We start from the raw sequence: 72,089 nt of genomic DNA, 5'->3' as shown, positions 1-72,089 counted from the left end.
GTCATCTGTTAATAAGGCTATCCCTATTATCAGGTAGGGTCGTTTACCTATCTGTAAGTTTGATTCGACCATAGATGCCATTCGGTCGTTTGGTCCGGGGGCGGCCATGTGTAATTCGACATCGCGTCAGCATTTCGCTCCTTCCGCTGCACCCTTTCGCCATTCGATTATGGGTTTTCAACTGGATGATGGCTAATACATCCATCGCTGCCTCCCTGTGGGGTTTTTTCTCTCTCGTGCGCTGACTTTGCAAGGTGCAGTTCTTTCCTCCACTGAGGTCCGCAGCTAGCGACGGGCGAGCGGGGTATGTCGCACTACCTGGATGATTTCTTTTGCTCGGCCCACCTGGCTCTGTTCGCTGCGTCGTCTTGCTGCGGTGGCCGTTCTCAGGATTCAGAGGGATACGGTCGAGGGTCTCTGAAGGCTCCTTGGGGACACGGTGTTGCGTCTTCCCGATGGTTTCCTCTATGAGCTCACCGTGGACAAGCTTACTCTACAACAGGCGCAATCCTTCTTGGGCCTGTTTCTTTTTGCTTGGAACGTTATCCCAATGGGCAGAGTTTTGCTGTGGGAAATTGGAATGGGCGACAGTTTGGATTAGACACCCTCATCATTTTCTTAGTTTAGCACTCGAGGGATTTACGTATTTGGACGGATTTCTAGTTCGTTTCACCTTCTCTCTGGAGCTTTTCACGGACGCCTCTGGTGCTTGCGATTCTTGCTGTTGCTGGATGTTTTTTCCCATACTGGGCACAGTGGCGCTCTGGCGCTATGCCCTGCATAACAGACAAGTGGTCTTCTGGTGCGACAATTTGGCCGTGGTTTTTTGCCATCATTAGGCAGGAGTCCACATCCTTGCTGGACTGCGGGTCTTCGCACAGATAGTCTTGCTATGCTGGGTGAACAACATTACGTTGCGAGACAAGCACGTCCCGGCCGAGCGCAACGAAATTGATGATACCCTTGCTCGCGGCGACTGGCAGTGGTTTTGGCAGTTAGCTCCTGCAACTCTAATCCAAGGGGACTTCTGTCCTGCTTCTGTGTGCGGATTGGAGGATTTAGCCCACAGGTCTTTGGCTCCTGCAACTTTTACGGCCTAACTGGCTGAATCGCTACCTTCTGGAGAGGGGCCATAGTGGGTAAGACCCCTCACAAGGCAGATGGCCCATAGTTGCTTTGGATTCGGGATGGCTGGGATGGTGGCAGAAGGCCGATCCCATAACATCTGGGTAGCAGGCCCTCAGGGATAGTGGCAGAAGGCCGATCCCATAACATCTGGGTAGCATGCCCTCAGGGATGTTGGCAGAAGGCCGATCCCATAACATCTGGGTAGCAGGCCCTCAGGGATGGTGGCAGAAGGCCGATCCCATAACATCGGGGTAGCAGACCCTTAGGGATGGTGGCAGAAGGCCGATCCCAGAACATCGGGGCAGATGGCCCTCCAACATTTAGGTTATTATTTCAATTATAATTTTGAGATATCTTAATTTCCAGAGATGTCTGCTGTCTGCTATGTGGCCCATAACATCTGGGTAGCAGGCCCTCAGGGATGGTGGCAGAAGGCCGATCCCATAACATCTGGGTAGCAGGCCCTTAGGGATGGTGGCAGAAGGCCGATCCCAGAACATCGGGGCAGAAGGCTCTCCAACATTTAGGTTATTATTTCAACTGAGATATTTTATTTTCCTGAGCTGTCTGCTTTCTGCTATGTGTGATAACTATTTTCAACCGTCCCTTAGTTGGACAGGGAGTCTTTTAATACAAGTTTAGATTTAATAGGCCTTCCGTTCAGTCAATAAAGGCCGTCGACGCACACCCCGAAGGTTTGGGGTTTTGGATTCAGCGCTCACGATACGGGTATACGATATTGGGGATACGGGTTCGCCTCTTCGTGGCGGCCTTTACGATGTCCTTTCCACGGTACGCTCAGGATGGGGGAGCTGGGGTCCGTCTCTCGGACTTCAGCCTCGCCCGTGCTGGCGGCCTGCGTCGTCGTATGCCCGACGGTTTGTGGTGTCGGATTCAGCGCTCCAAGACGGACGTAGACGGCGGGGGGCTGTGGGTTCGAATGGGTCAGGCTCATGCGCTGGGCAGTTGTCCAGTGCCCGCGGCCCGGGCTTATTCGTCCCTTCGGCCTCCAACGCCCACCGGGTAGCTCGTCCATCGTGACGGTTCCCGGTTGTCCAGACATCACTCCCGGTCGGTTTTGGAGCGTTGTTTTTTGTACCTGGGTCTATCTCCGGCCGACACTGGGACTCACTCTTTCCGCATCGGCGCTGCGCCAGCAGCCGCTGCGGCGGGTTGGTCCGAAGTCGAAGTCCGGGCACTGGGTAGGTGGAGGTCTGGTGCAGTCATACGCTATATCAGGCCTTTTCCTCTCAGTGCGCCCCTTTGAGGACTAGCCGCTCGTCGCAGTTGCACTTTGCGATTGCGGGGGCCTTGAGGAATTTTTGTTTTATCGTTGGTTTTAATTACGGCTTTTGCCGGCTAACGAAGTTTTGTGTTTTTGCCTCAAGTCAAATTGGGCGACCCTTCCCCCCGAAACCCGCTCCCCGTTAGGGACGCAGTTAGGTTGCCCATCTACTACTCATACTATATTTATTTTGCTTATTAACCTGCGTCACACCCTTCTTTTTCAGGACTGCGGTTAGGTCCGCACTTTATATGATTTGACGGCCATTCATACATCTACGGGCTGTTCGTGTCTGGGCTGGCCCGGCCAAAGCTGCGGTCTGTGCGCTGGTGGGGGTGTAGAGGCCTCCGCTGGGGACGGCCTGCGGGACTGGCTCCGAGCGGCACCCGCGGCCGGCAGGTATGCTGATCTTCTTCGGGGACCTTATTCACATTCTTAGGTACCTTTAGGTAGTTTTCTTGGGTTTCGTTGCATTAGTCCGTATTCTACTTTTATGCCTCCTTAGTTAGTTTTGTTCTGCTTTTTAGGTCCCTTTGGTTAGTCTTTTCGGAGTAGGTGGCGGTGGCAGGTTGGTAACCTGGCAGTTGGCCGGTTTCCGAACGGTTACTTAATTTTAATTATGAGTTCAAGGTTAGTAAGTTTGGGTGTACTTTTAGGTAAATGTTATAGTTTTATAATTAGTTTACGGGCATCGCTTTACCAAGTGGGTCCATATAACTGGTATAAACATATGTGGATGGCGGGGCCGGTGGCCCAATTTTTACCATATAGGGGCGGAGCGTACCTCCGTCCCTGCAACTGTTGGTGGGGCAGGGGTAGTGGCAGAAGGCCGACCCCTGTCCTTGGATTTTTGATTTTCGATGTCTGGGATGGAGGCAGGAGGCCGATCCCGGAACATCTGGGGCAGAAGGCTCCCTCACACATATGTTTTTTATTGCTTGTTTTTCTGTATTATAACATTGATCACCCATGTTACGTTTATCATGCTTAACCGTTCTTCTCCCCGCCACCTTAGTTAGAGAGGGAAGTCTGCATTCTAGTCTTAGTATTTAATAGGCCTCCCTATCAGTCAGAAAAATAAAAGCTGACCCCTTTCACGCCAATTACAGTTGTTGTGTCTTTATTTTATAAGATAAGTGTGCTTGAGTGGCGCGTGGATGCATCTGACGTGTGAGGTTTAAGACTGCGTAGGGAACATACTGTGACCATAGCAGCATAAACGAACCGTCGGGGCTTCCTCAGCGCCACTCAGGGCATCACCTTGGCTTGGAAGGGGTTAATGTTTTGTGGTGGGAGGAACGTGGAGAGAGGGTCCGAGGGGCTGATTGGCTGGATCATGTATAGGGGCTGGCCTGTCATACATATAGGCTGCTGACATGGTACTTCCTCCCTCTTTTCAGCTCTTCTCATGACCCACCCTCCCGCCCTGGGGACTTGGTTTTGGTTTTCATTTTATTTTTGTTCTACAGTCGGGTTCATTGTGTCGGCTTTTGGTGGCCGGTTTCCGAACGGTTACTTAATTTTAATTATGAGTTCAAGGTTAGTAAGTTTGGGTGTACTTTTAGGTAAATGTTATAGTTTTATAATTAGTTTACGGGCATCGCTTTACCAAGTGGGTCCATATAACTGGTATAAACATATGTGGATGGCGGGGCCGGTGGCCCAATTTTTACCATATAGGGGCGGAGCGTACCTCCGTCCCTGCAACTGTTGGTGGGGCAGGGGTAGTGGCAGAAGGCCGACCCCTGTCCTTGGATTTTTGATTTTCGATGTCTGGGATGGAGGCAGGAGGCCGATCCCGGAACATCTGGGGCAGAAGGCTCCCTCACACATATGTTTTTTATTGCTTGTTTTTCTGTATTATAACATTGATCACCCATGTTACGTTTATCATGCTTAACCGTTCTTCTCCCCGCCACCTTAGTTAGAGAGGGAAGTCTGCATTCTAGTCTTAGTATTTAATAGGCCTCCCTATCAGTCAGAAAAATAAAAGCTGACCCCTTTCACGCCAATTACAGTTGTTGTGTCTTTATTTTATAAGATAAGTGTGCTTGAGTGGCGCGTGGATGCATCTGACGTGTGAGGTTTATGCAGTTATAAACCCATGTCATGTTCCCATATTTCGCCAACTCACTGGGTCACTGCTGGTGCAATTGTTTGATGTTGTGCATATAACTAACATGGATCCGGTTCCTGTTAGTGGGTGTATCCAATTAGCCGCGATAACCCATTTTTGTGGCAAAAAAATGTGAAAAAGCTGCATTTATTTGCGACTTGTAATATATCGCAGCTATCCAATTACTCGCATGCGATAAATCTCCATATGGTTTATCGTAAATTTCTCTTCACCTACTTTCAGCAGCTGAGAAGTTGGGGAAAATCACTATTTCTCTTACGTCCTAGAGGATGCTGGGAACTCCGTAAGGACCATGGGGTATAGACGGGCTCCACAGGAGATAGGGCACCTAAAAAGAACTTTGACTATGTTGACTATGGGTGTGCACTGGCTCCTCCCTCTATGCCCCTCCTCCAGACCTTAGTTAGATCTTGTGCCCAGAGGAGAATGGGTGCACTGCAGAGAGCTCTCCAGAGTTTTCTGTGGAAAAAGAATTTTGTTAGGTTTTTTTATTTTCAGGTAGTCCTGTTGGCAACAGGCTCCCTGCATCGTGGGACCGAGGAGAGAGAAGCAGAGCTGGCTTGTAAGTTGGGCTCTGTTTCTAAGGCTACTGGACACCATTAGCTCCAGAGGGAGTCGGAACACAGGTCTCACCTGGGGTTCGTCCCGGAGCCGCGCCGCCGTCCTCCTCACAGATGCCGAAGATAGAAGCCGGGTGAGCATGAGAAGGCAGAAGACATCAGGTCTTCATGAGGTAAGGCGCGCAGCGGTAAGCTGCGCGCCATTGCTCCCAGTCTCACACACACAGAGCAGCACTGAATGGTGCAGGGTGCAGGGGGGGGGGGGGGGGGGGCGCCCTGGGCAGCAATAAACCTCACATTTGGGCACTGACAAGGTAGATTAGGCTGCTGGGCAGTAATTCTACGATCCCCCGCCATTTTCTATAAAAAAATCACCGGGACCGAAGCCCGCCGTCGGGTGGGCGGAGGTTGATCCCCAGCACTAACCAGCGCCATTTTCTCCACAGAAGCTGCATGAGAAAAACGCTGGCTCCCTGGTCTCTCCCCTGCTGAACATTCAGGCTGGAAAAAAGAGGAGGGGGGCATTTTGAGCGCAGTGAGTGGGAATCTGGTCATTTTATATATATATAAAAGCGCTATCTGGTCATATTTTTCCAGTGTTATTAAGCGCTGGGTGTGTGCTGGCATACTCTCTCTCTGTCTCTCCTAAGGGCCTGGTTGGGGTTTTGTCCCCTTATAGGTTAATCCCTGTGTGTGGGGGGTGTCGGTACGTGTGTGTCGACATGTCTGAGGCGGAAGGCTTCTCCAAGGAGGAGGTGGAGCAAATGAGTGGTGTGTCCCCGTCAGTTGTGCCGACTCCAGATTGGATGGACATGTGGCATATGTTGAATGCAAGTGTGGCATCTCCTATATATTTGGCTACATCTGTGACTCTGTGCCCGTAACGCTGGGCGGAGTCACAGTCACAGACCTACCAGGAACAGTCCCCTCCCTCAGCCCGCCCAGTCTCCTCCCCGTCTCCGCCCACTCCCCTGTCTCTCTCCTCCACGTACACTCCCTGCAGCAGTGCTATATCCAGCCAGTACCCGGGGCTCCCGCGCCAGTACCTGCTGTCACACACGTGCTCGGGGCGGCTGCAGCCAAGATCATAATATTATTGCAGTCAGCAGTGTCAGCAGCGGTGAATAGACGCTGTGTGCATGCGCACAGCGTCTATTCACTGGAGTCAGAGGGAGAGGGGACATGCCAGCGGCTCACAGAGCGCTGGGCATGCCCCTTCAGTGACGAAAACGGGGACGTGGCTCGCGATCGCGGGTCCTCCCGCGAAGCCACGCCCCCTTTTCGTAGGCCACGTCCCCCCTTTTCGGGCGCGTGTCCCTCTTTCAAAAAGAGAAAAGTTGGGAGGTATGCTGGCAGTGACATGGACGGGTTTCCTATCTCACCCTGCCTCCCGCCCCTCACCTATTGCGGATCATTAAATAGAATAGCCAGTGACTACTCCTAGCCCCACCACTGCGTTACACAGGCGCCCTCGGGATAGGGAAGATATTCTATCTCCCTCCTATGTCACAACACCGCGGCCATAGGGATCTGCTATGTGGTGCAGTACTGTAAGTCCAGGATGTGACTGTTCATATCACTGTCAGCCGCACGGGCGACCTCACTGTGTGATGCAATGCTGCAGCAGTATTAATGTATTATTGTCATGTGACGTCACTGTTCTACCAGCTGCTGCAGTGTTGCTGTATTGTGCCCGGGTGACGTCACGGTGTGACGTTGCTGCTGCTGGCCACGTGCCTGGGTATAGTAGCTGTGCGAGAGACGTGTCTCCCAGGGAGTCGGGTGACACTGCAGCCACCGACTGTAAGCGGGACTCTTACTAACCGCCTCAGTCTTGCAGCTGCCGCAGAGTTCAGGGGAAAATGCTACTATACAGTAGAAGGCTACTGACAGCCGCACTCGCCCCCCACCCACCCGTAGCACTAACACCCGCGGCCCCCCGCCCGCTCCCCCACCAGCAGCAACAACACCCACGGCACTCCCGCATGCTCCCCCATCAGTAGCACCAACACCCGCGGCCCCCCACCTGCGGCACCCACCGCATCCGCCCCCCACCCCTTGCACCAACACCTGCAGCCCCCCCCCCCCCCGCGGCACTCCCGCCCCCAACCGTAGCTCCCACACCTGCAGCACTCCCCACCCGCAGCACCCCCGGCCCTCCCCCACCCCCATACCCACCACCACCGCATCTGCCCCTCCTGCACCCGCCCCTCCCCCATCCGCAGCACCCCTGCTCCTGCTCCCCCAACTACGGCACCCACGGCACTCCCACACCAGCCTCTCCCCCAGCCCCCCCGCCCCTCCCACACCCGCATCACCCCTGCTCCCAACCCCCCACCCATGTCACCTCCGCCCCTCCCCTATGCACAGCACCCCCTCCCCTACCTGCAGAACCCCCCCAACCGCACACGCAAAAGTGGCACCCTCGCACCCACCCAACCACACCACCCCTGCACCCACCCCTCCCCTCCCCCCCAACACCCACCCACCTGCCCCTCCACCACCCCCAACACCACCACAGCTGGCCCTCTCCAACTGCGGTAACCAAACACCCACCCCTCACCCACCCACAGCGCCCTTGGATCCCCTCCCCCATCCGCCCCTCTCCTGCCCGCGCCACATCTGTACCCCCATCACACCCCCGCAGCCGCTACTCCCCCACCCACAGCACCTCCGGCCCCTCCCCCACCCCATCATCTATAGACACCTTCCCCCATTCGCGGACCTCCCCCGCCCCCAGCACCTCTGGACCACCACCCACAGCACCTCAGGACCCCCTCCCCCATCCACGGCTCCCCTGCAGCCACCCACAGCATCTACATACCCCATCCCGCACCCACACCTCCCCCACCCGCAGCACTTCTACAACCCAACCCCCCCCCCCTGCAACCCCACCTCTCCCTACACACCCCCACTACATCGGCCCTCCCCCACGCACAGCACCTCCAGACCCCCTCCTTCATCCACAGGCTCCCGTACCTGCCCCTCCACCACCAGCAGCATCTACAGACCCCATCCGCACCCTCTCACGCCCCCACCCCTGGCGCACCGCCCGCAGCACAGGCTCCCGTACCCACCCCTCCTCCACCAACAGCATCTACACTTCCCACCCGCCCCTCCCCGCAGCACCTCTAGACCCACTCCACACCTCCCCCACACACAGCACCTCTGCACCCTTTCCGCCATCCGTGCCCCTGCACCCACCCCTCCGCCACCCGCAATACCTCTGGACCCCCTCCCACACCCACCCCTCCACCACACGTAGCACCTCGGACACCATCTGTAGCCGCTACAAGGGATTCCCTGAAACGGGGTGATCAGCGGCACGGATAGGCACCTCACTGAACCCACCCCCTTTCCAAACCCCCCACACACACACTGAACTTCTGTGAGTATAGTTGCTACCAATGGACATTGGATTAATAAGAAACACTAATGCTGTGGCCATTCTGTGTCTAAGCGACACTGCTACCTGTGGGCATTGTGTATAAGTGGCGCTGCTACCTGTGGCCACTGTGTGTATAAACGCAGCTACTACCTGTGGCCACTGTGTGTAGAACCAACTCTGCTACCTGTTTGCACTGTGTGTAGCTCTGCTACCTGTGCCCATTGTGTGTATTAGCGGCTCTGCTACCTGTGGGCATTGTGTATAAGTGGCGCTGCTACCTGTGACCACTGTGTGTATAAACGCAGATACTACCTGTGGCCACTGTGTGTAGAACCAACTCTGCTACCTGTGGGCACTGTGTGTATAAGCGGCTCTGCTACCTGTGCCCATTGTGTGTATAAGCAACACTGCTACCTGTGGCCATTGTGTATAAGTGGCGCTGCTACCTGTGGCCATTGTGTGTAGAACCAACTCTGTTACCTGTGGGTATAGTGTGTATACGCGGCTCTGCTACCTGTGGGTATTGTGTGTATACGCGACTCTGCTACCTGTGTCCATTGTGTGTATAAGCGCCTCTGCTACCTGTGGTCACTGTGTGTATAAGCGCCTCTACTACCTGTGGAGGGTGGTATTCATGTGACCGTTGGTCAGCTGACCGACAGTCACATGACATCCTCCATGAGCCCGACGGCTCACTATCCCGATGGTCGGCATGCCGACCAACAGGGACTATTTCCACTCGTGGGTGTCCACGACACCCATAGAGTGGGAATAGAACCCGTGGCAACCGCAGGTCACCACCGAGCCCGCAGTGTGGCGAGCGCAGTGCGCCCGCAAGGGTCTTGCTGCACTCGCCCCTCCCCGCCGGGATCCCGGCGTCGGTATGCTGCCGGGATCCCGGCTTCGGTAAGGTGACCGGCGGTCAGGAGACCGCCGGTCACCAATACTACACCCCCTGTGGGCACTGTGTATATAAGCGCCTCTGCTACCTGTGGGTATTGTGTGTATAAGCGCCTCTGCTACCTGTGGCCATTGTGTGTATAAGCGGCTCTGCTACCTGCGGGTATTGTGTGTATAAGCGACTCTGCTGCCTGTGGGCACTGTGTGTATAAGCGCCTCTGCTACCTGCGGGTATTGTGTGTATAAGCGACTCTGCTGCCTGTGGGTATTGTGTGTATAAGCGGCTCTGCTGCCTGTGGGTATTGTGTGTATAAGCGGCTCTGCTACCTGTGGCCATTGTGTGTATAAGCGCCTCTGCTACCTGCGGGTATTGTGTGTATAAGCGGCTCTGCTACCTGCGGGTATTGTGTGTATAAGCTACTCTGCTGCCTGTGGGCACTGTGTGTATAAGCGCCTCTGCTACCTGCGGGTATTGTGTGTATAAGCGACTTTGCTGCCTGTGGGTATTGTGTGTATAAGCGGCTCTGCTGCCTGTGGGTATTGTGTGTATAAGCGGCCCTGCTACCTGTGGCCATTGTGTGTATAAGCGCCTCTGCTACCTGCGGGTATTGTGTGTATAAGCGACTCTGCTGCCTGTGGGTACCCACCACATCCGCCCCCCACCCCTTGCACCAACACCTGCAGCCCCCCCCCCCCCCCCCCGCGGCACTCCCGCCCCCAACCGTAGCTCCCACACCTGCAGCACTCCCCACCCGCAGCACCCCCGGCCCTCCCCCACCCCCATACCCACCACCACCACCGCATCTGCCCCTCCTGCACCCGCCCCTCCCCCATCCGCAGCACCCCTGCTCCTGCTCCCCCAACTACGGCACCCACGGCACTCCCACACCAGCCTCTCCCCCAGCCCCCCCGCCCCTCCCACACCCGCATCACCCCTGCTCCCAACCCCCCACCCATGTCACCTCCGCCCCTCCCCTATGCACAGCACCCCCTCCCCTACCTGCAGAACCCCCCCAACCGCACACGCAAAAGTGGCACCCTCGCACCCACCCAACCACACCACCCCTGCACCCACCCCTCCCCTCCCCCCCAACACCCACCCACCTGCCCCTCCACCACCCCCAACACCACCACAGCTGGCCCTCTCCAACTGCGGTAACCAAACACCCACCCCTCACCCACCCACAGCGCCCTTGGATCCCCTCCCCCATCCGCCCCTCTCCTGCCCGCGCCACATCTGTACCCCCATCACACCCCCGCAGCCGCTACTCCCCCACCCACAGCACCTCCGGCCCCTCCCCCACCCCATCATCTATAGACACCTTCCCCCATTCGCGGACCTCCCCCGCCCCCAGCACCTCTGGACCACCACCCACAGCACCTCAGGACCCCCTCCCCCATCCACGGCTCCCCTGCAGCCACCCACAGCATCTACATACCCCATCTCGCACCCACACCTCCCCCACCCGCAGCACTTCTACAACCCAACCCCCCCCCCCCTGCAACCCCACCTCCCCCTACACACCCCCACTACATCGGCCCTCCCCCACGCACAGCACCTCCAGACCCCCTCCTTCATCCACAGGCTCCCGTACCTGCCCCTCCACCACCAGCAGCATCTACAGACCCCATCCGCACCCCCTCACGCCCCCACCCCTGGCGCACCGCCCGCAGCACAGGCTCCCGTACCCACCCCTCCTCCACCAACAGCATCTACACTTCCCACCCGCCCCTCCCCGCAGCACCTCTAGACCCACTCCACACCTCCCCCACACACAGCACCTCTGCACCCTTTCCGCCATCCGTGCCCCTGCACCCACCCCTCCGCCACCCGCAATACCTCTGGACCCCCTCCCACACCCACCCCTCCACCACACGTAGCACCTCGGACACCATCTGTAGCCGCTACAAGGGATTCCCTGAAACGGGGTGATCAGCGGCACGGATAGGCACCTCACTGAACCCACCCCCTTTCCAAACCCCCCACACACACACTGAACTTCTGTGAGTATAGTTGCTACCAATGGACATTGGATTAATAAGAAACACTAATGCTGTGGCCATTCTGTGTCTAAGCGACACTGCTACCTGTGGGCATTGTGTATAAGTGGCGCTGCTACCTGTGGCCACTGTGTGTATAAACGCAGCTACTACCTGTGGCCACTGTGTGTAGAACCAACTCTGCTACCTGTTTGCACTGTGTGTAGCTCTGCTACCTGTGCCCATTGTGTGTATTAGTGGCTCTGCTACCTGTGGGCATTGTGTATAAGTGGCGCTGCTACCTGTGACCACTGTGTGTATAAACGCAGATACTACCTGTGGCCACTGTGTGTAGAACCAACTCTGCTACCTGTGGGCACTGTGTGTATAAGCGGCTCTGCTACCTGTGCCCATTGTGTGTATAAGCAACACTGCTACCTGTGGCCATTGTGTATAAGTGGCGCTGCTACCTGTGGCCATTGTGTGTAGAACCAACTCTGTTACCTGTGGGTATTGTGTGTATACGCGGCTCTGCTACCTGTGGGTATTGTGTGTATACGCGACTCTGCTACCTGTGTCCATTGTGTGTATAAGCGCCTCTGCTACCTGTGGTCACTGTGTGTATAAGCGCCTCTACTACCTGTGGAGGGTGGTATTCATGTGACCGTTGGTCAGCTGACCGACAGTCACATGACATCCTCCATGAGCCCGACGGCTCACTATCCCGATGGTCGGCATGCCGACCAACAGGGACTATTTCCACTCGTGGTTGTCCACGACACCCATAGAGTGGGAATAGAACCCGTGGCAACCGCAGGTCACCACCGAGCCCGCAGTGTGGCGAGCGCAGTGCGCCCGCAAGGGTCTTGGTGCACTCGCCCCTCCCCGCCGGGATCCCGGCGTCGGTATGCTGCCGGGATCCCGGCTTCGGTAAGGTGACCGGCGGTCAGGAGACCGCCGGTCACCAATACTACACCCCCTGTGGGCACTGTGTATATAAGCGCCTCTGCTACCTGTGGGTATTGTGTGTATAAGCGCCTCTGCTACCTGTGGCCATTGTGTGTATAAGCGGCTCTGCTACCTGCGGGTATTGTGTGTATAAGCGACTCTGCTGCCTGTGGGCACTGTGTGTATAAGCGCCTCTGCTACCTGCGGGTATTGTGTGTATAAGCGACTCTGCTGCCTGTGGGTATTGTGTGTATAAGCGGCTCTGCTGCCTGTGGGTATTGTGTGTATAAGCGGCTCTGCTACCTGTGGCCATTGTGTGTATAAGCGCCTCTGCTACCTGCGGGTATTGTGTGTATAAGCGACTCTGCTGCCTGTGGGTATTGTGTGTATAAGCGGCTCTGCTGCCTGTGGGTATTGTGTGTATAAGCGACTCTGCTACCTGTGGTCATTGTGTGTATAAGCGGCTCTGCTACCTGCGGGTATTGTGTGTATAAGCTACTCTGCTGCCTGTGGGCACTGTGTGTATAAGCGCCTCTGCTACCTGCGGGTATTGTGTGTATAAGCGACTCTGCTGCCTGTGGGTATTGTGTGTATAAGCGGCTCTGCTACCTGTGGCCACAGCACTTTGGTGTCTTATCTACAGTGCATTGCTGTTACTCATCTGGTACTTCATGATGCAGACACTAGCAGTATAAACTACACTATGTTATTCATTGTGCCCTGCGGCCACTCTGCACGCCCTCACAAAGGGCTACGCCCCCTTGACAATCGCACGCCCTTCCCCCTTGCAATATTTACCCACTGGCATAAAAAAAAATTCTCGCAACGGTATTTTCTCTCTAACACCTTCCCTCTCTTTATCCTCCACCTACCACCCTGACTCTTCCTATCCTTTACCGATCGCACAGGATTTCTGTACATTCCCTCCCCCCTGACATCTCTCTATCTTTTCTCAACCGGACACCATTTCTGTATGCCCTCTATACTGCCCTGAATTTCTGGATCTATTATCTACCGGGCTGCGTATGTTTAAAGGCCTGCAGGGGTTAACGGGGCGTAGCCCCTAACGACGGTGTGAAGAGCGCCCGTAGGGCGCGATGAATCACCTAGTCTTTACATAAAAAGCTTGATAAGGCTGATTTAGGGGGGACATCAGGGGGTCAATCCTCAGATTGGACCGACTCACAGGGCCCGTCGGGGTCTCAAAAGCGTCTCATAACACAAGACACTACTACCGACACGGATTCTGATTCCAGTGTCGACTATGATGAAGTAAAATTGCACCCTAGGGCAGAGGCGTCACTCACCTCTGTGACACCCGGTGCGGCAGCAAGGATAAAAGGGGTGGGGCTTCGCGGGAATGGGCAGGGCTTAAATAGAGGGGCCGGGCTTCGCGGGCGGAACCCGGTTTAAACCACGCAAAGGGGGCGGGGCTTTGCGGAGGGGCAGGGCTTCGCGTCCCGACACCCGTTTTTTTTTTCACTGGGGGGTGTGGGAGGTGAGGGCTGACTCTCGGGAGGTGCTGTCCCTGCAGTGCTGGCTCCTACAAAGTGACAGGAGCCGAGTGCTGCACATAATATAACAGTGCAGCACTCGGCTTCTGTCACTCTGCAGGAGCCGGCATTTTGGTGTCACCCCTCGGCGGGTGACACCCGGGAGCGGGTCGCACCCCCCGCACCCCCCTTGTGACGCCACTGCCCTAGGGTGACTAAAACCATTCAGTGTATGATTGTGGCAATAAGGGATGTGTTGCATATTGTGGATGAACCCTCTGTCCCCGACACAAAGGTACACATGTTTAAGGAAAAGAAACAGATTATTAACTTTCCCACATCTCATGAATTAAATGAATTCTTTGGAAAAGCTTGGGAGACTCCGGATAAGAGACCGCAGATCCCCAAAAGAATTTATATGGCATACCCTTTCCCTAAGCAGGACAGGGAGATTTGGGAATCACCCCCCACTGTGGACAAAGCCCTGACGCGCTTGTCCAAGAAAGTGGCGCTACCGTCTCCTGACACAGCAGCCCTTAAGGACCCTGCAGATCGCAGGCAAGAAACTACCTTAAAGTGTATTTATTCTCATACGGGTGCTGTGCTAAGACCGACAATTGCGTCGGCATGGGTGTGTAGCGCAATTGCAGCTTGGACAGATGAGCTGACAGATCAATTTGATAATATGGATAAGGATACTATATTCCTAACTCTAGCCCATATTAAAGACGCAGTCTTATTTATGAGGGATGCTCAAAGGGACATTGGATTGCTAGCTTCTAGGGCCAATGCCATGTCTGTCTCAGCGAGAAGATCCTTATGGACTCGCCAATGGACAGGTGATGCGGATTCCAAAAGTCATATGGAAGTACTACCCTACAAGGGTGATGTATTGTTTGGGGATGGGCTGACGGACCTGGTTTCCACAGCTACAGCAGGTAAAACAAATTTTTTACCTTATATGCCCCAACAGCAAAAGAAAGTAACACCCTGTCAGATGCAGTCCTTTCGGTCGCACAAGTCCAAAAGAGGTCGGGGATCCTCTTTCCTCGCCAGAGGTAAGGGCAGAGGCAAGAGAGCACCAGCTTCGGCAGGTGCCCAGGAACCAAAGTCCTCCCCGGCTGCTCCAAAACCCACAGCATGACGCTGGGGCTCCCCTGAGGGAGTCCGCACCGGTGGGGGCACGTCTTCGACTTTTCAGTCAGGCCTGGGTCAGTTCGGACCTGAATCCCTGGGTGTTAGAAATAGTTTCCCAGGGTTACAAATTGGAATTCGAGGAGGTGCCCCCGAGCCGATTTGAACCCCGAGCCGATTTTTCAAATCGGCCCTACCAGCTTCCACTTCGGAAAGGGATGTAGTGTTAGCTGCAATTCAAACGCTGTGTATACAGCAAGTGATAATCAAGGTTCCCCTGCACCAGCAGGGAAGAGGTTACTACTCAACCCTTTTTGTGGTCCCGAAACCGGACGGTTCGGCCAGACCTATTTTGAATCTGAAATCCCTAAACCTGTACATAAGAAGATTCAAATTCAAAAATGGAATCTCTCAGAGCGATAATAGCCAACATGGAGGAGGGGGAGTTTATGGTGTCTCTGGACATAAAGGATGCGTACCTTCATGTCCCCATATATGCCCCCCATCCAGAATACCTGAGATTCGCTGTACAGGATTGTCATTACCAATTTCAGACGTTGCCGTTTGGACTCTCCACGGCCCGAGGATTTTCACCAAGATATTGGCGGAAATGATGGTGGTCCTGCGCAAGCATGGAGTCACAATTATCCCATACTTGGACGATCTCCTGATAAAAGCGAGATCAAGGGAGAAATTGCTGAACAGTGTGGCGCACTCGTTGAGAGTGCTCCAGCAACACGGTTGGATTCTAAATCTACCGAAGTCACAGTTGATTCCGACAACTCGACTACCGTTCCTAGGTATAATACTGGATACGGAACAAATGAAGGTCTTCCTCCCAATAGAGAAAGCCCAAGACATACAGAACATGGTCAGAGACCTGCTAAAACCGAAAAGGGTGTCAGTTCACCAATGCACTCGAGTTCTGGGGAAAATGGTGGCGGCCTACGAGGCCATTCCCTTCGGCAGGTTCCATGCAAGGACTTTTCAATGGGACCTTCTGGACAAGTGGTCCGGGTCCCATCTGCACTTACATCGGAAAATAACTCTGTCCCCAGGGACCAGAGTGTCCCTCCTGTGGTGGTTGCAAAGTGCTCACCTCCTGGAGGGTCGCAGGTTCGGAATTCAGGATTGGATCCTGGTTACCACGGACGCGAGCCTCCGAGGATGGGGAGCGGTCACACAGGGAAAACATTTTCAGGGTCTTTGGTCAGACCAGGAGTCCTGTCTACACATCAATGTGTTGGAACTCAGGGCCATTTACAACGGCCTTCGACAAGCGGAGAGTTTTCTTCGAAACCTACCGGTTCTGATTCAATCAGACAATGTCACAGCAGTGGCTCATGTGAACCGCCAAGGCGGGACAAAAAGCAGAGTCGCGATGGCGGAAGCCACAAGGATCCTTCGCTGGGCGGAAAATCATGTAAGCGCTCTGTCAGCTGTCTTCATTCCGGGAGTGGACAACTGGGAAGCAGACTTCCTCAGCAGACACGATCTCCATCCAGGAGAGTGGGGACTTCATCAAGAAGTCTTTGCAGAAGTAGCACGTCTTTGGGGAACTCCTCAAATAGACATGATGGCGTCACGCCTCAACAAAAACTTCAGAGGTACTGCGCCAGGTCTCGGGACCCTCAGGCAATAGCAGTGGACGCTATGGTAACACCGTGGGTGTTCAAATCGGTCTACGTGTTTCCTCCTCTTCCTCTCATCACAAAAGTGTTGAGGATCATAAGACGAAGAAGAGTACGAACGATACTCGTTGTCCCAGACTGGCCTCGAAGGGCCTGGTACTCGGATCTACAAGAGATGCTCACAGGAGATCCCTGGCCTCTTCCTCTGAGGGAAGACCTGTTGCAGCAGGGGCCCTGTGTATTTCGAGACTTACCGCGGTTACGTTTGACGGCATGGCGGTTGAACGCCGAATCCTAGCAAAAAAGGGGATTCCAGAAGAGGTCATCCCTACGTTAATAAAGGCTAGGAAGGAGGTGACGATAAAACACTATCACCGTATCTGGCGAAAGTATGTGTCTTGGTGTGAGACCAAGAATGCACCTACGGAAGATTTTCATCTGGGTCGTCTTCTCCACTTCCTACAGACAGGAGTGGATATGGGCCTGAAATTAAGCTCTGTTAAGGTACAGATTTCGGCCCTCTCGATTTTCTTTCAGAAGGAATTGGCCTCTCTTCCAGAAGTCCAGACGTTTGTAAAGGGAGTGCTGCACATCCAGCCCCCTTTTGTGCCTCCAGTGGCACCATGGGATCTGAACGTGGTGTTGCAGTTCCTAAAATCACACTGGTTTGAACCGCTTAACAAGGTTAAGTAGAAATTTCTTACATGGAAGGTGGTCATGTTGTTGGCCTTAGCATCAGCAAGGCGAGTGTCAGAATTGGCGGCTTTGTCACACAAGAGCCCCTACTTGATTTTTCATGTGGATCGAGCTGAATTGAGGACACGTCCGCAATTTTTGCCTAAAGTGGTTTCTTCGTTCCATATGAATCAACCTATTGTGGTACCTGTGGCTACAAGTGACCTGGAGGATTCCAGATCCCTGGATGTAGTCAGGGCCTTAAAAATGTATGTAGACAGGACGGCTAGAATTAGGAAAACAGAGGCTCTGTTTATCCTGTATGCGGCCAATAAGATTGGCGCTCCTGCTTCGAAGCAGACTATTGCTTGCTGGATCTGTAATACGATTCAGCAGGCTCACTCTACGGCTGGATTGCCGGTAGCAAATTCGGTTAAGGCCCATTCCACTAGGAAGGTGGGCTCTCCTTGGGCGGCTGCCCGAGGCGTCTCGGCGACTTGGTCGGGGTCAAACACTTTTGCTAAATTCTACAAGTTTGATACCCTGGCTGATGAGGACCTTGCGTTTGCTCAGTCGGTGCTGCAGAGTCATACGCACTCTCCCGCCCGATTGGATGCTTTGGTATAAACCCCATGGTCCTTACGGAGTCCCCAGCATCCTCTAGGACGTAAGAGAAAATAAGATTTTAAACCTACCGGTAAATCTATTTCTCCTAGTCCGTAGAGGATGCTGGGCGCCCGTCCCTGTGCGGAAACTCTGCAAGACTTGTATATAGTTGTTGCTTACATAAGGGTTATGTTACAGTTGACATCGGTCTTGGACCGTTACTGTAGTTTGTTCATACTGTTAACTGGTTATGTATGTTCCAGGTTACATGGTATGATTGGTGTGGGCTGGTGTGAATCTTGCCCTTGGATTGCTAAATCCTGCCTTGTATTGTCCATCTCCTCTGGGCACAGTTCTCTAACTGAGGTCTGGAGGAGGGGCATAGAGGGGGGAGCCAGTGCACACCCATAGTCAAAGTTCTTTTTAGGTGCCCTATCTCCTGCGGAGCCCGTCTATACCCCATGGTCCTTACGGAGTCCCCAGCATCCTCTACGGACTAGGAGAAATAGATTTACCGGTAGGTTTAAAATCTTATTTTTTGGTAAAAATGTTGGCACTTGGCTCAGAACCCCTTGGACATCACCTTAGTGACTAATTAGGCACTTTGAAGTTTTAAGCACTTTCAATTAGCCAATAATAAGGTGGGCTTGCAGGTGGGAGTGATTGGTAGTTTTTGCAAGATTTTTAATAGTGTTCTAAATTGACCCAAATATATGCTTATACCCATTTTCATGTACCCCAAATTTAATGAGAGCATTTACTGTATTTGACACAAAAAGCTTGCTTTTTATTATTTCTCAAGTGTTTTTAAAAAAAAACAAAACATATTGCAGCCATTGAACACATTTTGGGCAGTATTCAAATGATATATCACGCCCAATCTCCTTTTTTAAGTGATCCCCGTTATCACGCATACTGCGCCCATAGTAAACAGGTTTAGCTGCGTAATGGATTGGGTACCCCCTCTGCCGCAGGGGTAGCGAGCTGAAATGATTATACCACGCCCGTCAGCAGAAACAGAACAAGTGTGGAAGGGGGTGAAAAGAATTGAACACCGCCCTTTAAGTCCCCAAAATCTTTTTATTATGCCCGCTAATATAATTCTATATTGTTATCGTATGTCACTTTGGAGGTACAGGCTGATTTCCCCATTTTTACCTGCACTTTTTGCTGGATAACACATCGCAGGTCACCAGATTTTGCAATTTTCCAATAGGATAGGTCGAAAAATGGGAGCGTGTATAACCGTTTTTTGGGGGTGATAGGTGCAATAACTTTATCCACGATCGTATATGCAGCTAAATGTATACCGACCCACTCCCCCATTGAATCACCGCTCACCATTGTTCATTGTGTGTGTGTGTGTGTGTGTGTGTGTGTGTGTGTGTGTGTGTGTGTGTACAGTATATATATGTATATATATATATATACAGGTAGATAACATGGCAATACTGTGTGAATACTGGGACAACTGTGATTTTATTGCAAAACACAAGATGCCAAGCTGTGTGCTAGAATAAATAAAATACATTGCTTATCTATGATTACTTTGGGACCCCGTCGGACCTGTTCAAGGATGACATCACGTACATCAGACTCAGAAGGCAAAGAAAACATATCCTCATGGCGTACTACGCTTTAGCACACAATGCTGTTTACAAAGAGATACACAGGATACATACAATATAAAGATTATATGGAGCTTTAGTGCTGGATAATGGTGTAACCTACACCTGCTCCTAATCTCATTTATATCCTCCAAAATTAGAAAGAAATGTCCAAGATAGTCCAGAAAGACAGGCTAGCTTGCTAAATAGCAGTAGGAGCTAAGCTAACAGTGATCCAAATATACCCTACGCGTTTCGTCTGCTTACAGAGACATCATCAGAGGATAATACAGTATATACAGTCTATTCAGATGCTGCTGATACTGAGGTGTGTCACATCTGATTAGATATTATTAGATATATATATTAGAGATATACGGGCAGTACGGATGGTGTAATGGTTAGCATTACTGCCTCACAGCACTGAGGCCATGGGTCCAATTCCCACCATGGCCATAACTGTGTGGAGTTTGTATATTCTCCCCGTACTTGCGTGGGTTTCCTCCAGGTACTCCGGTTTCCTCCCACAATCCCAAAATATGCTGGTAGGTTAATTGGTGCCCAACAAAAATTAACCCTAGTGTGACTGTGTGTGCGTGTACTTGTGGTAGGGAATATAGATTGTACGGTCCACTGGGGAAGGGACTGATGTGAATGGCCAAAATATTCTCTGTAAAGCGCTGCGGAATATGTGTGCGCTATATAAATAACTGGTAATAATAATAGATATTTGCGCGGACCCCCGTATTTTGGTTTTGCCAAAACCACCCTCAAGTGTTTTGGTTTGGATTCGGATTTCGTTTCGGTTTAAAATCTATACAAAAAATTGATAATAATTGATAAAAATCGATAAAAACAGCTAAAATCACCTAATTTTTGCATTCTGAAATTCAGACTTAAAATCTGAATTCTGAACCACGGGAAGATTCGAACTAGAACCCAATTCAGATCGAATCTCCTCGGAAGATTCGGACCGGGTTTTGGTTCGTTTCGGAGCCACAAGATTTGGGTGGATTTGGCCCACTGGAGAAGCTTTTGTTGCTGAGTGTCTGGTACCAGTATCTCAGAAGGGAAGGTCTCAGATATTGGATGGACTGTAATGTCTTGGCTATTGTAGGAACAGCTCAGTCTGCTGGGAAGAGGGTCCATGCAGGAAGTGTAGGGAGGGAATGTCCCTGTGTGATGGGATGTGCCATGTTAGGAGTCTCCTACATGCGGCCGAGACAAGGTGTGAGGAACATTGGATCAGGAATCCCCTGTATCTTATTTTTGAATTGACTGTTATGCTGTGGAACCACTGCACCCAGCAACACTGAGGATGTGATGATATGTATCTCTGTGACATTTAAGCTTATGACCAGAACTGAATGTGTTGGTGTAAAGTTGTAAATCTGTAACCGAACATCTGCTGCAACCCGTCCAAGTAACGTGCAGGTGGAATAGGAGAATTATGTTACTATATGCCATCTACTGGAAGTAACGTGCCGGACTTGTAACCATTACATCTATTGTGCTGGTGATAGAACAGTTAATGAAATTGTTACTGTTATATAATCCTAGCTGTTCTAGCACCCAACATTATATGATTCCCTTGTACCTGTTGTCAATATGTGAACCCCCACCTGTTACTATGTGCTGAGCACCCAAGGACTGAGGGGTGCAGGCGTGAGGCTAAGGGTGTGTACACACGGTGAGATTCGGGCTATGCCCGATTCTCACTATGCGACAGGGGCCGGGTCGGCACATAGTCAGTATCGCAAGCACATAATGAGTGTGCTTGCGATACTGGCTATGTGCGATTTTGGCTAAGTGTCCATTTTGACTATCTCTTCTATAGAGATAGTCAAAATTTACTTGCCTGCACAGTCTATCTTTTCTTTCGATGCCGACCGCGCGGGACCGCGCATCGGCATCGAATCGGGATCGCCAGGTGACTGTCACCTTGCGATCTGCACTAACTTTTCTTCCGATTCTGACTATATAGTCAGAATCGGAAGAAAAAATCTCACCGTGTGTACACACCCTTAGCTACGAAAAAATCCAGGGACTTTTTAGATCGCTAGGCACACTCAAGTTGATTGACAGGAAGCGGGCGTTTGTGGGTGGTAACTGGTCATTTTCTGGGAGTGTCAGGAAAAACGCAGGCGTTCCCAAGCGTTTTCAGGGCGGGTGTGTAACGTCAGCTCCGGCCCCCATCAGCCTGTTTGTATCGCACTGTAGGAGTAAGTCCTGGGCTACGCACACACTGCACAGACTGGAAAAATCATTAGATGGTGAGTGAGTTGCGAACAGATTTGCAGCTGGCCGGCATTCGCACAAATTTTCACAAGGCGTACGCAGACATGCACGGGTCGGATTTTCACACTGTCTGGGCGGCGACTATCTGATCGCAAACCTCTGCATATTCTAAGAGGAGCAATCAGGTCTGAATTAGGCCCTATAGCTGAATCGGAAGAGAATCACCGCGAGGGGTGGTGTCACACTACCGCCATTCCAAGTAAGTGCGTTCCTGTCACCAGAAGGACTTTACTATACTGTGCAGTGTTGGGGGTTGTTAAGCCAAATACACCACCAGGGAGATACTGCCAACCTGGCCCGAGTGTGACTTAATACGTGAGTGCTTGCTCTGAGAGGCCCCCACAACAATTCAAATCTGCACTTTCCAGGGTCCCAAGTGGGGCCAAAAGCAGAATGAGTGTAATTCTGTACCTGTGAGTACGCTGATGTGAGTGTAGACAAGGGGAAATACTGTATATGTAACTGCAGCAGGTGAACAGGTGCATCAGATATAAAGAAAGATCTACCTTTATTTCATTATCATATGAGCCCAGATCAGTAACCACACTGCACCCACACCGCGAGAACCTAACTCTTATTAATTCTGCATCTGCGGAGACGCCCACAGCAGCCAGAGCTACAGGTAGGTAACAGAGGGGTAGGTGTGCTGGAGAAAAGCACCGCTGTCACCCACCAGACAACTCTACGTTCAGTGCCAGTCACATCCTGAGTCACACGGACATGCACCTATAGAGGTCTGGGCCAATCAGGCAGCAGAACAACTTTTTGGCTGCAAAATTCTAAACTGTCCACAACTTCTCTCCCCACCACATGTCCGTGTACTGCTGGGATTTGCAGTGTGGAGCGTCATATAACACAGGCATGTTAATACATCACAGGTGTATCAGATGAGTGTTCTCTTTTATTCGTATAGGACTATATAACATTCAGTTACAGTCATAGTTGCCTTCCTTGCTGCACCATCCTCCGGGAGGCTGCTGCGTGGTAGGCTAATGGGGGCGTTTCCTGCGGCGATGTGGGCGGTCCGGGGGCATGGCCGATGGGGAAAGCGAGCAGTCCGGGGGCGTGGCACCATTGTCGCGCCATTGTTGCCCCACCCCCGCTAGACAGTGCCGAGAAAACAGGCACTGCACAGTGGGGGCAGAGCTACAATGACGCAAATCGCGTCATCGTTTCCCCCTCGGACCGCCCACTTGTTCTCTGCTGTGGGCAACTGAGGGGGAGCGCGGAGGCTGCCAGGAAAAGCGGAATACTTGCCCACCTTTCAGGGGTGACGGAAGGGCCACACGATTTTCGAGAGCCTCCCGGCCTTTCGGGGAGTGTAGGCAAGTATGGTTACAGTACAAAAGCTATTTATAGTATATAGCACCGCTTACATTGTGGACAGTGATTGTGTGACATCAATAGTGCAACATGTAGGGAGATAGTGATAGGGGTCTATTTACTAAGCCTTGGATGGATATAAAGTGGACAGAGATACAGGGGCAGATTTATTAAGCCTGGAGAAGTGACAAAGCGGAAGGTGATAACACACCAGCCAATCAGCTCCTAATTGTCATTTTTCAACCCCAGCCTATAACTTGACAGGAGCTGATTGGCTGGTGCTTTATCACCTGTCATTTTATCACTTCACCAGGTTTAATAAATCTGCCACAAAGTCAATCAGCTCCTAATTGTCATGTCACAGGCTGTGTTTTAAAAATGACAGTTAGGAGCTGATTGGCTGGTACTTTATCTCTGTCCACTTTATCATTCTCCAGTGCTTAGTAAATAGACCCCTGTGTGACAGTGATAGTGTGACAGGTAATGTGACAGTAATAATCCCTTCTGCTATTTTCTTTTTAATGTCAGAGCACGAATCACCTGCAGACATACAGGACTCACCCAAATCCACAATTATGTAAATATTCAGTTTCTGCCTGAGGCTGAAGCATGTAACATCTGAAAGCAGGGACCTGATAACTCTAGATACTGTAGTGTTAGTACCATACCCTCCAACATTTTACACATAAAGGGGGTTATTCCGAGTTGATCGCTCGCTAGCTATTTTTTGCTGTGCTGCGATCAGATAGTCGCCGCCTATGGGGGAGTGTATTTTCGCTTTGCAAGTGTGCGAATGCATGTGCAGCCGACGGCACAAAAAAGTTTGTTGCAGTTTCTGAGTAGCTCAGAACTTACTCAGCCGCTGCGATCACTTCAGCCTGTCTGGTCCCGGAATTGACGTCAGACACCCGCCCTGCAAACGCTTGGACACGCCTGCCCTGCAATTTTCCAAACACTCCCAGAAAACGGTTGGCATTTGTTGACACCCACAAACGCCCTCTTTTTGTCAATCACCTTGCGATCAGCTGTGCGAATGGATTCTTCGTCAAATCCATCGTTCAGCAACGATCCTCTTTGTACCCGTATGACGCACTTGCGCATTGCGATTGAGTTTTGCCGGGTTTTAACCTGATCGCAGCACTGCAAAAAATAGCTAGCGAGCGATCAACTCGGAATGACCCCCAAAAATCGGTACAAATGTGAAAAGAGAGCGTGGCCACGCCCCTTTTCCTATACTTTCAATGGAGGTTTGGAGAGACAAAAATCGGAACAGACCATAAAAAAAAGGTCCTGTACCTGCCAAAAAGGTCCAGCTGGAGGGTATGAAGTACTGGGAGGTTTTTCACAGGATAAATAATAAAAAAAATGCTCATGAAAACCCCGTTTTCTCCTCTCACAGATTTATGCGCATCTTGTGCTGATTAATATGAAAAGTTCTAGGACTTACAGTATTTTCTGTATAAGAAGCCCACACAATATCTGTACGCTGCCCGCTGTTTGACTGACTAAGGGGCTGTAACACCCAGCGCTTCCCATCATGTTTATCATGATTTTACTAGCAATACAAATGTATTGCCCTTTTAAATTGTGGGCATAAGGTGTAAGATATTATTTTTCTGCAAGGCCACGCCCATTGCAGAGATACCACGCCCCTTTATTTTTACAATGTCTATGGGGGAAGGCCCGTTTTTCACTGTTCGCACTGGGAGCCAAATTGTCTAGAAAGATTCCTGACTCCAGCCTTGCAATGGTCACAGGGGCAGCGAGCTCAGTAACCAGGGTGGGCCCCCTCCTCTGCACGGCGCAGTCGTCTCCGGCATTGTTGTGCCGGAGTCTACTGCGCATGCGCGGGCCCCCAGAAACATGACACCTGCCATGTTCTGGGGACCAATTTGACTACTGCGCATGTGCGGTGGCCATTTTGGCTGCAATTTCCGCTGCGACTGCAGAGCCCGACACTGGGCTCCAAAAGGTATCACAATATGGGTGCAGTGTGGGCTCCCCCCTGGGCCCATGGGCAGAAGTGTAGCGTGGAGACATGACACCCAGAGCAGGGTCATGTCACTGTGCCCTCAGCCACCACCACCACCACCACCACCACATATAAATACATATATATATATATATATATATATATATATACACACACATATACACACACATAAACACTCAAATATACTCACAGATATACACAGACATACATAAATACACACATATACACACAGACATACATAAACACACACACATACGTAGATAAATACACATATATATACACACACACACACACACACACACACACACATAAACACACAAATATACACAAAGATATACACAGACAAAACACATATACACACAAACATACACATATACACAGACATAAACACACACATATACTCACGCATACTGTATACAAACATATATACACATAAACACACAGACATACATAAGCACACACATATACACACAGACACACACATACACTGTACACACACAGAGACATATACACATAAACACACAGTATACACAGACATAAACACTTACGTACACAGTATACACACATTAATTCTTACCAAGAGGGCAGCAGCAGAGCAGATCCTCGTTCTAGCCTGGAGGGGCGGAGCTTCTATGTGATTGTCCTTCGTGGGTAGAAGGAAAGGACTGAGGAAAGGGAAGGGGTGGCCACCACACTGCCTGCATGTTCTATATCACTGAATGCAAATACCTGACAGCCAGGAAGGTTATTCTGACAAGCCTCCAAACCTCCCCTCTTCCCTAACACCACACCACACTGCACTGCACTGCACTCTCTGCACTGCAATCAGTGACATGAAACATGCAGGCAGTGTGGTGGCCACCCCTTCCCTCTCTTCCAGTCATCTCTCCTCCTACCCCGAGTCCGGGCTCCTAGCTCTGTTAGAGAAATGGCGCCTTCTGTCCCCGACGGCACCTGGAGCTCAAGCTCCACTTGCTCCACCCTCGCTATGCCCCTGCCCAGGGGCCAGTATGCACCCCACACATTGCACCTATTATAGAACACAAATGATCACATACCTCACCTCCCAGCAGATTGGCACTGACAGGACAGTCCAGCAGCTGACGGGGGAAAGGTACCAGCTTTATAAAGTAGAAAGGAGAGATTTCTGTTTGACAACACTGACTCATTATATGGAGAGACGGGATGTAGTTATGTGACCGGAGGCAGGAGACAGCCGGTCACAACACCTCCCCCTACATCCCACCCCCTGAGAACCCCGACAGTCGGCATGTCGACTAGCAGGGACTATTCCACTCGTGGGTGTGGTCGCCACCGAGCCCGCAGCGTTGCGAGGGCAGCGGGCCCGCAAGGGGCTTGTTGTGCTCGACCTCCCCCTACCGGCATTCCACTTACCCAACCGAGAGAGACGTATATACTATAGTGAGTTATATTGCTGATTGTTGGCTCGATGTCTGGACTCGATAACTCTATAGCCATATTGGAACTATCTCTCAACAATAAACATTAGTAACAGTTACAGCTATTCAACCAAGTATTGTTCCCCTTCTCTGGAGAAGCTTCAGCCGTACACTGGTGGATGACAGTTCCTCCAATAGCACAGTGACAGCTCATACCAGCGTATATTACAGACTTCAGTCATGTTCTAACCCGGACACACTACAGAATCTGAAAAGGAAAACCCTTGTGCACCAACGAGCTCACAAACCTAGATTTATACCCATAAGAACACACAATTGTGTTGAGGGAAGAAGAACGAAATGACTAAAATAGGAGTGGAGAGGGTTAAACATCCATAGGCTGGGGATGTCCTTGTGGGAGACAGGTGACTAGCCATCCAATAGGGATGTGAGTTTGAAGAAGCAATCTGCTTGCTATGGGCTGAGAAAAGGAGGAGCTTCCTCTTTCTCCTGTTCTCGGAGACAGGGTAAGTCCTCTGGCATTGTGCCCCTGTTTGTGATATTTTGCCTATAAATGAAGCTAGGGTTGTATTGTTTATTTATATATATATATTCAGTGCTCCCCTGCTGCTGCTGATTCATGGCTTTGTCGCAACCCCTGCATTCTGCGCGCGTCCCGGCCCGTTATATTGCGGGTTCCGTGGATGTTCTAGCCGCGGCCCTGGACGATCCCCTCCTGTCCTCCCCTGCCCTCCCTGAAGCATCCTCGCCTGCACAGCCACGTGGTGTGCTGACGGCTGCGGTTTTCCCAGCCTCTGCTGCCGGCGCTCTTTTCCCCGATGGCAGGCTATACCGGGCCTGCCAAGCCCGCGACTGCGACATCCTTTAAGTAGGGCTCCTACTCCAGTACGGTTAGGGGCTATGCTTAAATGGTTGTCTTGGTATGGGGATCAAGATGTAGCGCATTTCATGCTTGCGCTACAATGTGCTCTTTCGGGCGCAACATGTCCCAGGTGTGGATAATGGCATGGCCGATGCGTTATCTAAGTGCCAATGGGAAAAGTTTTGCACGCTTGCTGATATTGTTGGGGTTCTCTGCCCTTCTTATGTTTGGCAGGCTTGGACGGAGTGGGTCTCGTTCTCTGAGGGGCTGGGGTTTTCAGGTAGGAGCGGGCATTACCATATGCTGCTTTCTTTTATTTGGCAGCTCTATGTCTCTGGGAGATCCAGAGCAGTAGCATCCCGTTACCTGGCCGGCATTTCCTTTTTCGCGAAGCTTAAAGGGGCTCCCGATTTTTACAAAGAGCTTTCTGATTACAAAGGCCTTCAAAGATTGGGCGCGGGTGGTCTATGTTCCGCCTGATAGCAGGCATCCCATAGACGCGTCGCTTCTCCCCGCTATACTGGGTGCAGTTGAGAACATAGCCGACTCGGCTTTTGAGTCCCTGCTGTTTCGTTTGGCTTTCTCTATGGCTTGCCACGGCGCTTTTTGGGTTTCAGAGCTGGTTGCCCCCTCCAAACGGTTGGATGCAATTTTGCTTCTCTCGGACGTGTGGATTGACGATAGGTCACTGTGGTGTTGGATTCGTTGGTCTAAGACGGATCATATGTCTCGGGGAAATGAGTTTCCTCGTGTCCCTCATTTTCCTTGAGCGTCTGCCCAGTGTCTCTGGCTGTTCATTATGCCTCGGTCAGGCCTTCCTCAGAGGGTTCTTGGTTGTTGCATTATGATGGCTCGCCTCTAACTAAATACCACTTTAGTTGGATGCTGAGTCACTGCCTCGCCAGCGTTGGCCTTTCCCCTCGCGACTTTGGCATTCATTCCTTATAGGCGCGTATAGGGTTTGCCCATCGATGATATCAACGTTTTGGGTCGTTGGAGGTCTACCTGTTATAAGCGTTATTTTAGGCCTGATCTTTTGTGTTAATGTTTACAGTGGGTTAGGTTGTGTGTGTCGTGTTCAATTGTTGTGCTTGGTGTTTGTTTCCCCTGTCCATCCTACTCGGGGATTAGCAACTTACTGCTGCTGGCAGCGGTGAGACCGGAGTTTTTTAACGATTTTTTACCTGACCTGACGGACTTAATTCGGCTTTCTTGATTCTGATTCGGCTAATTGGCTCCATTATACGTCCCTCAGCAGGTTTTAAATTTTTTACTCTGGTCAAGTTTTATCTGTGTGCCCCGACAACCCTAACCCATACCTCCCAACTGTCCTGATTTTTGCGGGACAGTCCCGTTTTTTGGGGGCTGTCCCACCCGTGGGCCGCAGTGTCCCGCGGTGGGGGGCGGGCAGTTGGGAGGCTCCTGCACGCGCTGCCCTGCTTAGCAGAGCAGCAGTGAATAGACGCTGTGCGCATGTGCACAGCGTCTATTCACTGGAGTCAGAGGCAGAGGGGGCATGCCAGCGGCACACAGAGCGCTGGGCATGCCCCCTCAGTGACTAAAACAGGGCGTGGCTCGCGATAGCAGGTCCTCCCATGACGCCACGCCCCCTTTCTTAGGCCACACCCCTTTTTAAGAAATAACCAAGTTGGGAGGTGTGCCTAACCCCCCACCCCCCCCAACCCTCCCCACCCCCTTCCTTTGTTCGTACTCTTTCCCCTTTGTGTATTTTTGTTGCTTCATATTGGTTGGAAGCTAGTCACCAGTGTCACTGTGGTGTACTTCGCAAGAAATTTTTTCTTTTGGCAGATCCTTCTACACAGTTACTGTATATCCATACTAACCAATTTTTTATCTTCTTCCATTTTCTATAGGTGTTATGTTAAACGTACTCGGAACCCGAGAGACAGGGTGGCAACATAGGAGCTCCGAGTACAGAAACGTGATGCTGCAGTTCGAGCTGAGATTTGCAGCAACCCCTAACAGAAAACCCTGACTCCGTTGTCCCTCCCTAGTGGTCGGTCAACGCCTGCGAGACTATGGTTTCTTGAGCCCACGGCAGCCGCGTTTGAACGGGTGGATTAGGTCTGCCCGAACTCCGATGCCCCCCGGTCTTAGTAGGTGACAAGGCGTTAACCGAGACAGAGAGAGAACAAGGGGAAAACTAATACAGACACAAAAGAGAAAGAGGAAACTACTGAAAACTATAACTAATTTATGTGCGGCGCGGCCGCCAAGAAAACCGTAACCAAAGTAACACAGCCTAACCACCAAATACGAACCCATCGTAATAAGGCGAGGGCAGCGATGCGGAAACCTCCGCAAAAATGACACAACCGAACACAAATAAAGAAAATACGGCTTCAGTCAAACAGTGCGACAAAGCCGCTACTCACGACACCACGAAGGGTGTATGCAGGAAACGACCGTAACCCCGAGGCTTCAGACACCAGACCACTCCACTGAAGGACAACTCGGAGGTCAGCAGGAAACGATCCTTCAGCCCGGACTCAGGAAACTGGACGCAGGATACCGAAGAATACAAGCTGGATGCAGGAACACAATAGGGGCAGGAAGACAGGCTTCACAGGAAGCTATCACCGGCGGGGCTGAACTATCCTGGCCTCCTAATAAAGGCCCTGCCAACCAATGCTGTGAGGACCAGGCAGCCCAGCCCCTCTGGGCCCTGATTGATGCAGCTAGCCCCCTCGTGCGCTAAGCGTCCCTGGTTGCTAGGCAACCGGCCGGGCACAGGACGTCAGCGGCTGAAGCGACCCGGGTTAGTGGGTGATAGGTGCACGGTGTGGGTTGTTGGTCACTCCTTCATTTACTGGGCAGCTAGGTTTGTTGCCTCCGGTGAGGTGCCTGTTTTTCATGGCACTGAGGTCATCAGGTAGTTGGGTGTGAGAGGTATGAGGTGGCATGATTTGAAGGCGTTCCTGCTAGAGAACGTGAGGTGTCATGGGTTGCCCGATGTATTAGTACTTCGCTTAGGTGGTAACAATTTGGGGAAGATGTCGCAATTGGAGTTACGTGGTGCTATTTTGGAAGATTTGGTGGTTATCAAGAGGGCGTGGCCTTCCTGCACATTAATATGGTCTTTTATTGTGACCAGGTTGCGCTGGCGAGGAGCTAAGGACTGTAAGGCCATTGATGAGGCCAGGAAAGAGCTTAACTCCGCTGTGGTCACATGGGTACTAGAGGCTGTTGGTGCAGTGGTTCCACATGAGAGGATCAGGGTTAGGTATCACTATCTTTTCCGGCCTGATGGCGTCCACTTGAATAGGGAAGGTTTACGTATCTTTTTGGAGGATTTGTTTGTTGGGGTGTCTTCAGTGCGTTAGGTTTTGGTGGCGGGGCGAAGTTACTGGGAGCAGCAACTTCGCTTTGGCGGGAAAGTAAGGCAGGTTACCTGTTTTTAGTAGAGATGAGCGGATTCGGTTTTACTCGGTTTTACTCGGTTCCCAAAACCGAATCTTATTGGCTATCCAAAACACGTGACATCCGTGAGCCAATAAGATTCGGTTTTGAGAACCGAGTAAAACCGAGTAAAACCGAATCCGCTCATCTCTAGTTTTTAGTTCATAGCTAGATATTTAATGGTAATTTTAGGTTTGTTTGGTGCGCTCACCTTCGTTGACTGTGTGCATCTGCTGGATCACCCGGTCGGGGACAGCGACACCACGCGGACAGGTGGGTAGTCAAGTTAGAAGATTGAGTGGATACCATTTGTTGTTAGGTTGAGTGCTAAGTTGGTACAGTTGTACGGGTGGGAGTAGAAGTTAGCCGTTCTTTCTTGGCCACCATTATTTCATCCTTTATTTCAGCATTTAATTTAGTTATTAATAAATCAGCTAACAATTTCTGCCAAACCTAAGTCTCCGAGTCTTTAATTTAGAATTATGTTAAGTGTTATGGGTTTATTCACACACATGGTCATCCATTAGCCGTTAGGGTGTTTATTTATACTGCAGTATAAACACGGTTGTGGAAGCTAGCGGGATGGGGAAATACCGACGTCGGGATTCCGGTTGCGAAGAAGCCGACAGGGGTGATTAAGGAGTGCTATGCCCTCTCCCAGGGGCGTATCTACCCATTGGCCGGGATGGCACTCGCCAGGGGCGCCAGCCAAGGAGGGGCGCCGCCCAGTTGTTCCATCCGCGGCCATTGGGTAGATTCACTGTGCAGAGGCTGCGTGATCACCTGCCTGCTGCCGCCGCGCCCTCCCCCCCCCCTCCCGCTCTCCATCTTCTCCTCACCCGCAGTGAAGTAAGTGACCACGGCAGCATATAACACATTGGGTAGATTCACTGTGCAGAGGCTGCGTGATCACCTGCCTGCTGCCGCCGCGCCCCCCCCTACCCTTCCGCTCTTCATCCTCTCCTCACCCGCAGTGAAGTAAGTGACCACGGCAGCAGCAGCCACTGTTCTTGATGCTGGTGTCCGTCACTTGCACCGCACTACGGCCCTCATTCCGAGTTGTTCGCTCGGTATTTTTCATCGCATCGCAGTGAAAATCCGCTTAGTACGCATGCGCAATGTTCGCACTGCGACTGCGCCAAGTAACTTTACTATGAAGAAAGTATTTTTACTCACGGCTTTTTCTTCGCTCCGGCGATCGTAATGTGATTGACAGGAAATGGGTGTTACTGGGCGGATACACGGCGTTTCAGGGGCGTGTGGCTGAAAACGCTACCGTTTCCGGAAAAAACGCAGGAGTGGCCGGGGAAACGGTGGGAGTGCCTGGGCGAACGCTGGGTGTGTTTGTGACGTCAACCAGGAACGACAAGCACTGAAATGATCGCACAGGCAGAGTAAGTCTGGAGCTACTCTGAAACTGCTAACTCGTTTGTAATCGCAATATTGCGCGTACGTCGGTCGCAATTTTAAGAAGCTAAGATTCACTCCCAGTAGGCGGCGGCTTAGCGTGTGTAACTCTGCTACATTCGCCTTGCGACCGATCAACTCGGAATGAGGGCCCACAATCAAGAATATGTGTAGAAACGACAGCTCCCAGCAGCAGCCCTTATTGCTGAGAGCTCCCGGCCGCAAAGGCTGCTGGGAGCTGTAGTTTTTGCAGAGTTTTTTGATTGTAGTGCGGTGCAGTATTGGACGGACACCGGCATCAGGAACAGTGGATGCCGCCGCCGCTGCTGATGAGCAACTGCCTGGAGGGGGATAAGACAGGAGAAAAAATAATAAAAAAACAACAACAAATATATATATATGTATATATTATATATGTATACATATGTAGATATATATATATGTATACATTATGTATATATATATATATATATATATATATTATATATGTATGTATGTATATATATATATATATATATATATAAACAGTGGTCGAAGTGGTGCGGTATACCGCCACTTCTTCCACTGACCCGGAAATTAAAGTGCAGCAGGAGGCTAGGGAAGTGGCCATCCTGCTGCACATGGTACTCCCGTCCCTGCTCGGTGGCTGTGTAGAGCGCTGTACTAGCTCACAGCCGCTCACCGGTGCCAGCCGCTCACCACTGCCCACCGCTCACCGCCGCCAGCCACCTGCCGCCACCTGCCGCCACCTGCAACAAATGATGGTCAGAGGGACTTCACCGCCGCTGCCCATGGGTGCCTCCGTCGACCACAGTCAGGTAATGGTCCCCTGCTGTCACCCTCTCTCCCTGTCCCCACTGTCACTCTCGCTCTCCCTGCTGTCACTGTCGTCACTCTCTCTCTCCCTGCTGTCACTCTCGTCACTCTCTCCCTGCTGTCACTGTCCTCACTCTCTCTCTCCCTGTCATCACTCTCTCTCCCTATCGTCACTCTCTCTCCCTGTCCCTGCTGTCACTCTGGCTATCCCTGCTGTCACAATTTCGGATCATTCAGTGTGCTACAATGTGAATTTCGTCTCATTCAGTGTGCTACAATGTGCATTTCGGCTCATTCAGTGTGCTACAATGTTAATTTCGGCTCACTCAGTGTGCTACAATGTGAATGTCGGCTTATTCAGTGTGCTACAATGTGAATGTCGGCTTATTCAGTGTGCTACAATGTGAATGTCGGCTCATTCAGTGTGCTACAATGTGAATTTCGGCTCATTCAGTGTGTCACAATGTGAGTTTTGGCTCATTCAGTGTGCTACAATGTGAGTTTCGGCTCATTCACTGTGCTACAATGTGAATTTTGGCTCATTCAGTGTGCTATAATGTGAATTTTGGCTCATTCAGTGTGCTACAATGTGAATTTCGGCTCATTCAGTGTGCTACAATGTGAATTTCAGCTCATTCAGTGTGCTATAATGTGAATTTCGGCTCATTCAGTGTGCTACAATGTGAATTTCAGCTCATTCAGTGTGCTATAATGTGAATTTCGTCTCATTCAGTGTGCTATAATGTGCATTTCGGCTCATTCAGTGTGCTACAATGTGAATTTCGTCTCATTCAGTGTGCTATAATGTGCATTTCGTCTCATTCAGTGTGCTATAATGTGCATTTCGGCTCATTCAGTGTGCTACAATGTGAATTTCGGCTCACTCAGTGTGCTACAATGTGAATTTTGGCTTATTCAGTGTGCTACAATGTGAATGTCGGCTTACTCAGTGTGCTACAATGTGAATGTCGGCTCATTCAGTGTGCTACAATGTGAATTTCGGCTCATTCAGTGTGCCACAATGTGAGTTTTGGCTCATTCAGTGTGCTACAATGTGAGTTTCGGCTCATTCACTGTGCTACAATGTGAATTTTGGCTCATTCAGTGTGCTATAATGTGAATTTTGGCTCATTCAGTGTGCTACAATGTGAATTTCGGCTCATTCAGTGTGCTACAATGTGAATTTCAGCTCATTCAGTGTGCTACAATGTGAATTTCAGCTCATTCAGTGTGCTACAATGTGAATTTCGGCTCATTCAGTGTGCTACAATGTGAATTTCGGCTCATTCAGTGTGCTACAATGTGAGTTTCGGCTCATTCAGTGTGCCACAATGTGAGTTTTGGCTCATTCAGCGTGCTACAATGTGATTTTCGGCTCATTCACTGTGCTACAATGTGAATTTTGGCTCATTCAGTGTGCTATAATGTGAATTTCAGCTCATTCAGTGTGCTACAATGTGCATTTCGTCTCATTCAGTGTGCTACAATTTGAATGTCGGCTCATTCAGTGTGCTACAATGTGAATTTTGGCTCATTCAGTGTGCTACAATGTGAATTTCGGCTCATTCAGTGTGCTACAATGTGAATTTCGGCTCATTCAGTGTGCTACAATGTGAGTTTCGGCTCATTCAGTGTGCTATAATGTGAGTTTCGGCTCATTCAGTGTGCTACAATTTGAATGTCGGCTCATTCAGTGTGCTACAATGTGAATTTTGGCTCATTCAGTGTGCTACAATGTGAATTTCGGCTCATTCAGTGTGCTACAATGTGAATTTCGGCTCATTCAGTGTGCTACAATGTGAGTTTCGGCTCATTCAGTGTGCTACAATGTGAATTTCGGCTCATTCAGTGTGCTACAATGTGAATTTCGGCTCATTCAGTGTGCTACAATGTGAATTTCGGCTCATTCAGTGTGCTACAATGTGAGTTTCGGCTCATTCAGTGTGCTACAATGTGAATTTCGGCTCATTCAGTGTGCTACAATGTGAATTTCGGCTCATTCAGTGTGCTACAATGTGAATTTCGGCTCATTCAGTGTGCTACAATGTGAATTTCGGCTCATTCAGTGTGCTACAATGTGAGTTTCGGCTCATTCAGTGTGCTACAATGTGAGTTTCGGCTCATTCAGTGTGCTACAAGGTGAATTTCGGCTCATTCAGTGTGCTACAATGTGAATTTCGGCTCATTCAGTGTGCTACAATGTGAATTTCAGCTCATTCAGTGTGCTACAATGTGAATTTCGTCTCATTCAGTGTGCTATAATGTGCATTTCGTCTCATTCAGTGTGCTATAATGTGCATTTCGGCTCATTCAGTGTGCTACAATGTGAATTTCGGCTCACTCAGTGTGCTACAATGTGAATTTTGGCTTATTCAGTGTGCTACAATGTGAATGTCGGCTTACTCAGTGTGCTACAATGTGAATGTCGGCTCATTCAGTGTGCTACAATGTGAATTTCGGCTCATTCAGTGTGCCACAATGTGAGTTTTGGCTCATTCAGTGTGCTACAATGTGAGTTTCGGCTCATTCACTGTGCTACAATGTGAATTTTGGCTCATTCAGTGTGCTACAATGTGAGTTTCGGCTCATTCACTGTGCTACAATGTGAATTTTGGCTCACTCAGTGTGCTATAATGTGAATTTTGGCTCATTCAGTGTGCTACAATGTGAATTTCGGCTCATTCAGTGTGCTACAATGTGAATTTCAGCTCATTCAGTGTGCTACAATGTGAATTTCGGCTCATTCAGTGTGCTACAATGTGAATTTCAGCTCATTCAGTGTGCTACAATGTGAATTTCGGCTCATTCAGTGTGCTACAATGTGAATTTCAGCTCATTCAGTGTGCTACAATGTGAATTTCGGCTCATTCAGTATGCTACAATGTGAGTTTCGGCTCATTCAGTGTGCCACAATGTGAGTTTTGGCTCATTCAGTGTGCTACAATGTGATTTTCGGCTCATTCACTGTGCTACAATGTGAATTTTGGCTCATTCAGTGTGCTATAATGTGAATTTCAGCTCATTCAGTGTGCTACAATGTGCATTTCGTCTCATTCAGTGTGCTACAATTTGAATGTCGGCTCATTCAGTGTGCTACAATGTGAATTTTGGCTCATTCAGTGTGCTACAATGTGAATTTCGGCTCATTCAGTGTGCTACAATGTGAATTTCGGCTCATTCAGTGTGCTACAATGTGAGTTTCGGCTCATTCAGTGTGCTATAATGTGAGTTTCGGCTCATTCAGTGTGCTACAATTTGAATGTCGGCTCATTCAGTGTGCTACAATGTGAATTTTGGCTCATTCAGTGTGCTACAATGTGAATTTCGGCTCATTCAGTGTGCTACAATGTGAATTTCGGCTCATTCAGTGTGCTACAATGTGAGTTTCGGCTCATTCAGTGTGCTACAATGTGAATTTCGGCTCATTCAGTGTGCTACAATGTGAATTTCGGCTCATTCAGTGTGCTACAATGTGAATTTCGGCTCATTCAGTGTGCTACAATGTGAGTTTCGGCTCATTCAGTGTGCTACAATGTGAATTTCGGCTCATTCAGTGTGCTACAATGTGAATTTCGGCTCATTCAGTGTGCTACAATGTGAATTTCAGCTCATTCAGTGTGCTACAATGTGAATTTCGGCTCATTCAGTGTGCTACAATGTGAGTTTCGGCTCATTCAGTGTGCTACAAGGTGAGTTTCGGCTCATTCAGTGTGCTATAATGTGAATTTCAGCTCATTCAGTGTGCTACAATGTGAGTTTCGGCTCATTCAGTGTGCTATAATGTGAATTTCAGCTCATTCAGTGTGCTATAAGGCGAATGGGGCACCAGTACTAGATAGTATAAGAGGTTCTACTACACTGGACACCCCCCTTTTGGGTGATACGTCCTTGACTTTTCCATACCCCCACTTCAAAATTTCCACTTCGACCACTGTACATATATATATATATATATATATATATATAAAACGAGCAGTTACCGGCACTCCACCTATTCACATGATGCCTCCGGTGCCATCCAGCTGATATAGCATATAATACTAATACTAATGCTATAATGCTAATACTGTTGGCCTGTCATGAAATATTGTAATATTGCTTTTATAATAATAAAAATAATCTCCACTATGAGCGCATTCTCCTTTCATCTTTGTCTTTAGAAATATATATCTGACGACAGTAAGTATTGCGTGGCTACGCCCCTATTTAAAAAATGTGTGTGTGTGTGGGGGGGGGGGGGGGGCGCCAGTGCCCTACTTTGCCAGGGGTGCTCAGACCCCTAGATACACCCCTGCCCTCTCCCCACCCACTGCGTAACCCTAATCTACCCCTTAGTGCCTAAACCTAACCCCCCATCCCCGCTGCCTAACCCTTATGCCCTGTAGCCTAACCCTAACCTTCGGAGGGGGGTGCCTAACCCCCCCTCCCCGCACCCTAACCCTTCCGGGGTGCAGCCTAACTTTAACCCTCCCCCCGCAGCCTAACTCTAACACACAGACCCTCCCCCACACGGCTTACTTGTGCAGGGCCACTTTATGCAGACATTCAGCATCCCGGATGTCAGGATTCCGAATAGGGTTGGTAATCTGACTGCCGGGATCCCAACAGGCGACATCCTGACTGCATCCCCTTAGAAAAGAGTAACGTTTTAGAGTTCTGTTTAAGCGGGGAAATAGTTTAATATAAGTGTAAGATCATTTGTTTATGTTTAATTCTGTAAGTGATATGATTGTGTATTGCATGAATTTACCTTCTCTATGCGGAAAGTGTTGCGCAGAGGAGACGTCTTCTGATCTGTTCCTGCGAAACAAAGTTAAAACTGTTTGCAACAATTGTATTTATTACCCTTGGAAGATTTATCAAGCCTTGGAGAGTGATAAATTACTCGGTGATAAAGCACCAACCAATCAGCTCCTGTCATATTTCAAACACAGCCTGTAACATGGCAGTTAGGAGCTGATTGGCTGGTACTATTTATCACTCACCAAGGCTTGATAAATCTGGGCCTTAGAAGACTTCAAGATCTGGCATGCAGCAGTGTATGTAATATGCAACGGTAAGCCTGTTTCCAGAGAGCCCAGGTAACTGGGGCAGGGGTTTCATTCTCATTTCCAACTGGCAAAGACCCATCAGGTCCAGAAAAAGCTAGTAGGGGAACTTGTCTCTCTGAAGAGGGTGATTTGGGGAGGAGGTACGCAGAAACCCCTCGCATTTCCACCGCAACTTACTGTAACCAACCTGCAAAGCCATTAGCGTTACCGTATAGTGGTGGTCATTCCGAGTTGCTCGCTCGTTGACGATTTTCGCTATGCTGAGATTTGTTGCTAAATGCGCATGCGCATGGTATGCAGCGCACATGCGCTTAGTTATTTAACACAAAACTTAGTAGATTTGCTGTGGATCCTGCGGCGCTTTTCAGTCTCACTGCTGATGGGTGAATGATTGACAGGAAGTGGGTGTTTCTGGGTGGTAACTGAGCTTTTTCCAGGAGTGTGCTAAAAAACGCAGGCGTGCCAGGGAAAAACGCAGGAGTGGCTGGAGAAACGGGGGGAGTGGCTGGGCGAACGCAGGGCGTGTTTGTGACATCAAACCAGGAACTAAACGGACTGAGGTGATCGCAATCTAGGAGTAGGTCTGGAGCTACTCAGAAGCTGCAAAGAAATACTTAATAGCAAGTCTGCTAAACTTTCTTTAGCAATTCTGCTAAGCTAAGATACACTCCCAGAGGGCGGAGGCCTAGCGTGTGTATTGCTGCTAAAAGTAGCTAGCGAGCAAACAACTCGGAATGACCACCAGTGAGCTTTGGGGGTCACCACACGATGAATTACAGGCACACAAGCACAAAACAGCAGCACTAAGTAGGTTTAATGAAACGCAAATTTCAGTTATTTTCCTGTTCATTACAGAATTAGCCAATCAGTAGCAGGCACTGGTTTGGTTTCCATCATGTATGCACATTCGTCAAGAGGGTTTGTAGAGATTTGCACTGTACACATTTGTATGCCCTTACTGTACTCAGCCTACGGTTGCACGCCTCCCGATCCCGGATCTATAAGCGTAAGAAAATGCACGAGACACATATTTAATGGATGCATGAAATTTACTATGAATGTTATATAAGATTTTCTTCTGTTTGACTCATATTTGAAGATGCTGATAATTGCTACTTTCCTACATAGGCAAAAGTGGGGAGGGGGGGGGGGGTTCCGGTTGCCCAGAAACCCCCCTCTGCTTGGCAAGTGGCAAATTATGACAAAAATGGCAATGGTATACAATACAATTACTAGAGCTACCACCGCATCATGTAGTTTAAGCTGCTGCACGTGCCCAGTGATAGCAGCTTTTTCTTACACGTTTGCTGTGTGTGTGGTTCTGAGCCCTCATTCAGTGCACTGGACCAGAGAGTAGCTATTAGAAAGAAGAAACAGGAGCCTTACCATGAGGTGGGAGAATGTGTACTTAGAAAGTGCAGTACTGGTTCTAGAATGTTTAGCCTTTATTTATTATAGTATGTTCAACCTTTTCCTGACCACTTATATTATTTATACAATATAAATATGTTTGATACAGCCTATACTATAGATCATCTATACTTTTCTCCATGTTCCGCAGAGTCTGATATTTGCAGATTGCATTTGGAAACCCCCCTCTAGAAATCCTGCATTTGCCACTGTCCTAAGTGCAAAATGCACCTGAATTTACATAGACATGGGTATGTAACAATATGGCGCTGCGGCTGTCTGACGGTAATGTGTAAATGATCCCTCACGTTCAGCATTGCCGCTGTGTATACAAGGTATCTGGTGCCTGAATTACCCTCCAGCCAAGACAGGGTGTCCGAGAGATCTAAGGGTACAGAGATAAAACAAACCGCTTTCAAAGAAATGTCTAGTGTAGACTATACTATGGCAGGAGATGGACAACCTGATACGCTGCAAGGATCACACATGGGACCATCTGCCCTTCAAAGGGTCCGCACATTGGGCCTGGTTCATGTTTGTAAGTAAAGCTAAAAAAGCAAGTAACTCTGTGTCTGGAACAAAACATGTTGCCATGCAAGGGGAGCAAATACATTTATATATTTTCTGTGCAGGGTAAATACTGGCTGCTTTTGCATGTAACCCACACAAGTCCAATTATTGAACAGCAAAGGTGCGGTCTACTCCGATTAAGCGATTTTACACTATATACCAATATATCTATTTAGCCCTAGAAGCTATATATAATTAGTACAGCCCTCCTAATAATAGCACATCCCCTTGACAAAGTGTGAAACGCGTAGGTGAGAAAGCGGAGGAGGAGGAGGAGTGCAGCTGTTATTACTAGTGATGTGCACCGGAAATTTTTCGGGTTTTCTTGTGTTTTGGTTTTGGATTCGGTTCCGCGGCCGTGTTTTGGATTCGGACGCGTTTTGGCAAAACCTTCCTGAAAATTTTTTGTCGGATTCGGGTGTGTTTTGGATTCGGGTGTTTTTTTACAAAAAACCCTCAAAAACAACTTAAATCATAGAAGTTGGGGGTCATTTTGATCCCATAGTATTATTAACCTCAATAACCATAATTTCCACTCATTTCCAGTTTATTCTGAACACCTCACACCTCACAATATTATTTTTAGTCCTAAAATTTGCACCGAGGTCGCTGGATGGCTAAGCTAAGCGACACAAGTGGCCGACACAAACACCTGGCCCATCTAGGAGTGGCACTGCAGTGTCAGACAGGATGGCACTTCAAAAAATAGTCCCCAAACAGCACATGATGCAAAGAAAAATGAAAGAAAAAAGAGGTGCAAGATGGAATTGTCCTTGGGCCCTCCCACCCACCCTTATGTTGTATAAACAGGACATGCACACTTTAACAAACCCATGATTTCAGCCACAGGGTCTGCCACACGACTGTGACTGAAATGACTGGTTAGTTTGGGCCCCCACCAAAAAAGAAGCAATCAATCTCTCCTTGCACAAACTGGCTCTACAGAGGCAAGATGTCCACCTCCTCCTCATCATCCGATTCCTCACCCCTTTCACTGTGTACATCCCCCTCCTCACAGATTATTAATTCGTCCCCACTGGAATCCACCATCTCAGGTCCCTGTGTACTTTCTGGAGGCAATTGCTGGTGAATGTCTCCACGGAGGAATTGATTATAATTCATTTTGATGAACATCATCTTCTCCACATTTTCTGGAAGTAACCTCGTACGCCGATTGCTGACAAGGTGAGCGGCTGCACTAAACACTCTTTCGGAGTACACACTGGAGGGAGGGCAACTAAGGTAGAATAAAGCCAGTTTGTGCAAGGGCCTCCAAATTGCCTCTTTTTCCTGCCAGTATACGTACGGACTGTCTGACGTGCCTACTTGGATGCGGTCACTCATATAATCCTCCACCATTCTTTCAATGGTGACAGAATCATATGCAGTGACAGTAGACGACATGTCAGTAATCGTTGGCAGGCCCTTCAGTCCGGACCAGATGTCAGCACTCGCTCCAGACTGCCCTGCATCACCGCCAGCGGGTGGGCTCGGAATTCTTAGCCTTTTCCTCGCACCCCCAGTTGCGGGAGAATGTGAAGGAGGAGCTGTTGACGGGTCACGTTTCGCTTGACTTGACAATTTTCTCACCAGCAGGTCTTTGAACCTCTGCAGACTTGTTTCTGCCGGAAAGAGAGATACAATGTAGGTTTTAAATCTAGGATCGAGCACGGTGGCCAAAATGTAGTGCTCTGATTTCAACAGATTGACCACCCGTGTATCCTGGTTAAGCGAATTAAGGGCTCCATCCACAAGTCCCACATGCCTAGCGGAATCGCTCTGTTTTAGCTCCTCCTTCAATGTCTCCAGCTTCTTCTGAAAAAGCCTGATGAGGGGAATGACCTGACTCAGGCTGGCAGTGTCTGAACTGACTTCACGTGTGGCAAGTTCAAAGGGTTGCAGAACCTTGCACAACGCTGAAATCATTCTCCACTGGGCTTGATTCAGGTGCATTCCCCCTCCTTTGCCTATATCGTAGGTAGCTGTATAGGCTTGAATGGCCTTTTGCTGCTCCTCTATCCTCTGAAGCATATAGAGGGTTGAATTCCACCTCGTTACCACTTCTTGCTTCAGATGATGGCAGGGCAGGTTCAGGAGTGTTTGCTGGTGCTCCAGTCTTCGGCACACGGTGGCTGAATGCCGAAAGTGGCCCGCAATTCTTGGGGCCACCGACAGCGTCTCTTGCACGCCCCTGTCGTTTTTTAAATAATTCTGCACCACCAAATTCAATGTATGTGCAAAACATGGGACGTGCTGGAATTTGCCCACATGTAATGCACGCACAATATTGGTGGCGTTGTCCGATGTCACAAATCCCCAGGAGAGTCCAATTGGGGTAAGCCATTCTGCGATGATGTTCCTCAGTTACCGTAAGAGGTTGTCAGCTGTGTGCCTCTTCTGGAAAGCGGTGATACAAAGCGTAGCCTGCCTAGGAACGAGTTGGCGTTTGCGAGATGCTGCTACTGGTGCCGCCGCTGCTGTTCTTGCTGCGGGAGGCAATACATCTACTCAGTGGGCTGTCACAGTCATATAGTCCTGAGTCTGCCCTGCTCCACTTGTCCACATGTCCGTGGTTAAGTGGACATTGGGTACAACTGCATTTTTTAGGACACTGGTGACTCTTTTTCTGACGTCTGTGTACATTTTCGGTATCGCCTGCCTAGAGAAATAGAACCTAGATGGTATTTGGTACCGGGGACACAGTATCTCAATCAATTCTCTAGTTCCGTGTGAATTAACGGTGGATACCGGAAACACGTTTCTCACCACCCAGGCTGCCAAGGCCTGAGTTATCCGCTTTGCAGCAGGATAACTGCTGTGATATTTCATCTTCCTCGCAAAGGACTGTTGGACAGTCAATTGCTTACTGGAAGTAGTACAAGTGGTCTTCCGACTTCCCCTCTGGGATGACGATCGACTCCCAGCAGCAACAACATCAGCGCCAGCAGCAGTAGGCGTTACACTCAAGGATGCATCGGAGAAATCCCAGGCAGGAGAGGACTCGTCAGACTTGCCAGTGACATGGCCTGCAGGACTATTGGCTTTCCTGTGTAAGGAGGAAATTGACACTGAGGGAGTTGGTGGTGTGGTTTGCAGGAGCTTGGTTATAAGAGGAAGGGATTTAGTGGTCAGTGGACTGCTTCCGCTGTCACCCAAAGTTTTTGAACTTGTCACTGACTTCTGATGAATGCGGTCCAGGTGACGTATAAGGGAGGATGTTCCTAGGTGGTTAACGTCCTTACCCCTACTTATTACAGCTTGACAAAGGCAACACACGGCTTGACACCAGTTGTCCGCATTTCTGTTGAAATAATTCCACACCAAAGAGGTGATTTTTTTTGTATTTTGACCAGGCATGTCAATGGTTATATTCATCCCACGGACAACAGGTGTCTCCCCGGGTGCCTGACTTATACAAACCACCTCACCATCAGAATCCTCCTTGTCAATTTCCTCCCCAGCGCCAGCAACACCCATATCCTCATCCTGGTGTACTTCAACAGTGACATCTTCAATTTGACTATCAGGAACTGGACTGCGGGTGCTCCTTCCAGCACTTGCAGGGGGCGTGCAAATGGTGGAAGGCGCCACCTCTTCCCGTCCAGTGTTGGGAAGGTCAGGCATCGCAACCGACACAATTGGACTCTCCTTGGGGATTTGTGATTTAGAAGAATGCACAGTTCTTTGCTGTGCTTTTGCCATCTTAACTCTTTTAAGTTTTCTAGCAGGAGGATGAGTGCTTCCATCCTCATGTGAAGCTGAACCACTAGCCGACCGTGAACATAGGCCAGGCCCTCAGCCGTTCCTTGCCACTCCGTGTCGTAAATGGCATATTGGCAAGTTTACGCTTCTCATCAGATGCTTTTAATTTTGATTTTTGGGTCATTTTACTGAACTTTTGTGTTTTGGATTTTACATGCTCTCTACTATGATATTGGGCATCGGCCTTGGCAGACGACGTTGATGGCATTTCATCGTCTCGGCCATGACTAGTGGCAGCAGCTTCAGTACGAGGTGGAAGTGGATCTTGATATTTCCCTATTTTACCCTCCACATTTTTGTTCTCCATGTTTTAATGTGTGGAATTATATGCCAGTATCAATAGCAATGGCCTACTACTATATATACTGCGCACAACTGAAATGCACCACAGGTATGGATGGATAGTATACTTGACGACACACAGGTAGGTAGAGCAGTGGCCTACTGTACCGTACTGCTATATATTATAGACTGGTGGTCAGCAAACTGTGCAAAACTGAAATGCACCACAGGTATGGATGGATAGTATACTTGACGACACAGAGGTAGGTAGAGCAGTGGCCTACTGTACCGTACTGCTACATATTATATACTGGTGGTCAGCAAACTGTGCAAAACTGAAATGCACCACAGGTATGGATGGATAGTATACTTGACGACACAGAGGTAGGTAGAGCAGTGGCCTTCTGTACCGTACTGCTATATATTATATACTGGTGGTCAGCAAACTGTGCAAAACTGAAATGCACCACAGGTATGGATGGATGGTATACTTGACGACACAGAGGTAGGTAGAGCAGTGGCCTTCTGTACCGTACTGCTATATATTATATACTGGTGGTCAGCAAACTGTGCAAAACTGAAATGCACCACAGGTATGGATGGATAGTATACTTGACGACACAGAGGTAGGTAGAGCAGTGGCCTTCTGTACCGTACTGATATATATTATATACTGGTGGTCAGCAAACTGTGCAAAACTGAAATGCACCACAGGTATGGATGGATAGTATACTTGACGACACAGAGGTAGGTAGAGCAGTGGCCTTCTGTAACGTACTGCTATATATTATATACTGGTGGTCAGCAAACTGTGCAAAACTGAAATGCACCACAGGTATGGATGGATAGTATACTTGACGACACAGAGGTAGGTAGAGCAGTGGCCTACTGTACCGTACTGCTACATATTATATACTGGTGGTCAGCAAACTGTGCAAAACTGAAATGCACCACAGGTATGGATGGATAGTATACTTGACGACACAGAGGTAGGTAGAGCAGTGGCCTACTGTACCGTACTGCTACATATTATATACTGGTGGTCAGCAAACTGTGCAAAACTGAAATGCACCACAGGTATGGATGGATAGTATACTTGACGACACAGAGGTAGGTAGAGCAGTGGCCTTCTGTACCGTACTGCTATATATTATATACTGGTGGTCAGCAAACTGTGCAAAACTGAAATGCACCACAGGTATGGATGGATGGTATACTTGACGACACAGAGGTAGGTAGAGCAGTGGCCTTCTGTACCGTACTGCTATATATTATATACTGGTGGTCAGCAAACTGTGCAAAACTGAAATGCACCACAGGTATGGATGGATAGTATACTTGACGACACAGAGGTAGGTAGAGCAGTGGCCTTCTGTACCGTACTGATATATATTATATACTGGTGGTCAGCAAACTGTGCAAAACTGAAATGCACCACAGGTATGGATGGATAGTATACTTGACGACACAGAGGTAGGTAGAGCAGTGGCCTTCTGTAACGTACTGCTATATATTATATACTGGTGGTCAGCAAACTGTGCAAAACTGAAATGCACCACAGGTATGGATGGATAGTATACTTGACGACACAGAGGTAGGTAGAGCAGTGGCCTACTGTACCGTACTGCTACATATTATATACTGGTGGTCAGCAAACTGTGCAAAACTGAAATGCACCACAGGTATGGATGGATAGTATACTTGACGACACAGAGGTAGGTAGAGCAGTGGCCTTCTGTACCGTACTGCTATATATTATATACTGGTGGTCAGCAAACTGTGCAAAACTGAAATGCACCACAGGTATGGATGGATAGTATACTTGATGACACAGAGGTAGGTAGAGCAGTGGCCTTCTGTACCGTACTGATATATATTATATACTGGTGGTCAGCAAACTGTGCAAAACTGAAATGCACCACAGGTATGGATGGATAGTATACTTGACGACACAGAGGTAGGTAGAGCAGTGGCCTTCTGTACTGTACTGATATATATTATATACTGGTGGTCAGCAAACTGTGCAAAACTGAAATGCACCACAGGTATGGATGGATAGTATACTTGACGACACAGAGGTAGGTAGAGCAGTGGCCTTCTGTACCGTACTGCTATATATTATATACTGGAGGTCAGCAAACTGTGCAAAACTGAAATGCACCACAGGTATGGATGGATAGTATACTTGACGACACAGAGGTAGGTAGAGCAGTGGCCTTCTGTACCGTACTGCTATATATTATATACTGGTGGTCAGCAAACTGTGCAAAACTGAAATGCACCACAGGTATGGATGGATAGTATACTTGACGACACAGAGGTAGGTAGAGCAGTGGCCTTCTGTACCGTACTGCTATATATTATATACTGGAGGTCAGCAAACTGTGCAAAACTGAAATGCACCACAGGTATGGATGGATAGTATACTTGACGACACAGAGGTAGGTAGAGCAGTGGCCTTCTGTACCGTACTGCTATATATTATATACTGGAGGTCAGCAAACTGTGCAAAACTGAAATGCACCACAGGTATGGATGGATAGTATACTTGACGACACAGAGGTAGGTAGAGCAGTGGCCTTCTGTACCGTACTGCTATATATTATATACTGGAGGTTAGCAAACTGTGCAAAACTGAAATGCACCACAGGTATGGATGGATAGTATACTTGACGACACAGAGGTAGGTAGAGCAGTGGCCTTCTGTACCGTACTGCTATATATTATATACTGGAGGTCAGCAAACTGTGCAAAACTGAAATGCACCACAGGTATGGATGGATAGTATACTTGACGACACAGGTAGGTAGAGCAGTGGCCTACTGTACCGTACTGCTATATATTATATACTGGTGGTCAGCAAACTGTGCAAAACTGAAATGCACCACAGGTATGGATGGATAGTATACTTGACGACACAGAGGTAGGTAGAGCAGTGGCCTACTGTACCGTACTGCTATATTATATACTGGTGGTCAGCAAAATTATGCACTGTACTCCTACTATATAAGTATATATACTACAATGCAGCACAGATATGGAGCGTTTTTCAGGCAGAGAGCGTATAATACTGATGGTCACTGGTCAGCAAAACTCTGCACTGTACTCCTATATAATAATACTGGTGGTCCCCAGTCCCCACAATAAAGCAGTGTGAGCACAGATATTTGCAGCACACTGAGCACAGATATGGAGCGTTTTTCAGGCAGAGAACGTATAATACTGGTGGTCACTGGCATAGGTGTGCGCAGGGGGGGTGCCTGGTGCGCACAGGCACCCCCTAATGTCTGCCACCCCAATCTCACATGCCTGATGCAGCGACCGCCGTGCAGGCTGATTACTTTCCCCTCTGCGTTGCACCCTGTCAGGACTGCATTACTGACCGGACGCCTGTGTTAATCAAGGGTGCCACTGCCACCGGCTTTCAAACTCCCGGCTCCACCTCCATGTACAAAAACAGCGTGATGTGATGTGATTACATCATGCTGCTCGCACGCCCACCCGTCACCTCTCTCCTTCTATGCTATGCCAACGCCAGCCACTGATGAGGACGCCAGCATTCCTCTTAGGAAGACAAATTCAATACTGGCAGGTGGTCGGCAGCAGCATTGACATGTCACTCATTTTTCCAGCAGCAGCAGCAGTACTAGTCTGCGACTGTCAGTGTCAGTGAGTGAGTGACTGACTTGTAAGTAAGCTGCTGCAGCTTACAGGGGAAAGAGGGGGGAGCCAGACCAGGCTGAGGAGGAGCAGTGTAATTGCAGTGAGTGCCATCAGGAGTGTTTGTTTGGTGCACACCCCAACATCTGACAATGTATCTGCTTTATTAGTATTGGTACAAGAATGGATATTTTATATTGCATTGACTGTCAATAGATGGTGCTAGACACACCCCTCCGACGGTGCACCCCCTAATAAAATGTGCTGCGCACGCCTATGGTCACTGGTCACTGGTCAGCAAAACTCTGCACTGTACTCCTCCTATATAATACTGGTGGTCCCCAGTCCCCACAATAAAGCAGTGTGAGCACAGATATTTGCAGCACACTGAGCACAGATATGGAGCGTTTTTCAGGCAGAGAACGTATAATACTGGTGGTCACTGGTCAGCAAAACTCTGCACTGTACTCCTCCTATATAATACTGGTGGTCCCCAGTCCCCACAATAAAGCAGTGTGAGCACAGATATTTGCAGCACACTGAGCACAGATATGGAGCGTTTTTCAGGCAGGGAACGTAGATATTTGCAGCACACTGAGCACAGATATTTGCAGCACACTGAGCACAGATATTTGCAGCACACTGAGCACAGATATTTGCAGCCCCCTGAACATAGAAACTGAGAGGACGCCAGCTACGTCCTCTCACGATCATCTCCAATGCACGAGTGAAAAATGGCGGCGATGCGCGGCTCCTTATATAGAATCCGAATCTCGCGAGAATCCGACCGCGGGATGATGACGTTCGGGCGCGCTCGGGTTAACCGAGCAAGGCGGGAGGATCCGAGTTGCTCGGACCTGTGCAAAAAAAGGTGAAGTTCGGGCGGGTTCGTATTCTGACGTGAGGTCAGCGGGTTTGGAGACCATACATCCCCTCCTCCTTCCCCCTATCCACTTCTGCAACCATAAAAAAAGCCACAAGAGGTCATAAGCGTGAGATGCGACTGACTGGTCATATCATTACACATGTAAGTACAGTATTGCTTTGCGTTCAGGCTCAGAAGTCACGTTACAGAACACACACACACGGAGTGATTCAGGGGTCTATTCATTATGCCGTGAAAAGAGTGAAGAGAGCCAGTGGAGAAGTTGCCCATGGCATCCAATCAGCTGCTACGTATAATTTTATAGAATGCATTTTATATATGTTACATCAACACTGATTGGTTGTCCTGGCAACGTCTTCACTGGCTCACTTCTCCACTCTTTTCACTGCTTCATGAATAGACCCCATACTGTATATTGATTTTAATGTACAGGATTTTAATTATTTTTATTTTGCTAAGATACCGACTCTACTTTCATCCCTCCCCATGGCTGATTCCAGTGTCTCAAGCTATTATCGCGGTACTGGATGTGTCGCACTTTTGAGTACAAAATACATGAATAAAATCCAGCAACACAATGGTTAATATTTAGCATCCAGGACAATGGTACAGCTTTAGAATAATAGGAACAATGGCTCTGTAAGGGCATTGTGTAATATTACCAGGCAAAGCTTAGTGGATGTGAAATATTTGCGAGGTGTATAATAGCCAGGGTGCCCGCTGTTGGGTGCCAGCAATGACCCTTTCACTGCTGATGAGGACGTCAGAGAGTTTTATAGCTGCTAAAAATAATGACTGTATAGTTCAGCACACGTAATTATCATAGGTGGAGACGCTGTTCTGTATTACACTTCATGAGCGGGTACAGGGACTACAATCACAGTAATTATCAGCACCTATTGGGGAGGTTGGCGTTTTGGGCCCAGGCAATGAATATTAATTTGCTGTCATGATAAGCCCCACCCACATACCGAGAGCTTATAATTACTTCTGTTTAATGAGTGTAATACAGAATACAGGAATCTCTGAGTCAGATGTTCCCACCTATCATTAAATTGTTTCTGTGTAAAGTAATCACTTGCAGATGATGATGTTGTACACACTGTAATACTGACCACATAATCCTTTGGCACTTAGTCTATAACATAGGGTTATATGTAATGTCGCCATCTGGGAGCGCAGTTTGCGCAATAACCCGGCCTCCATTGTTGAAGGAAATGCATGAAATTACATCCTCACCGATCCCTTGTGTTCTGTTTTATTACATGCAATCATATGCTCATGTAATGGGTTTCAGTTACATGAAGTCTCCGCATGTTTTGTCTGTGACCAGTCAGGAACTTTAGGCTTAATTCAGATCTGACCGCTCCTCTGCGAATTTGCAGAGGTCTGCGATCGGATTGTCGCCGCCCACACAGAGTGAATAGCCGCCCTGAGCAAGTCCGCGTACGCCGGTCAGATGCAAATCCGTTCGCAATTCACTCACCATCGAATGATTTTTCCAGTCTGTGCGCAGCCCAGGACTTACTCCTACAGTGTGATAGAATCAGGCTGATGGGGGCCGGAGCTGACGTCACACACCTGCTGTGAAAACGCTTGGGAACGCCTGCGTTCTTCCTGACACTCCCAGAAAACGGGCAGTTACCACCCACAAACGGCCTCTTCCTGTCAATCAGCCTGCGTTCACCTAGCGATCAGAAAAGACGCAGGATTTTTTTTGCAGTTTGGCCTCGCGCCTGCGCATTACAATCCGTACACATGCGCAGTCATTTGATAATCGGCCGCTGTGCAGTTTCGCACAATAGCGATCAGGTCTGAATCAGGCTCTTTGTACACTGCGGTTGCGTGGAGGTAGAGATCAGCGAAACTGCGGTGAGGATTCAAGTAAGTCAAATTTTGTGGCGTAAAGGTCAAAGTCCAAGCAGAGCAATCACCGCTGCACCATTCTGCGACTTGGTATCCCACACTGCGGGACTGACTCAGAGTGAGCACTAGGGCCAGGTTACTTGGCGGATCTTGCTCAGAAAGCGAATGGGTGTAAATACGCCTGCACACATTTTGTATGCATCAAACCTTATGGACTGGTAGAATATAGTCAGCGTTCTGTAAGGTTGTGTTTGCACAAATGCGGCACCTGCAGACCAGCAGTATCAAATATAAATGCCTTTTGCAACTGCTACAGGGTATCTGCAAGTATGCACTGATGACGATGAAGTGTAGTAACGTAGGCGCATATGGAGGGTCGTTCTGAGTTCATCTCTCGCTAGCTAGTTTTAGCAGCCGTGCAAACGCTATGCCGCCACCCACTGGGAGTGTATTTTAGCTTAGTAGAAGTGCGAACGGTTGTATCGCAGAGCGGCTACAAAAATTTTTTGTGTAGTTTCAGAGTAGCTTCAGACCTACTCAGCGCTTGCGATCACTTCAGACTATTCAGTCCCGGATTTGACGTCACAAACCCGCCCAGTGTTTTTCCTGGCACGCCTGCGTTTTTCTACATACTCCCTGAAAACGGTCAGTTGCCACCCAGAAACGCCCTCTTCATGTCAATCACTCTGCGGCCAGCAGTGCGACTGAAATGCATCGCTAGACCCTGTGCAAAACTGAATCGTTCACTGTGCCCGTACGTCGCGCGTTCGCATTGCACCGCATGCGCAGAACTGCCGATTTTTAGCCTGATCGCTGCGCTGCGAACAAATTCAGCTAGCGATCAACTCGGAATGACCCCCATGATTCTGATGCAGAGCAGGTATTAGAGGTGGTCTTCAGTTTGCCGAATGTCAGGATCCCGGCGCACAGTATACCGGCGCCGGAATCCCGACACCCGACATATATTCTCCCTCGTGGGAGTCCACGACCCCCCTGGAGGGAGAATAAAATAGCGTGGCGCGCGTAGCGCGCCACTGTGCCAGTAGCGTGGCAAGTGCAGCGAGCCCGCTAGGGGCTCCTTTGCGCTCGCCACGGTGTCGGTATGCCGGCGGTCGGGCTCCCAGCGCCGGTATGCTGGTCGCCGGGTGCCCGGCCGCCGGCATACCATACTACACCCGGTATTAGCTGGTAAATTTTGTCCTGGGCAAGAACAGAACGCTGGCCCTTGAGCAGCAGCCCATCCTTAAAACGTTTGTTTAGGTGTAGAACACAAAGGCGGATTTATAAAATGTCAAAGGGCATGGGTGCATGTATCTATAATTGGTACAGGATTTGCAGTGCATAAGGGCCCCTAATGCTGCACATATAAACTATACTTATCTCTCAGCTGCCGCCATTATAATCACCCAGAAAATGGCTGAGGTGCCATTTTCCTGAAGATCTGCACATGTGCATTAGAGAAGTCACCATGAAAGGAAGACGTGTCATGAGATGTATGTGGCTCTGGATTATGCTGTATATGCCTGGAAATATTCATTGCCAGTTATTTATATAGCGCACACATATTCTGCCATTCACATCAGTACCTGCCTCAGTGGAGCTTACAGTTTATTTTCAATACACACAAGGGTTAATTTTAGTTGGGAGCCAATTAAACTACCAGTATATGTTTGTATTGTGTGAGGAAACCCACGCAGGTATGGGGAGAATATACAAACTCCACACAGTTAGGGCTATGGTGGGAATTGAACCCATGACATCAGTGCTGTGAGGCAGTAATGCTAACCATTACACCATCCGTGCTGAATATGTTGTAGTGTTGCACAAATTTAATCTGATTTTCCTTTTGCCCGTAATCAGCCACCGTCTGTAAGTCTGTATAGCGATAAGTAGATGTGGAATGACAACGGTCCATTGATTCCTCTGTGTGGTGCGTTAGTACTGGGAAGACTTAAAGCCAAATTCCACTTGCAGAAACTTGCACTTTGCGGCCAAACCCGTGAGGAGGTGAAAGTTCTGCAGTTGTGCACATTCTCCGCACTCACCTTTACCTGTCAGATCTCTGCTGAGCGGACACACAGTTACTGACACATTATTACGCAGCTGGAAATACATGTTTTGTTTATCCAGACCTGACAAAGGCGAAGCTGGCTGGTCCTTTTACTCCAGGCTACAAAAGGTTGGGAATCCGGAGTACAATGACGAGGGCAGGATCTGGCCCCACCCCGGGGAGCAGGGAGCTGTGAGGAAAGTTTATCACACGCACACACAGCGACTTCTGGAACACATCTTACCTGAGCGTCGCCTGAGCCGCAGGAAGCAGTGTGTCACTATAGAGTAATGGGCTACTTGCAGGTATTTTGTTTTATCATTCTTTTCTCTTACTGCCTGTGAGGACCTGCTGCATAGTCTCATAATGATTCACTGAAAGCTGCTGGAGCTGCACTCTCGCTGGCGTAGACTGTATTCTCTATGTGATATACCATAACTGCAAAGCTTTGGTTCCAGTCTGCAAGGACATTTATTTATAACATTCTACCACAGACGTCGGTAAACCTGTGGCTCTCGGACTGTTGTGGAACTACAAGTCTGAGCATGGAACACCAACCAGACCACGGATTGTAGTCACACTACAGCAATAGAGCCAGAGGTTACATAATACATAATATTGGCGTTTCCCGAACAACATACTTAGGGATGTACGCCCTCAACATGACACGACCTGAACACGATACCGTTGTATGGTACAGAAAGCCAGTTACATACAGACCCTCCAACATGACCCCTTCCATCACACAATGCTCACCTCCTGGCTACACTTCTCTCTTAATTTATGATTGCTGTCACCTGTGTTGAACTAGAAGATAATTGATGAGAAAGGTGTTTCACTTAGGTGACGGCAATCATAAATTATATGGGAAGTCCAGGAAGGAGCATATTGTACCTAATGGAAGGGGTCATGTTGGAGGGTCTCTGTTGTACCTGATGGAAGGGTCATGTTGGAAGGTCTCTGTTTACCTGATGGAAGGGGTCATGTTGGAGGGTCTTTATTGTACCTGATGGAAGGGTCATGTTGGAGGGTCTCTATTGTACCTAATGGAAGGGGTCATGTTGGAGGGTCTCTGTTGTACCTGATGGAAGGGGTCATGTTGGAGGGTCTCTGTTGTGCCTGATGGAAGGGGTCATGTTGGAGGGTCTCTGTTGTGCCTGATGGAAGGGGTCATGTTGGAGGGTCTCTGTTGTGCCTGATGGAAGGGGTCATGTTGGAGGGTCTCTGTTGTGCCTGATGGAAGGGGTCATGTTGGAGGGTCTCTGTTGTGCCTGATGGAAGGGTCATGTTGGAAGGTCTCTGTTGTGCCTGATGGAAGGGGTCATGTTGGAGGGTCTCTGTTGTGCCTGATGGAAGGGGTCATGTTGGAGGGTCTCTGTTGTACCTGATGGAAGGGGTCATGTTGGAAGGTCTCTGTTGTGCCTGATGGAAGGGGTCATGTTGGAGGGTCTCTGTTGTGCCTGATGGAAGGGGTCATGTTGGAGGGTCTCTGTTGTGCCTGATGGAAGGGGTCATGTTGGAGGGTCTCTGTTGTGCCTGATGGAAGGGTCATGTTGGAAGGTCTCTGTTGTGCCTGATGGAAGGGGTCATGTTGGAGGGTCTCTGTTGTGCCTGATGGTAGGGGTCATGTTGGAGGGTCTCTGTTGTGCCTGATGGAAGGGGTCATGTTGGAGGGTCTCTGTTGTGCCTGATGGAAGGGGTCATGTTGGAGGGTCTCTGTTGTGCCTGATGGAAGGGGTCATGTTGGAGGGTCTCTGTTGTGCCTGATGGAAGGGTCATGTTGGAAGGTCTCTGTTGTGCCTGATGGAAGGGGTCATGTTGGAGGGTCTCTGTTGTGCCTGATGGAAGGGGTCATGTTGGAGGGTCTCTGTTGTACCTGATGGAAGGGGTCATGTTGGAAGGTCTCTGTTGTGCCTGATGGAAGGGGTCATGTTGGAGGGTCTCTGTTGTGCCTGATGGAAGGGGTCATGTTGGAGGGTCTCTGTTGTGCCTGATGGAAAGGGTCATGTTGGAGGGTCTCTGTTGTGCCTGATGGAAGGGTCATGTTGGAAGGTCTCTGTTGTGCCTGATGGAAGGGGTCATGTTGGAGGGTCTCTGTTGTGCCTGATGGTAGGGGTCATGTTGGAGGGTCTCTGTTGTACCTGATGGAAGGGGTCATGTTGGAAGGTCTCTGTTGTGCCTGATGGAAGGGGTCATGTTGGAGGGTCTCTGTTGTGCCTGATGGAAGGGGTCATGTTGGAGGGTCTCTGTTGTGCCTGATGGAAGGGTCATGTTGGAGGGTCTCTGTTGTGCCTGATGGAAGGGTCATGTTGGAACTTGGAAGGTCTCTGTTTACCTGATGGAAGGGGTCATGTTGGAGGGTCTCTGTTGTACCTGATGGAAGGGTCATGTTGGAGGGTCTCTGTTGTACCTGATGGAAGGGGTCATGTTGGACGGTCTCTGTTGTACCTGATGGAAGGGTCATGTTGGAGGGTCTCTGTTGTACCTGATGGAAGGGGTCATGTTGGAGGGTCTCTGTTGTACCTGATGGAAGGGTCATGTTGGAGGGTCTCTGTTGTACCTGATGGAAGGGTCATGTTGGATGGTCTCAGTTGTACCTGATGGAAGGGTCATGTTGGAGGGTCTCTGTTGTACCTGATGGAAGGGGTCATGTTGGAGGGTCTCCGTAAACAACATTAATTGTGATCTAATCTTTGGTTTGTTACTGTAATCCTGACTCTGCTGCCTTATATTTATGGCACTGGTTATACAGCGCTGCGGGATAGGTTTATGTTATAACGCAGGGGATCTCAACTCCAGTCCTCAAGTACCACCAACAGGCCATGTTTTGTGGATGTCTTTAATCATTTACAGATAAGATTAACTAATAACAATAATAATAATAATAATAATAATAATTTGATTTTATGGATGAATCATGGAACGCTGTAACTTCTTTCTGTAATTGACAAACCGTTGGGAGACAGTTAATATAATAAATAATACTGTTTTAACGTATATTTTAGTTTGTAATAGTATATTGACTATGCACCGTATCTATCGTCAATTCATAATATATTCACATTTGGGGGGGGAAACGTAATGGCAATTTGTCAAAATTGACGGTTTTTGCCAGTTTTTGCTGTGGGATTGAAAGCAGCAATTTTTTTTTTTTTTTTTTTTTTTTAAATGCCACAATCGGCCCGGTCTTTAAAAATAAAAAAAATAATCTCAAGGTCCAATCCCACAGCCGTAATGGCAAAAAATGTGCGATTTGGATAATAGCTTTTCACTTAGTTTCCCCCGTTGTGTTTGTGCAATATATAACTGATACCTTAAAGTTTAGCAAAACTTTTCAGTATTTTTTTAATATTGGATATTATCATTACAATACATGTATGATAAAATGTAAATAGAGATTCATGTAACCTACATTAAATTATGCTGGAAGAGAAACGCATCATAAAGGAATTACTGGGCGGGGGGAGTTATATCAAGCCTCAGAGAGATAAAGGGCGTGATGTACTAATGGGAAAATGCGGTAAAACCCCTGTTTTCGGGGATTTTACCGCATTTTCATATGTACTAAGACCCGGCCGCCGAGATTTTCGCCGCCAAGGGTATCGCCATCTTTTGATGGTGATACCCTATAGAAGCCTATGGGCTTCTTTCGCACCCGCCGCCGAATGCCGCACCCGCTGACCCCCCCTCACCTGTGTCCAGGTGCCACTCCTGGATCCCCAGGTCCTTCTCCCCCGTAGCACAGCAGGGGGGAGAAGGAGGAGCCCGGGGACTCCCAGCAAACGTCTTCTCCCGGGGCTGGGAGGTGACGGACCCCACAAAGACCCCCTCCGTACACCTTCTGACAGGTATCGCAGGAGGGGTCTCTGTCACCGCATCGTGATGTTAATCGCATATGATAGTACATATGCGATTACCATCACTGCAGTGGGCGGTGAGGGGCAGCGATGTATTTTAATACATCTCGCCCATAGAGTGGAGCTTCTAACGGTCACTTATCTAGCGCAGTCTTTTAAATGACAGAATATGATTGGCTGCTTTGGGCAACTTCTCTACTTTATCACTCTCCAAGGCTTGATACAACTCCCTCCAGGTTTGTCTTGTTGACCACAGTTGAACAAGTGCTAAATAAGGGGCTACAGCACCTATTATGGACTCTGCGGGGAGCTTTCCGTGCTTGTGGGTTACATATAGGGGGACATGTACCAAGCAGTGATAAAAGTGGAGAAGTGAGCCAGTGGAGAAGTTGCCCATGGCAACCAATCAGCATTGACGTAACATTTATAATTTGCATACTATAAAAGTATACAGAGCAGCTGATTGGTTGCCATGGGCAGCTTCTCCACTGGCTCACTTCTCCACTTTTATCACTGCTTACTACATGTCCCCCATAGTCACGACAGCTCCAAGCAAACCGACTTTAACATTTCTCCTCCTTCACCCCTGAGCGTTTGCTGAGGTTCTAAGTGGAAATATCGGGTTTAATTGCAGGTGTTGGCCTTTGAAATATGATATATTAGTGTTACAACAATAAAGTGTAAATGTAGCCTTTTCCTTTCCTTTCTTTGTTACTTTGCCGTTTGGGCAGAAACATTGTGGGGCTCATCTTTCAATGCGACAACAAGGTTGATAAAAGAAAAAAAAAACATTTGTATTGCTGAATTTTATAAATAAATGTGGTCGAGGCCGCCGGGGCGATAGTCAGCTGCCGCAGTGATACAGGCCCAGTGCTGATACAGCTGACTTACCACCGGGATCCGGTCTCTAGGTCGACAGTAACTAGGTCGACACTACCTAGGTTGACCAATATTGGTCGAAAGTAACTAGGTCGACAGGGTTTCTAGGTCGACATGTACTAGGTCGACAGGTCAAAAGGTCAACATGAGTTTTTCACGATTTTTTTCTTTTTTTGAACCTTTTCATACTTAACAATCCAGGTATACTACGATTGGAACGGTAATCTGGCAAGCGAAGCAGTAGCGGAGCGAGGCACCTTGCCCGAAGCTCGCGAGCCATGCGAGGGGACACGGTCCACTAATTGGGGTTCCCGGTCACTCTACGAAGAAAACGACACCAAAAAAACATAAAAAACTCATGTCGACATGTCGACCTGTCGACCTAGACCATGTCGACCTAAAGACCCTGTCGACCTAGTTACTGTCGACCAATAGTGGTCAACCTAGACACTGTCGACCTAGTTACTATCTACGTTCCATACCACACGCCTTACCACCATGGCTGCCAAGAGAAATCCTGGGCCCCAGTACAACAACTTCCTGGGCCCCCCTGCACCTCCCTGGAGGGGGTGTGACCACATAATGCTGGGGGCATCGTCACACCTCTTTGGGGGCGTGTCTAGCACATGAGAAGCACTCACTCACAGGAGCATGGTATGCCTTCCAGCCAGGGCAGTCGAGAGCCTGGCCGGGCCCAGGTACTTTTCAGCGGGCATGGCCTAATCACAGGAGGCGTGGCCATGCACCCTTAGAAAAAAATACAGAAAAAACAATAGTATTTTAAGCACTTCCCTGGCCACACTACAAGCCAGCACAATGGGCCCCTCCATCAAACCTGGGCCCAGGTAATTTGTACCCTCTCCTCCCCTCTCTTGGCACCACTGCTTACCACGTCTAGTCTCATGGAATGTATGCATGTGTGACTGGGCTTAGCTGGCTCACATGTGCAAAGTGGAACGTAAAGTCCAGTTTGGCTATTTGTTCCAGTAATTAGTAAAAAAATAAAAGAACAGTATAAAATAAGAATTTACTCACCGGTAAATCTATTTCTCGTAGTCCGTAGTGGATGCTGGGGACTCCGTAAGGACCATGGGGAATAGCGGCTCCGCAGGAGACTGGGCACAGCTAAGAAAGATTTAGGACTACCTGGTGTGCACTGGCCCCTCCCCCTATGACCCTCCTCCAAGCCTCAGTTAGGTACTGTGCCCGGAAGAGCCGACACAATAAGGAAGGATTTTGAATCCCGGGTAAGACTCATACCAGCCACACCAATCACACCGCATAACTCGTGATATTATACCCAGTTAACAGTATGAACATAACAGAGCCTCTCAACAGATGGCTCAACAATAACCCTTTTAGGTAACAATAACTATATACAAGTATTGCAGACAATCCGCACTTGGGATGGGCGCCCAGCATCCACTACGGACTACGAGAAATAGATTTACCGGTGAGTAAAATCTTATTTTCTCTGACGTCCTAGTGGATGCTGGGGACTCCGTAAGGACCATGGGGATTATACCAAAGCTCCCAAACGGGCGGGAGAGTGCGGATGACTCTGCAGCACCGAATGAGAGAATTCAAGGTCCTCCTCAGCCAGGGTATCAAATTTGTAGAATTTTGCAAACGTGTTTGCCCCTGACCAAGTAGCAGCTCGGCAAAGTTGTAAAGCCGAGACCCCTCGGGCAGCCGCCCAAGAAGAGCCCACCTTCCTCGTGGAATGGGCTTTTACCGATTTAGGCTGCGGCAGGCCAGCCGCAGAATGCGCAAGCTGAATTGTGCTACAAATCCAGCGAGCAATAGACTGCTTCGAAGCAGGAGCACCCAGCTTGTTGGGTGCATACAGGATAAATAGCGAGTCAGTCTTTCTGACTCCAGCCGTCCTGGAAACATAAATTTTCAAGGCCCTGACTACGTCCAGTAACTTGGAGTCCTCCAAGTCCCTAGTAGCCGCAGGCACCACGATAGGTTGGTTCAAGTGAAAAGCTGATACCACCTTAGGAAGAAACTGGGGACGAGTCCTCAATTCTGCCCTATCCATATGGAAAATCAAATAGGGGCTTTTACATGATAAAGTCGCCAATTCCGACACACGCCTAGCCGAAGCCAAGGCCAAAAGCATGACCACTTTCCACGTGAGATATTTTAAATCCACGGTTTTAAGTGGCTCAAACCAATGTGACTTTAGGAAACCCAACACCACGTTGAGGTCCCACGGTGCCACTGGAGGCACAAAAGGAGGCTGAATATGGAGCACTCCCTTGACAAATGTCTGAACTTCAGGTAGTGAAGCCAGTTCTTTTTGGAAGAAAATCGACAGAGCCGAAATCTGGACCTTAATGGAACCCAGTTTTAGGTCCATAGTCACCCCTGACTGTAGGAAGTGCAGAAATCGACCCAGCTGAAATTCCTCCGTTGGGGCCTTGCTGGCCTCACACCACGCAACATATTTTCGCCATATGCGGTGATAATGGTTTGCGGTTACTTCTTTCCTAGCCTTAATCAGCGTAGGAATGACTTCCTCCGGAATGCCCTTTTCCTTCAGGATCCGGTGTTCAACCGCCATGCCGTCAAACGCAGCCGCTGTAAGTCTTGGAACAGACAGGGCCCCTGCAGCAGCAGGTCTTGTCTGAGCGGTAGAGGCCATGGGTCCTCTGAGATCATTTCTTGAAGTTCCGGGTACCAAGCTCTTCTTGGCCAATCCGGAACAATGAGTATAGTTCTTACTCCTCTTCTCCGTATTATCCTCAGTACCTTGAGTATGAGAGGAAGAGGAGGGAACACATAAACCGACCGGTACACCCACGGTGTCACTAGAGCGTCCACAGCTATCGCCTGCGGGTCTCTTGACCTGGCGCAATACTTTTATAGCTTTTTGTTTAGGCGGGACGCCATCATGTCCACCTGTGGCCTTTCCCAACGGTTTACAATCATTTGGAAGACTTCTGGATGAAGCCCCACTCTCCCGGGTGGAGGTCGTGCCTGCTGAGGAAGTCTGCTTCCCAGTTGTCCACTCCCGGAATGAACACTGCTGACAGTGCTAACACGTGATTTTCCGCCCATCGGAGAATCCTTGTGGCTTCTGCCATCGCCGTCCTGCTTCTTGTGCCGCCCTGTCGGTTTACATGGGCGACTGCCGTGATGTTGTCTGACTGGATCAGAACCGGCTGGTTTTGAAGCAGGGGCTTTGCCTGACTTAGGGCATTGTAAATGGCCCTTAGTTCCAGAACATTTATGTGTAGGGAAGTCTCCTGACTTGACCAAAGTCCTTGGAAGTTTCTTCCCCGTGTGACTGCCCCCCAGCCTCGAAGGCTGGCATCCGTGGTCACCAGGACCCAGTCCTGTATGCCGAATCTGCGGCCCTCTTTGAGATGAGCACTCTGCAGCCACCACAGCAGAGACACCCTGGTCCTTGGAGACAGGGTTATCAACCGATGCATTTGAAGATGCGATCCGGACCACTGATCCAACAGGTCCCACTGAAAAGTTCTGGCATGGAACCTGCCGAATGGAATTGCTTCGTAGGAAGCTACCATTTTTCCCAGGACTCGCGTGCAGTGATGCACCGACACCTGTTTTGGTTTCAGGAGGCCTCTGACTAGAGATGACAGCTCCTTGGCTTTCTCCTCTGGGAGAAACACTTTTTTCTGGACTGTGTCCAGAATCATCCCCAGGAACAGTAGATGTGTCGCAGGAACCAGCTGTGACTTTGGAATATTCAGAATCCAACCGTGCTGGTGTAGCACCTCCTGAGATAGCGCTACGCCGACCAACAACTGCTCTCTGGACCTCGCCTTTATCAGGAGATCGTCCAAGTATGGGATAATTAAAACTCCCTTTTTTCGAAGGAGTATCATCATTTCGGCCATTACCTTGGTAAATACCCTCGGTGCCGTGGACAGGCCGAACGGCAACGTCTGGAATTGGTAATGACAATCCTGTACCACAAATCTGAGGTACTCCTGGTGAGGATGGTAAATGGGGACATGCAGGTAAGCATCCTTGATGTCCAGAGATACCATGTAATCCCCCTCTTCCAGGCTTGCAATAACCGCCCTGAGCGATTCCATCTTGAACTTGAATTTTTTTTTATATATGTGTTCAAGGATTTTAAATTTAAAATGGGTCTCACCGAACCGTCCGGTTTCGGTACCACAAACATTGTGGAATAGTAACCCCGTCCTTGTTGAAGTAGGGGCACCTTGATTATCACCTGCTGGGAATACAGCTTGTGAATTGCCTCTATCACAGCCTCCCTGTCTGAGGGAGTCGTTGGCAAGGCAGATTTGAGGAAACGGCGGGGGGGGGAAATGTCTCGAATTCCAGCCTGTACCCCTGAGATACCACTTGAAGGATCCAGGGATTTACTTGTGAGCGAGCCCACTGATTGCTGAAGTTTTTGAGACGGGCCTCCACCGTACCTGGCTCCGCCTGTTGAGCCCCAGCGTCATGCGGCGGACTTAGCAGAAGAAGCGGGGGAGGACTTTTGTTCCTGGGAACTGGCTGTATGCTGCAGCTTTTTACTCCTACCTCTGCCTCTGGGCAGAAAGGACGCGCCTCTACCCCGCTTGTTCTTTTGGGGACGAAAGGACTGTACCTGATAATACGGTGCTTTCTTTGGTTATGAGGGGACATGTGGTAAAAATGCTGACTTCCCAGCTGTTGCTGTGGAAACTAGGTCCGAAAGACCATCCCCGAACAACTCCTCACCCTTATAAGGCAAAACTTCCATGTGCCTTTTAGAATCTGCATCCCCTGTCCACTGCCGAGTCCATAAACCTCTCCTGGCAAAAATGGACAGTGCACTTATTTTTGATGCCAGCCGGCAAATATCCCTCTGTGCATCTCTCATGTATAAGAAAGCGTCTTTAATATGCTCTATGTTTAGCAATATAGTGTCCCTGTCTAGGGTGTCAATGTTTTCTGACAGGGAATCTGACCACGCAGCTGCAGCACTGCACATCCATGCTGAAGCAATAGCTGGTCTCAGTATAATACCAGTGTGCGTATAAATAGCCTTCAGGAGATGCTCCTGCTTTCTATCAGCAGGTTCCTTTAGGGCGGCCGTATCCGGAGACGGTAGTGCCACCTTTTTTGATAAGCGTGTAAGCGCTTTATCCACCCTAGGGGGTGTTTCCCAGCGTGACCTATCCTCTGGCGGGAAAGGGTACGCCATTAGTAACTTTTTAGAAATTACCAATTTTTTATCGGGGAAGCCCACGCTACTTCACACACTTCATTTCATTCTTCAGAAGGGGGAAAAACTACTGGTAGTTTTTTCTCCCCAAACATAATACCCTTTTTTGTGGTACCTGGGGTCACATCAGAAATGTGTAAAACATTTTTCATTTCCTCAATCATATAACGAGTGGCCCTATTGGACATTACATTAGTCTCTTCGTCGTCGACACTGGTATCAGTATCCGTGTCGACATCTGTGTCTGCCATCTGAGGTAGCGGGCGTTTTAGAGCCCCTGATGGCCTTTGAGACGTCTGGCCAGGCACGGGCTGAGAAGCCGGCTGCCCCGCATTTGGCATGTCGTCAAATTTTTTATGTAAGGAGTCGACACTTTCGCGTAATTCCTTCCACAAGTCCATCCACTCAGGTGTCTGCCCCGCAGGGGGTGACAACACATTTATAGGCACCTGCTCCTCCTCCACATAAGCCTCCTCATCAAACATGTCGACACAGCCGTACCGACACACCGCACACACACAGGGAATGCTCTTACAGACGACAGGACCCCACAAAGCCCTTTGGGGAGACAGAGAGAGAGTATGCCAGCACACACCAGAGCGCTATATAATACAGGGATTAACTAAATTATATCCCCTTATAGCTGCTATATGTATATTGCGCCTAAATTTAGTGCCCCCCCTCTCTTTTTTACCCTTTCTGTAGTGTAGACTGCAGGGGAGAGCCAGGGAGCTTCCTTCCAGTGGAGCTGTGAGGGAGAAATGGCGCCAGTGTGCTGAGGGAGAAAGCTCCGCCCCCTTTTTGTCTGACTTTTCTTCCGCTTTTTAATGGATTCTGGCAGGGGTATTTATCACATATATAGCCTCTGGGGCTATATATTGTGATATATTTGCCAGCCAAGGTGTTTTTATTGCTGCTCAGGGCGCCCCCTCCCCCCCCCCCCAGCGCCCTGCACCCTCAGTGACCGGAGTGTGAAGTGTGTATGAGGAGCAATGGCGCACAGCTGCAGTGCTGTGCACTACCTTGGTGAAGACTGATGTCTTCTGCCGCCGATTTTCCGGACTCTTCTTGCTTCTGGCTCTGTAAGGGGCCGGCGGCGCGGCTCTGGGACCGAACATCAATGGCCGGTTCCATGCGGTCGATCCCTCTGGAGCTAATGGTGTCCAGTAGCCTAAGAAGCCCAAGCTACCACCAGTTAGGTAGGTTCGCTTCTTCTCCCGTTAGTCCCTCGCTGCAGTGAGTCTGTTGCCAGCAGATCTCACTGTAAAATAAAAAACCTAAAATATACTTTCTCTCTAGGAGCTCAGGAGAGCCCCTAGTGTGCATCCAGCTCAGCCGGGCACAGGATTCTAACTGAGGTCTGGAGGAGGGTCATAGTGGGAGGAGCCAGTGCACACCAGGTAGTCCTAAATCTTTCTTAGCTGTGCCCAGTCTCCTGCGGAGCCGCTATTCCCCATGGTCCTTACGGAGTCCCCAGCATCCACTAGGACATCAGATAAAAATCTATATTCAAAAGAGAAAATGCAGGTGCACACTCCAAATACTAAACACTGATAATCAGAATAATCAGAATAAACTCTGCAATACAACATAGAGCAAATCTGAGGTGCTTAGCATAATTGTGGCCAAAATTATGTGCCCAGCAATCACGACCAGGTGACCTCACCTGGTGGGTCCCTAACACTATGGTTCAAGTCCAGGGCACGGGACCTTCCCCCAGGCCATTACAAGCCAACTGCCCCAAGGCACCACACTAGGGAGAGGTTTAAGTGTTACTATAAGTTATATTGCAAAGTTAATTACAATTATTCTTAATGGTGGTGCTTAGTATTTGGAGTGTGCACCTGAATTTTCTCTTTTTTTCTGTGTGGAACTACAAGTCTCAGCATGATACATTTCCCAATGGAACAAAAATCTTGTGGCTGTTCGCTGAGTGAAATGATTGACTAGATACAAGGGACAACAAACAAAACAAGTAATGTGGTCCGATGATAGCTCAATACACTGGTACTTCACTGTCATAGTCTGACGGCCTTTATAGCCAGCCCAACGTGATAGCCATTTATCCTGATCAGGTCTAGATTTGCATCTAGACATTCAGTGGTTCGTAGCTGGTCATTGGAATTGCAGTGTGAACCGACTTTAGTAATTGACTAGAAATAATATGAAGAGAATATCTTAGAAGTTTGGAGATTACAGCTGCTCCTAAAACTGTCTGACGCGAGTCGTAACATAAAAGTAAATTGGCTTGTTAGATTTTGCTGGTGCAGTTCCTAGGGGGTGGGATGACGCGATCCATTAGGAGACCACATGTAGTTTCGTTTTCACTCCCCTGTACAGATATATGCTGTAGTGCACTTGGCTTATAACCAGCCAGATGGGGCCTGTTTTGGGGGTACGGAACACTGGGGCCCAAGGAATATACGGTTAAAATCGCTCACTACCAGCCCATCAGGGTATATCTGATCACCGAATTTGACTATGTCATTTTATACTATATTCTATTAAAAAGCATTTTATTAGGAAGAAAAACATTCTATTTTTATCTAATTGATTGGGAAACACTACATGAAAGTGTATTACCTGTACACAATAAAAGTGATGTATCACTGGGTGTCAACAAAACCTCACCTGGGTTTCGCCCTTAAGCAGGAGAAGAGCTGGTAGGGGCATATATATGGCGATAGAACATTTCCCTGCTTAATATCATCCGCACAAAAGTGATCAACAATAATACTGTATAGTGTCAATTTAATACAGTATATTTAAAGAGACTTCAAGTTGTATAACCTTTACACACAAAAGACGGCACTGTGGGACACTGCACAGATACAAAAGGGAAGTAAAGACAATTCCGTGTAGGAATCAATAGATAAAGAGCCTTCATAGCTGAAACATTGAAACCTATAATCCTGTGCTGCACTGCATCCTTCCTTCCTGTATGTATGTAGCATGGGTGGGATTAGGTGTCTGTGTCACACCTTCATTCATCTGCATTATCGCAGAGAATAGTTTATGTTCTGCTTCATGCTTGGTAACACCTTAGAAAGACTATATTTCCTTTACCTGGCATTTAAAAGAAAGTTATATAGCCATTATCAGCTGCAAACTGCTGTGGATGTTTATGAAACACAGTGCGCTTTGTATACAGGCTTCCTGAATTTTCCCAATGGGGAGCAACTCAGCTTCACACACCCCACTTACTGCCGACACCTGGCGGAGCTTACAGCAAGATTTATAGGTGATCTGGTAGGCTTCTCATGTACCTTGTGTGTATTATCGGGCTTATTTATTAATGGGGATGCGGTCAAGATTCCAGCTGTCGGGATCCCAGCAGTTGGAATGTCGACGCTGCAATCCCGACAGCCATCAGAATGCCGACACCGGAATCACGATCGGGTCAGGAGACTGGTGATGGAATCCCAACAGCCAGCATCCCAATCATAAGTATGGCGGCCGGTTTGGGGTTGGGGGGGGGGGGGGGGGGGTTAGGTTTAGGCACCACCTGGGGGAGTTAGGTTTAGGCTGTGGAGAGGGGGGGGGGGGTAGGGTTAAGCCCCACAGGGGGGGGTAGGCACTGAGGGGGGAGGATTAGGGTTAGGCTGTGGGGGGGGGTAGGTTAAGGCACCAACCCGGGGAGGTTAGCATTAGGCTGCGGAGAGGGAGGGTTAGGTGGTAGGGGAGAGGAAGGAACAGTCCCGCTGCACACTATCAGGATGCCGGCCAGTTCCCCAAATACACTCCTTTGCACCAGTAAAAGTGTACAGAAACAAGGGGTTCAGTATATTAGGTCGACACTCATCAGGACAATAACTCACCATGATAGACCTACAGATTGGTTGAGATAGCTAGAGTTTCATCTCTAAGACTTTTTCTGTTTGGATTTGCTGATGGTCTTTGTCTGTTAATGAAGAACAATCTCATTCTCATACCATATCCCTGTTTTATTTTTCAGTATTACTTCTCGCTCCTCATAATCACTTTTCAAATGCTGGAACTTCCTGGTGCGACAACAGAGATGATATTCCACGTACGTGAGGAGCAAGAAGAAGGGACCTTCGTTGGAAATTTAAGGAATGGTCTAATATCGCCAACAGCACTGAAATTCACCCTCCTGTCCCACAACATCTATTTCCACCTGGATGCCCAAAGCGGGAATTTATATACAACATCAAACAAACTTGACCGAGAATCGATATGCCCATTTCAGACCTTAGACCACTGCTCTATGATGCTAGATGTCTTTATTTCATCACAGGACTATTCAGAGTTTACCAAAGTAAACCTTTTCATTCTGGATATCAATGACAATTCTCCCTATTTTTCAGAGCAGACCTACCATATTTCCATTTCAGAAGATGCAATCATTGGAACCAAATTTCCTATTGACATCTCAGCCAAAGACACAGATATAGAGGACAATGGGGTACTGTCTTATCTCCTGATAAGTCCAGATAACATTTTTACTCTAGATCACCAGTCTGAACTAATTTCATTAGTGGTGCTCAAGCCTTTGGATCGTGAATCACAAAGTGAGTACCGGATGACTTTGCTTGCCGTGGATCGAGGATTACCGCCATTATCTGGCAGCGCTACTCTTGTTGTACAAGTCACTGATGTGAACGATAACTGCCCTGTGTTTCTTTCAAACATAATTACTATAAGTCTTCCCAGGAACACGTCTGTTGGCTCCCCAGTGGTACAGCTTGTAGCCGTGGATGAAGATATTGGTGAGAATAGTGTCATTCAATATTTCTATAGCAACCGAGTTCCAAAATCGACCATGCAACTTTTCAGTTTAGATAGTGCCACTGGGCTGATAACATTGTCTGCGTCTTTATATGAAGAGATAACCCAGTATAAATTTACCGTGCTAGCAATCGGACATGGTTGCCTACCAGTGGTGGCTACCATAACAATAAATCTAGAAAAAATTAGAAAAGAGCCTAAAATGGAATTTCGATTCATCGCATCCCAAAATGAAGGTGGTGTCTCAATCAGGGAAGATGTTCCACCTGGCACTATCATTGCTATCTTAGAGGTTACAGACCCCGATTACAGCATTGTGCGACCTCTTTTCATAAATGGAACCTCACCTTTCTTGCTGAAGCCTTCTGAAGGATCTCCCAACACCTACCTGTTATCGACATCCACAGAATTGGACTTTGAGTTAAAACAGCAGTATGACATTAGCATAATGGGACATTCCAATGTTGATGAATCATTTGTGTATAGGGAAGCTCTCAGGGTAACGATTGAAGATGTAAATGACAATTTCCCGAAATTCTCAAAAGATCTGGTAGAAATTTATGTTGAAGAAAATAATAAGCCTGGAGACGTTTTGCTGAAGCTTTCTGCTTCCGATGAAGACAGTGGGTCTAATGGAAATATAAGTTACTACTTAGTAGATGGGTATCCTGAAGTGTTTTCGGTTGACAGGTCAAGTGGAATTCTCAAAGCAAATGTGCCTTTTGACAGGGAAAAAGAACCCATTTATTCAGTGTGGATTGTAGCAAGAGACAATGGTTTGCCATCAAATAATGATTCTTGCCTAGTTCTTATAAACATCTTAGATCAAAATGACAACATACCAACATTTGCATCTAAGGAGTTTACATTTTATATCCCAGAGAATCTTCTCCAGCGAGGAGAGGTTGGAATCATCAATGTGACCGATGCAGACGTTGGTTTGAATGGCGACTTTTCTGTGTTCCTGATAAATACCACCAAACTATTTTCCGTTGACCAAGATTACATACTAAGATCTGAGGGTCCCTTCGACTATGAAAAAGAATCTATGTATGAACTTTGGGTGGGGGCCAGAGACAAGGGAAGTCCACCCTTGTCCTCCAAAGCCAAAGTTCTTGTCTATATACTGGACGTGAATGACAATGCCCCTTTGATAGTTCTACCAGAGTCCAACTTTTCTTACGTATTAGTGTCACCAGATACTTCAAAGGGTTCGTCTGTCACCAAAGTCCATGCAGTTGATTATGATGCTGGCATGAATGGGGTCATAAGATATAGTGAATTTGGTGAGGGAAGTCCTAACGTTGACCTCTTTATGATTGACACCTACACCGGTAACATCACGTTGAGAGAAAGTACAAGTGGTCATCACTGTGGACTTTATCAACTCTTAGTTAAAGCCAGCGACCAGGGGTATCCCGAGGCCCTTTCTACTATTGTAAGAGTTAATATCCTTCTCAATCACAGCATAAGCAACAGAAGTTACCTGGAATCATTGATCATGAGCAAGACGACCATGACACAGGAGAACCAAGTCATTGTGCTGGGTCCATGCCCGCAGAACCGGCAATCCATGGCCTCTTTCTCATGGCCTCTGACTACCCCATTTACCCTTGCTATAGTGTCGATTTGCGTGGTGTGCTGCATGACAGGTACCTTCCTATTCTTGTGTTTGAGGAGACGAAATTCTAAAAAAGTGAAGAGTCCTGTACAAATTCCTTTACAACTTACTGATGATTACTGTGCAAAAGACTGGGACGAGGTGAAGTACTGTAAATCATCTTCTGAAAGGCCTTTGACACTATAGGGAACCCAGCCAAGATATTGCTGCAGATGCATGCTAGCAATGGTTTATTTCTTTAAGAGATGATTTGTTGTAAAAATCACATTATTCCTAGCCCTATTTAAGGGCCCCTTTTTCAAAAATTTGTTTTCTATAAAGACTTCTATTTAAAGACTTTTCTGAATGTATTTTCATGGCCTTTCTTTTTCATGAACCGGTTGCTACATGTCATTGTGATTGACCTCTATCTATGGTCTCATAGAACAGAGAACCAGTGGTGGATTGAGGGAGGTGGGGGCCATTGCGCCCGATAGTACACCTGTGCCAGGGAATGATGGAACCATTGGCAGACAACTCCATCACTCCTGCAGCGGCCTTCAGGTTCAGTGGCATGGGTCGCACTACTCCGCCAGGAAAAGGGGTGTTTGTTATAAGTGGGCAATGGCCCCTTTGGTTCTATCATGGTCAGATTAAGGACCACATGGGACTGAAGCTGAGAATTATTGAACCATATATGAATCAAAATAACTTGCAACAGTGTCTTTTGGGGGTTTTTTTGGGCAAAGGTATCAAGTATATGTATATGTCTAGTAAGTAGTAACATATTACTACAGTATTTTGGACAATTTTGGAATGAAAGTGATGATTTGACAATGAAAGGAGCACTGTGGTGTAATATATGATGATACCTATATTACACCACTGAGGTAATATGGAAAGATAAAGTCTTGTAATTGTAACTCTTTTTTATTACTACCTAAGTCACATGTATTGTACTAAGAATAAAACTGAGAATGACCAAAGTTGGCACTACCACCAAAGCACCGCTCTGTAGAATGTCTGTAAGTTACCTCCCCTGCCATGTTATACTGTAGCGTATAGTTTTTGCTCTAGTATATTTATATTATGACTTCTGGCAGTATGATCTGACTTTTTTTCAAAACTCAAGATTGGGGTATCCGTGCTTTAGATCGACCTCACTTGGGTCGGAAGGCATTAGGTCAACCACTATTGTTGGACATGCATTAGTTCAACATGGTCAGTAGGTCTGCCTGGTCCGTAGATCGACATGGCAAAGGTTGACACATGAAAAGGTCGACATGAGTTTTCAAAATTATTTCCCATTTCTTAAAGTTTTTCTTACCTTACTATCCATGTGGACTACGATTGGGAATAGTAACTTGCCCGAAGCATGGTGAGCGAAGAGAGCCACGCGAGGGGACACGGTGCACTATTTGGGGTTTCCAGTGCTTTTACGAAGAAAATGACACCAAATAAACTCCAAAAACCTATGTCGACCTTTTCCGTGTCAACCTTGTGACCGTGTCAACCTATTCCAGGAGTCGACCTAGTCACTGTCAACCAATAGTGGTCAACCTAGGTAGGGTCACCCCAATGATCCGCACCCCAACGTTCCTATGCGGCAATGAATGGGCATATACATAACACCTTGTTGCTAATAAAGCTGAAATAATGTATATTTTAATAGAAGAAAGATTAAAGTAGAGAACAGGAAGCTTTAATTTGTTTACTATGACATAAAGCAAAATCTTCAAATTATATGAAGTGCTTTCATATCCAATTATTGCTAATTACAGCACAATAAAAATGACTGAGCCAAACACATTGTGTTCTTGAGTCTTAATGATGGTCAAAGTGCCAGTCGGGCACTACCACCGCCAGCCAAAGGCACTTGGCGTGGGGGGGGGGGACACATACGTTGAAAGCAGTGAATTGTTAATTTGATTGAGGCACCTGTCCAATGAGGAGTGGTTTTTCAGGGCACCCTCCATACTGACAGTGATTATTACTGTTTATTTTTATAGCACCATCACATTAAGCAGTGCGATATAATATGGTGGAACTTGCAGCCTTGGTTCTCTATGACACTAGGGACCCACCCAAAGATGAGGAGAACATAGAAACTTCTCATCAATATGGCCTTGGTTGAAAAGTGATGCTACTGTAACTGCTGTGCTTTATGTGATGCCAATACTTTACCCTGTGTATCCACAGCCTGTAATGGACCAAGACCAGGGCCGGATTAAGCCTTGGGGTGCCCGGGGCCCTTAAAACAGAGGGGTCCCGATGGAAGGTAGGGGATGTTTATTAAATTGTGCATACTTCCCAACATGACCCATTCCAGGAGGGACAAAAATGCTCTCTAACTGGACTTCCCACTTAATATATGATTGGCATCACCTGTGTTGAACTATTTAATTGATAAGGAAGGTTTTTCAACACGGGTGATTGCAATCATAAATTAAGAAGGAAATCCAGGTAGAGAGCATGTTGTACCTCCTGGAATGGGTCATGGTGGGAGGTATGGATTGTGTATATTAAATTTAAACCAATGGTGTATATTAGTTTTAACTAATAGTTTAATAATGTCTGGGTGCTGTTTATAGCTCCACTTAATTAAGAGACAAATATTATATACATTTTTCTTGTAGTGGAACAAAGACAACTTAACCTTAAAATACACTTAGAAAAATAAAATAATTTATCATGTCACATGCAATAATAGCATCAGCCTCTGTACTACTTACACACTGGGACAGGACTCAGGAGGACTCTGTGTGTCTCTCACTCTAGACCCTCAATAGATAACAGGTTACACAGGACTCAGACACCCAGACTGGGAGGAGGAGAAGCTGAGATCCCTGTGTTACTTACAGGTCTCTCCACTGTCCTATCTCTCCTCTGGTCAGAAAGCTCAGTCAGTAGCTCATGAAACATGATATCTACCTGTACTGCATACTGTTCTACTCACATTCTGGCTGCTGGTTCTGCTGCTGCTTAAGAGGTAAAGCTAGTGGTGTCAGTGTGCTCTGGCCGGGGGGCCTCCTGACACAGGGGGGCTCGGGGTACAGTAGGCCCTGCATTTCCCCCTTTAATCTGGCTATGACCAAGACATTGATTTGAGCAACTTGCCGTATTTGTATATCCCTGCTCTGAGTGGCATGCATGGGATCAGTAGTTGGAGGGCATGCTGGTCCTTGTAGTGCCATTTGGGGGATCTTGGGGTGACTCCAGGTGAGTTAGCTCTTAATGTATAAATATATAAATGTA

The 72,089-nt window shown here is 48.6% G+C and overlaps 1 protein-coding gene across 1 annotated transcript; it reads left to right on the top strand.

The window, feature by feature from the left end:
* Nucleotides 1-52,686: 52,686 nt before the first annotated feature.
* LOC134949636 (protocadherin-20-like) lies at nt 52,687-70,630 on the top strand. The gene is made up of 2 exons (XM_063938355.1): nt 52,687-52,854; nt 66,441-70,630. The coding sequence occupies exons 1-2, from the start codon at nt 52,840-52,842 to the stop codon at nt 69,039-69,041; spliced, it is 2,616 nt and encodes an 871-aa protein (XP_063794425.1). The 5' UTR covers nt 52,687-52,839; the 3' UTR covers nt 69,042-70,630.
* The last annotated feature ends 1,459 nt before the right edge of the window (nt 70,631-72,089 follow it).

This window comes from Pseudophryne corroboree, chromosome 8 (assembly GCF_028390025.1).
Source record: "Pseudophryne corroboree isolate aPseCor3 chromosome 8, aPseCor3.hap2, whole genome shotgun sequence".
NCBI classification, from domain to species: Eukaryota; Metazoa; Chordata; class Amphibia; order Anura; family Myobatrachidae; genus Pseudophryne; species Pseudophryne corroboree.
This window is presented reverse-complemented; position numbering and strand designations above follow the sequence as displayed.